The 72089-nt window shown below is 47.1% G+C and overlaps 1 protein-coding gene across 1 annotated transcript; it reads right to left on the bottom strand.

The window, feature by feature from the left end:
* Positions 1 to 29262: 29262 nt before the first annotated feature.
* LOC123153746 (protein HESO1) lies at positions 29263 to 49371 on the bottom strand. The gene is made up of 10 exons (XM_044572715.1): positions 49135 to 49371; positions 48725 to 48756; positions 47929 to 48114; positions 47032 to 47211; positions 44075 to 44259; positions 43866 to 43961; positions 43630 to 43675; positions 43396 to 43502; positions 30441 to 30542; positions 29263 to 30354 (listed from the first exon to the last, which is right to left on the bottom strand). Exons 1-10 carry the CDS (start codon positions 49206 to 49208, stop codon positions 29674 to 29676), a joined length of 1689 nt encoding a protein of 562 aa, XP_044428650.1. The 5' UTR covers positions 49209 to 49371; the 3' UTR covers positions 29263 to 29673.
* Positions 49372 to 72089: the final 22718 nt, after the last annotated feature.

The following is a 72089-nucleotide window of genomic DNA, read 5'->3' as shown; positions in this document are numbered from 1 at the left end:
TTGTTTTCTCTTGCTAACGGAGGTCACGAGATTTTCTGTTAAGTTTTGTGTTGTGAAGTTTTAAAGTTTTGGGTAAAGATTTGATGGATTATGGAACAAGGAGTGGAAAGAGCCTAAGATTAGGGATGCCCAAGGCACCCCAAGGTAAATTCAAGGACACCAAAAAGCCTAAGCTTGGGGATGTCCCGGAAGGCATCCCCTCTTTTGTCTTCGTTCATCGGTAACTTTACTTGGAGCTATATTTTTATTCACCACATGATATGTGTTTTGCTTGGAGCATCTTGTATGATTTGAGACTTTGCTTTTTAGTTTACCACAATAATCCTTGTTGTACACACATTTTGAGAGAGACACGCATGAATCGGAATTTATTAGAATACTCTATGTGCTTCACTTCTATCTTTTGAGCTATATAGTTTTTGCTCTAGTGCTTCACTTATATCTTTTAGAGCACGATGGTGCTTTTATTTTATAGAAATAATTGATCTCTCATGATTCACTTATATTATTTTGAGAGTCCTTTAAACAGCATGGTAATTTTCTTTTAGGAATAATAAAAACTTTCATATAACTGCATTGAATACTATGAGAAGTTTGATACTTGATAATTGTTTTGAGATATGGAGATGGTGATATTAGAGTCATGCTAGTTGAGTAGTTGTGAATTTGAGAAATAATTGTGTTGAAGTTTGTGATTCCCGTAGCATGCATGTATGGTGAACCGTTATGTGATGAAGTCGGAGCATGATTTATTTATTTATTGTCTTCCTTATGAGTGGCGGTCGGGGACGAGCGATGGTCTTTTCCTACCAATATATCCCCCTAGGAGCATGCGCGTAGTACTTTATTTCGATAACTAATAGATTTTTGCAATAAGTATGTGAGTTCTTTATGACTAATGTTGAGTCCATGAATTATACGCACCCTCACCCTTCCACATTTGCTAGCCTCTCTATTACCATGCAACTTTCGCCGCTATCATACACCCACAATATACCTTCCTCAAAACAGCCACCATACCTACCTATTATGGCATTTCCATAGCCATCCCGAGATATATTGCCATGCAACTTTCCACCGTTTCATTTGTTATGACACGCTTCATCATTGTCATATTGCCATGCATGATCATGTAGTTGACATCGTATTTGTGGCAAAGCCACCGTTCATAATTTTTTCATACATGTCACTCTTGATTCATTGCATATCCCGGTACACCGCCGGAGGCATTCACATAGAGTCATATTTTGTTCTAAGTATTGAGTTGTAATTCTTGAGTTTTAAGTAAAAAGAAGTGTGATGATCATCATTATTAGAGCATTGTCCCAGTGAGGAAAGGATGATGGAGACTATGATTCCCCCACAAGTCGGGATGAGACTCCGGACGAAAAATGGAAAAAGGGGAGAAAAGAGGCCAAAAGAAAAAAGGCCCAAAAAATGAGAGAAAAAGAGAGAAGGGACAATGTTACTATCCTTTTTCCACACTTGTGCTTCAAAGTAGCACCATGATCTTCATGATAGAGAGTCTCCTATGTTGTCACTTTCATAAACTAGTGGGAATTTTATATTATAGAACTTGGCTTGTATATTCCAATGATGGGCTTCCTCAAATTGCCCTAGGTCTTCGTGAGCAAGCAAGTTGGATGCACACCCACTTCGTTTCTTTTGTTGAGCTTTCATACACTTATATCTCTAGTGCATCCATTACATGGCAATCCCTACTCACTCACATTGATATCTATTGATGGGCATCTCCATAGCCCATTGATACGCCTAGTTGATGTGAGACTATCTTCTCCTTTTTGTCTTCTCCAAAACCACCATTCTATCCCACCTATAGTTCTATGTCCATGGCTCACGCTCATGTATTGCGTGAAAATTGAAAAAGTTTGAGAACATCAAAAGTATGAAACAGTTGCTTGGCTTGTCATCGGGGTTGTGCATGATTTAATATTTTGTGTGATGAAGATAGAGCATAGCTTATGATTTTGTAGGGATAACTTTCTTTGGCCATGTTATTTTGAGAAGACATAATTGCTTAGTTAGTATGCTTGAAGTATTATTATTTTTATGTCAATATTAAACTTTTGTCTTGAACCTTTCGGATCTGAAAATTCAAGCCACAATAAAGAAAAATTACATTGAGAAATATGTTAGGAAGCATTCCACATCAAAAATTCTGTTTTTATCATTTACCTACTCAAGGACGAGCAGGAATTAAGCTTGGGGATGCTTGATACATCTCCAACGTATCTATAATTTTTTATTGTTCCATGCTATTATATTATCTGATTTGGATGTTAATGGGCTTTATTTTACACTTTTATATTATTTTTGGGACTAACCTATTAACCGGAGGCCCGGCCCAAATTGTTGTTTTTTGCCTATTTTAGTGTTTCGCAGAAAAGGAATATCAAAACGGAGTCCAAACGGAATGAAACCTTCAGGAGCGTGATTTTTGGAACAAACGTGATCCAGAGGACTTGGAGTGGATTTCAAGAAACAATCAAGGAGGCCACGAGGCAGGGGGCGCGCCCTCCACCCTCGTGGGCCCCTCGTTGCTCCACCGACCAACTTCTTCCTCCTATATATATTCATATACCCCGAAAACATCCAGGAGCACCACGAAACCCTATTTACACCGCCGCAATCTTCTGTACCCAAGAAATCCCATCTTGGGGCCTTTTCCGGAGCTCCGCTGAAGGGGGCATTGATCACGGTGGGCCTCTACATCAACTCCATGGCCCCTCCAATCATGTGTGAGTAGTTTACCTCAGACCTTCAGGTCCATAGCTAGTAGCTATATGGCTTCTTCTCTCTATTTGGATCTCAATACAAAGTTCTCCTCGATTCTCTTGGAGATATATTCGATGTAACTCTTTTTGCGGTGTGTTTGTCGAGATCCGATGAATTGTGGGTTTATGATCAAGTTTATCTATGAACAATATTTGAATCTTCTCTGAATTCTTTTATGTATGATTGGTTTATCTTTGCAAGTCTCTTCGAATTATCAGTTTGGTTTGGCCTACTAGATTGATCTTTCTTACAATGGGAGAAGTGCTTAGCTTTGGGTTCAATCTTGCGGTGCTCGATCCCGGTGACAGAAAGGGAAACGACACGTATTGTATTGTTGCCATCGAGGACAAAAAGATGGCGTTTATATCATATTGCATGAGTTTATCCCTCTACATCATGTCATCTTACTTAAAGCATTACTCTGTTCTTATGAACTTAATACTCTAGATGCATGCTGGATAGCGGTCGATGTGTGGAGTAATAGTAGTAGATGCAGGCAGGAGTCGGTCTACTTGTCACGGACGTGATGCCTATATACATGATCATACCTAGATATTCTCATAATTATCTGCTTTTCTATCAATTGCTCGACAATAATTTGTTCACCCACCGTAATACTTATGCTATCTTGAGAGAAGCCACTAGTGAAACCTATGGCCCCCGGGTCTATTTTCCATCATATAAGTTTCCAATCTATTTTATTTTGCAATCTTTACTTACAATCCTTATCATAAAAATACCAAAAATATTTATCTTATTATTATCATCTCTATCAGATCTCACTCTTTCAAGTGGCCATGAAGGGATTGACAACCCCTTTATCGCATTGGTTGCGAGGTTCTTATTTGTTTGTGTAGGTACGAGGTGACTCGCGCGTGGTCTCCTACTGGATTGATACCTTGGTTCTCAAAAACTGAGGGGAATACTTACGCTGCTTTGCTGCATCACCCTTTCCTCTTCAAGGGAAAACCAGCGCAGTGCTCAAGAGGTAGCAGGAATCACTTCCAACACACATCGTCACCTCGCCCTCAACTAGTCTCTGTTCATTTTCTAATTCCTGTTTCAAGCTACTAATCATAGCAACTGAACCAGTATCAAATACCCAGGGGCTACTATGAACACTAGTAAAGTACAAATCAATAACATGTATATCATATATAATTTTTTTCACTTTGCCATCCTTCTTATCCGCCAAGTATTTGGGGCAGTTCTGAAGGAAATATGCCCTAGAGGCAATAATAAAGTTATTATTTATTTCAATATATCATGATAAAATTTTATTATTCATACTAGAATTGTATTATCCGGAAACATAATACTTGTGTGAATACATAGACAAACTAAACATCACTAGTGTGCCTCTAGTTGACTAGCTCGTTAATCGAAGATGGTTATGTTTCCTAACCATAGACATGTGTTGTCATTTGATTAACGGGATCACATCATTAGGAGAATGATGTGATTGACATGACCCATTCCATTAGCTTAGCACCCGATCGTTTAGTATGTTGCTATTGCTTTCTTCATGACTTATACATGTTCCTATGACTATGAGATTATGCAACTCCCGTTTGCTGGAGGAACACTTTGTGTGCTACCAAACGTCACAAAGTAACTGGATGATTATAAAGGAGCTCTATAGGTGTCTCCAAAGGTACATGTTGGGTTGGCGTATTTCGAGATTAGGATTTGTCACTCCGATTGTCGGAGAGGTATCTCTGGGCCCTCTCGGTAATGCACATCACATAAGCCTTGCGAGCATTGCAACTAATGAGTTAGTTGCGAGATGATGTATTACGAAATGAGTAAAGAGACTTGCCGGTAACGAGATTGAACTAGGTATTGAGATACCGACGATCGAATCTCGGGCAAGTAACATACCGATGACAAAGGGAACAAAGTATGTTGTTATGCGGTCTGACCGATAAAGATCTTCGAAGAATAAGTGGGAACCAATATGAGCATCCAGGTTCCGCTATTGGTTATTGACCGGAGACATGTCTCGGTCATGTCTACATTGTTCTCGAACCCGTAGGGTCCGCACGCTTAACGTTATGATGACAGTTTCATTATGGGTTTATATATTTTGATGTACCTAAGTTTGTTCGGAGTCCCGGATGTGATCATGGACATGATGAGGAGTCTCAAAATAGTCGAGACAAAAAGATTGATATATTGGACGGCTATATTCGGACACTGGACGTGTTCCGGGTGATTTTGGAGAAAACCGGAGTGCCGGAGGGTTACCGGAACCCCCCCCCCCCCGGAGAAGTAATGGGCCTTATGGGCCCTAGTGGAGAGAGAGGGCGGCTAGGGTGGGCCGCGCGCCCCCTCCCCCTCTGGTCCGAATTGGACTAGGAGAGGGGGGCCTTTCCTTCTCCCTCTCCCCCTTCCTTTCCCCCTCCTAGTAGGAGTAGGAAAGAGGGGAGTCCTACTCCTACTAGGAGGAGGACTCCTCCTCCTTGGCGCGCCCAAGGGCCGGTCGGCCTCCCCCCTTGCTCCTTTATATACGGGGGCAGGGGGGCACCTCTAGACACACAAGTTGATCCTCGTGATCATTTCCTTAGCCGTGTGTGGTGCCCCTTCCACCATACTCCTCGATAATATTGTAGTGGTGATTAGGCGAAGCCCTGCGACGGTAGAACATCAAGATCGTCACCACCTCGTCGTGCTGACGGAACTCTTCCCCGACACTTTGCTGGATTGGAGTTCGGGGGTCGTCATTGAGCTAAACATGTGCTAAAACTCGGAGGTGTCGTAGTTTCGGTGCTAGATCGGTCGGGCCGTGAAGACGTACGACTACATCAACCGCGTTGTCATAACGCTTCCGTTATCGGTCTACGAGGGTACGTGGACAACACTCTCCCCTCTCGTTGCTATGCATCACCATGATCTTGCGTGTGCGTAGAAATTTTTTTGAAATTACTACATTCCCAACAGTGGCATCCGAGCCAGGTTTTATGCGTTGATGTTGTGCACGAGTAGAACACAAGTGAGTTGTGGGCGATATAAGTCATACTGCTTACCAGCATGTCATACTTTGGTTCGGCGGTATTGTTGGATGAAGTGGCCCGGACCGACATTATGCGTACGCTTACGCGAGACTGGTTCTACAGACATCATTTGCACACAGGTGGCTGGTGGGTGTCAGTTTCTCCAACTTTAGTTGAACCGAGTGTGGTTACGCATGGTCCTTGCGAAGGTTAAAACAGCACCAACTTGACAAACTATCGTTGTGGTTTTTGATGCGTAGGTAAGATTGGTTCTTGCTTAAAGCCCGTAGCAGCCACGTAAAACTTGCAACAAACAAAGTAGAGGACGTCTAACTTGTTTTTGCAGGGCATGTTGTGATGTGATATGGTCAAGACATGATACTAAATTTTATTGTATGAGATGATCATGTTTTGTAACCGAGTTATCGGCAACTGGCGGGAGCCATATGGTTGTTGCTTTATTGTATGCAATGCAATCGCCCTGTAATGCTTTACTTTATCACTAAGCAGTAGCGATAGTCGTAGAAGCATAATATTGGCGAGACGACAACGATGCTACGATGGAGATCAAGCTGTCGCGCCGGTGATGATGGTGATCATAATGGTGCTTCTAAGATGGAGATCGCAAGCATAAGATGATGATGGCCATATCATATCACTTATATTGATTGCATGTGATGTTTATCTTTTATGCATCTTATCTTGCTTTGATTGACAGTAGCATTTTAAGATGATCTCTCACTAATAATCAAGAAGTGTTCTCCCTGAGTATGCACCGTTGCGAAAGTTATTCGTGCTGAGACACCACGTGATGATCGGGTGTGATAGGCTCTACGTTCAAATACAACGGGTGCAAAACAGTTGCACACGCGGAATACTCAGGTTATACTTGACGAGCCAAGCATATACAGATATGGCCTCGGAACACGGAGACCGAAAGGTCGAGCGTGAATCATATAGTAGATATGATCAACATAGTGATGTTCACCAATGAAACTACTCCATCTCACGTGATGATCGGACATGGTTTAGTTGATTTGGATCACGTGATCACTTAGAGGATTAGAGGGATGTCTATCTAAGTGGGAGTTCTTTAGTAATATGATTAATTGAACTTAAATTTATCATGAACTTAGTACCTGATAGTATCTTGCTTGTTTATGTTTGATTGTAGATAGATGGCCCGTGTTGTTGTTCCGTTGAATTTTAATGCGTTCCTTGAGAAAGCAAAGTTGAAAGATGATGGTAGCAATTACACGGACTGGGTCCGTAACTTGAGGATTATCCTCATTGCTGCACAGAAGAATTACGTCCTGGAAGCACCGCTGGGTGCCAGGCCTGCTGCTGGAGCAACACCAGATGTTATGAACGTCTGGCAGAGCAAAGCTGATGACTACTCGATAGTTCAGTGTGCCATGCTTTACGGCTTAGAATCGGGACTTCAACGATGTTTTGAACGTCATGGAGCATATGAGATGTTCCAGGAGTTGAAGTTAATATTTCAAGCAAATGCCCGGATTGAGAGATATGAAGTCTCCAATAAGTTCTATAGCTGCAAGATGGAGGAGAACAGTTCTGTCAGTGAGCATATACTCAAAATGTCTGGGTATAATAATCACTTGATTCAATTGGGAGTTAATCTTCCAGATGATTGCGTCATTGACAGAATTCTCCAATCACTTCCACCTAGCTACAAGAGCTTCGTGATGAACTATAATATGCAAGGGATGAATAAGACAATTCCCGAGCTCTTCGCAATGCTGAAAGCTGCGGAGGTAGAAATCAAGAAGGAGCATCAAGTGTTGATGGTCAACAAGACCACTAGTTTCAAGAAAAAGGGCAAAGGGAAGAAGAAGGGGAACTTCAAAAAGAACAGCAAGCAAGTTGCTGCTCAGGAGAAGAAACCCAAATCTGGACCTAAGCCTGAAACTGAGTGCTTCTACTGCAAGCAGACTGGTCACTGGAAGCGGAACTGCCCCAAGTATTTGGCGGATAAGAAGGATGGCAAGGTGAACAAAGGTATATATGATATACATGTTATTGATGTGTACCTTACTAATGCTCGCAGTAGCACCTGGGTATTTGATACTGGTTCTGTTGCTAATATTTGCAACTCGAAACAGGGACTACGGATTAAGCGAAGATTGGCTAAGGACGAGGTGACGATGCGCGTGGGAAATGGTTCCAAAGTCGATGTGATCGCGGTCGGCACGCTACCTCTACATCTACCTTCGGGATTAGTATTAGACCTAAATAATTGTTATTTGGTGCCAGCGTTGAGCATGAACATTATATCTGGATCTTGTTTGATGCGAGACGGTTATTCATTTAAATCAGAGAATAATGGTTGTTCTATTTATATGAGTAATATCTTTTATGGTCATGCACCCTTGAAGAGTGGTCTATTCTTATTAAATCTCGATAGTAGTGACACACATATTCATAATGTTGAAGCCAAAAGATGCAGAGTTGATAATGATAGTGCAACTTATTTGTGGCACTGCCGTTTAGGTCATATCGGTGTAAAGCGCATGAAGAAACTCCATACTGATGGACTTTTGGAACCACTTGATTATGAATCACTTGGTACTTGCGAACCGTGCCTTATGGGCAAGATGACCAAAACACCGTTCTCCGGTACTATGGAGAGAGCAACAGATTTGTTGGAAATCATACATACAGATGTATGTGGTCCGATGAATGTTGAGGCTCGTGGCGGATATCGTTATTTTCTCACCTTCACAGATGACTTAAGCAGATATGGGTATATCTACTTAATGAAACATAAGTCTGAAACATTTGAAAAGTTCAAAGAATTTCAGAGTGAAGTTGAAAATCATCGTAACAAGAAAATAAAATTCCTACGATCTGATCGTGGAGGAGAATATTTGAGTTACGAGTTTGGTGTACATTTGAAACAATGCGGAATAGTTTCGCAACTCACGCCACCCGGAACACCACAGCGTAATGGTGTGTCCGAACGTCGTAATCGTACTTTACTAGATATGGTGCGATCTATGATGTCTCTTACTGATTTACCGCTATCATTTTGGGGTTATGCTTTAGAGACGGCCGCATTCACGTTAAATAGGGCACCATCAAAATCCGTTGAGACGACGCCTTATGAACTGTGGTTTGGCAAGAAACCAAAGTTGTCGTTTCTGAAAGTTTGGGGCTGCGATGCTTATGTGAAAAAGCTTCAACCTGATAAGCTCGAACCCAAATCGGAGAAATGTGTCTTCATAGGATATCCAAAGGAAACTATTGGATACACCTTCTATCACAGATCCGAAGGCAAGACTTTTGTTGCTAAATTCGGAAACTTTCTAGAGAAGGAGTTTCTCTCGAAAGAAGTGAGTGGGAGGAAAGTAGAACTTGATGAGGTAACTGTACCTGCTCCCTTATTGGAAAGTAGTACATCACAGAAACCGGTTTCTGTGACACCTACACCAATTAGTGAGGAAGCTAATGATGATGATCATGAAACTTCAGAACAAGATACTACTGAACCTCGTAGATCAACCAGAGTAAGATCCGCACCAGAGTGGTACGGTAATCCTGTTCTGGAAGTCATGCTACTAGATCATGATGAACCTACGAACTATGGAGAAGCGATGGTGAGCCCAGATTCCGCAAAATGGCTTGAAGCCATGAAATCTGAGATGGGATCCATGTATGAGAACAAAGTGTGGACTTTGGTTGACTTGCCCAAAGATCGGCAAGCAATTGAGAATAAATGGATCTTCAAGAAGAAGACTGACGCTGACGGTAATGTTACTGTCTACAAAGCTCGACTTGTCGCAAAAGGTTTTCGACAAGTTCAAGGGATTGACTACGATGAGACCTTCTCACCCGTAGCGATGCTTAAGTCTGTCCGAATCATGTTAGCAATTGCCGCATTTTATGATTATGAAATTTGGCAGATGGATGTCAAAACTGCATTCCTGAATGGATTTCTGGAAGAAGAGTTGTATATGATGCAGCCAGAAGGTTTTGTCGATCCAAAGGGAGCTAACAAAGTGTGCAAGCTCCAGCGATCCATTTATGGACTGGTGCAAGCCTCTCGGAGTTGGAATAAATTCTTTGATAATGTGATCAAAGCATTTGGTTTTGTACAGACTTTTGAAGAAGCCTGTATTTACAAGAAAGTGAGTGGGAGCTCTGTAGCATTTCTGATATTATATGTAGATGACATATTACTAATCGGAAATGATATAGAATTTCTGGATAGCATAAAGGGATACTTGAATAAGAGTTTTTCAATGAAAGACCTCGGTGAAGCTGCTTACATATTGGGCATTAAGATCTATAGAGATAGATCAAGACGCTTAATTGGACTTTCACAAAACACATACCTTGACAAAGTTTTGAAGAAGTTCAAAATGGATCAAGCAAAGAAAGGATTCTTGCCTGTGTTACAAGGTGTGAAATTGAGTAAGACTCAATGCCCGACCACTACAGAAGATAGAGAGAAAATGAAAGATGTTCCCTATGCTTCAGCCATAGGCTCTATCATGTATGCAATGATGTGTACCAGACCTGATGTATGTCTTGCTATAAGTCTAGCAGGGAGGTACCAAAGTAATCCAGGAGTGGATCACTGGACAGCGGTCAAGAACATCCTGAAATACCTGAAAAGGACTAAGGATATGTTTCTCATATATGGAGGTGACAAAGAGCTCATCGTAAATGGTTACGTTGATGCAAGCTTTGACACTGATCCGGACGATTCTAAATCGCAAACCGGATACGTGTTTACATTAAATGGTGGAGCTGTCAGTTGGTGCAGTTCTAAACAAAGCGTTGTGGCGGGATCTACATGTGAAGCGGAGTACATAGCTGCTTCAGAAGCAGCAAACGAAGGAGTCTGGATGAAGGAGTTCATATCCGATCTAGGTGTCATACCTAGTGCATCGGGTCCAATGAAAATCTTTTGTGACAATACTGGTGCAATTGCCTTGGCAAAGGAATCCAGATTTCACAAGAGAACCAAGCACATCAAGAGACGCTTCAATTCCATCCGGGATCTAGTCCAGGTGGGAGACATAGAGATTTGCAAGATACATACGGATCTGAATGTAGCAGACCCGTTGACTAAGCCTCTTCCACGAGCAAAACATGATCAGCACCAAAGCTCCATGGGTGTTAGAATCATTACTGTGTAATCTAGATTATTGACTCTAGTGCAAGTGGGAGACTGAAGGAAATATGCCCTAGAGGCAATAATAAAGTTATTATTTATTTCCTTATATCATGATAAAAGTTTATTATTCATGCTAGAATTGTATTATCCGGAAACATAATACTTGTGTGAATACATAGACAAACTAAACGTCACTAGTGTGCCTCTACTTGACTAGCTCGTTAATCGAAGATGGTTATGTTTCCTAACCATAGACATGTGTTGTCATTTGATTAACGGGATCACATCATTAGGAGAATGATGTGATTGACATGACCCATTCCATTAGCTTAGCACCCGATCATTTAGTATGTTGCTATTGCTTTCTTCATGACTTATACATGTTCCTATGACTATGAGATTATGCAACTCCCGTTTGCCGGAGGAACACTTTGTGTGCTACCAAACGTCACAACGTAACTGGGTGATTATAAAGGAGCTCTACAGGTGTCTCCAAAGGTACATGTTGGGTTGGCGTATTTTGAGATTAGGATTTGTCACTCCGATTGTCGGAGAGGTATCTCTGGGCCCTCTCGGTAATGCACATCACATAAGCCTTGCAAGCATTGCAACTAATGAGTTAGTTGTGAGATGATGTATTATGAAACGAGTAAAGAGACTTGCCGGTAACGAGATTGAACTAGGTATTGAGATACCGATGATCGAATCTCGGGCAAGTAACATACCGATGACAAAGGGAACAAAGTATGTTGTTATGTGGTCTGACCGATAAAGATCTTCGAAGAATATGTGGGAACCAATATGAGCATCCAGGTTCCACTATTGGTTATTGACCGGAGACATGTCTCGGTCATGTCTACATTGTTCTCGAACCCGTAGGGTCCGCACGCTTAACGTTACGATGATAGTTTCATTATGAGTTTATATATTTTGATGTACCGAAGTTTGTTCGGAGTCCCAGATGTGATCACGGACATGACGAGGAGTCTCGAAATAGTCGAGACATAAAGATTGATATATTGGACGGCTATATTCGGACACCGGAAGTGTTCCGGGTGATTTTGGAGAAAACCGGAGTGCCGGAGGGTTACCGGAACCCCCCCCCCCCCGGGAGAAGTAATGGGCCTTATGGGCCCTAGTGGAGAGAGAGAGGGGCGGCCAGGGTGGGCCGCGCGCCCCCTCCCCCTCTGGTCCAAATTGGACTAGGAGAGGGGGGGCGGCGCCCCCCTTTCCTTCTCCCTCTCCCCCTTCCTTTCCCCCTCCTAGTAGGAGTAGGAAAGAGGGGAGTCCTACTCCTACTAGGAGTAGGACTCCTCCTCCTTGGCGCGCCCAAGGGCCGGCCGGCCTCCCCCCCTTGCTCCTTTATATACGAGGGCAGGGGGGCACCTCTAGACACACAAGTTGATCCTCGTGATCATTTTCTTAGCCGTGTCCGGTGCCCCCTTCCACCATACTCCTCGATAATATTGTAGCGGTGCTTAGGCGAAGCCCTGCGACGGTAGAACATCAAGATCGTCACCACGCCGTCATGCTGACGGAACTCTTCCCCGACACTTTGCTGGATCGGAGTCCGGGGATCGTCATCGAGCTGAACGTGTGCTAAAACTCGGAGGTGTCGTAGTTTCAGTGCTTGATCGGTCGGGCCGTGAAGACGTACGACTACATCAACCGCGTTGGCATAACGCTTCCGCTGTCGGTCTACAAGGGTGCGTAGACAACACTCTCCCCTCTCGTTGCTATGCATCACCATGATCTTGCGTGTGCGTAGGAAATTTTTTGAAATTACTATGTTCCCAACAAGTTCCGCTTCCAGTGACCATTTCCTTTGCAGTAGAAGCACTCAGTTTCAGGCTTGGGTCTAGCTTTGGGCTTCTTCATGGGAGTGGCAACTTGCTTGCCATTCTTCCTGAAGTTCCCTTTCTTTCACTTGCCCTTTTACTTGAAACTAGTGGTCTTTTCAACCATCAACACCTGATGCTTTTCTTGATTTCTACCTTCGCCGATTTCAGCATCACGAAGAGCTCGGGAATCATTTTCATTATCCCTTGCATATTATAGTTTATCACAAAGTTCAGTAACTTGGTGATAGTGACTAGAGAACTCTGTCAATTACTATCTTATCTGGAAGATTAACTCCCACTTGATTCAAGTGATTGTAGTGCCGAGACATTCTGAGCACATACTCACTAGCTGAGCTATTCTCCTCCATCTTGTAGGCAAAATACTTGTCAGAGGTATCATACCTTTTGAATCGGGCATGAGTCTGAAATACCAATTTCAGCTCTTGGAACATCTTATATGCTCTATGGCGTTCAAAACGTTTTTAAAGTCCCGGTTCTAAGCCGTAAAGCATGGCGCACTAAACTATAAAGTAGTCATCATACCGAGCTTGCCAAACATTCATAACGTCTGCATCTGCTCCTGCAATAGGTCCATCACCTAGCGGTGCATCAAGGACATAATTCTTCTCTGCAGCAATGAGGATAATCCTCGGATCATGGAGCTAGTCTGTATCATTGCTACTAACATCTTTCAACATAGTTTTCTCTAGGAACATACCATAAATAAAACGGGGAGCTACATCGCGATCTATTGAACTACAACATAGTTATGCAAATACTATCAGGACTAAGTTCATGATAAACTAAAGTTCAATTAATCATATTACTTACGAACTCCCACTTAGATAGGCATCCCTCTAATCACCTAAGTGATCACGTGATCCATATCAACTAAACCATGTCTGATCATCACGTGATATGGAGTAGCTTTCAATGGTGAACATCACTATGTTGATCATATCTACTATATGATTCACGCTCGACCTTTCGGTCTCAGTGTTCCGAGGCCATATCTGCATATGCTAGGCTCGTCAAGTTTAACCCAAGCCTGTGTGTGCAAAACTAGCTTGCACCTGTTGTATGTGAACATAGAGCTTATCACACCCGATCATCACGTGGTGTCTCGGCACGACGAACTGTCGCAACGGTGCATACTCAGGGAAAACACTTGTAACTTGAAATTTAGTGAGAGTTCATCTTATAATGCTACTGCCGTACTAAGCAAAATAAGATGCATAAAGGATAAACATCACATGCAATCAATATAAGTGATATGATATGGCCATCATCATCTTGTGCCTTTGATCTCCATCTCCAAAGCACCGTCATGATCACCATTGTCACCGGCTTGACACCTTTATCTCCATAGAAGTATCGTTGTCGTCTCACCAACTATTGCTTCTACGACTATCGATACAGCTTAGTGATAAAGTAAAGCAATTACATGGCGAATGCATTTCATACAATAAAGCGACAACCATATGGCTCCTGCCAGTTGTCGATAACTGTGTTACAAAACATGATCATCTCATACAACAACTTATATAATCACGTCTTGACCATATCACATCACAACATGCCCTGCAAAAACAAGTTAGTCATCCTCTACTTTGTTGTTGCAAGTTTTACGTGGCTGCTATGGGCTTAGCAAGAACCATTCTTACCTACGGCATAAAAACCACAATGTGGTATAGTGATTGCTTTTTGATCTTCAGAAAGAACCATGGTCATTGAATCCGATACAACTAAAGTTGAAGAAACAGACACCCGCCAGCCACCTGTGTGCAAAGTGTTGGAAATATGCCCTAGAGGCAATAATAAATTAGTTGTTATTATATTTCCTTGTTCATGATAATTGTTTATTATCCATGCTAGAATTGTATTGATAGGAAACTCAGATACATGTGTGGATACATAGACAACACCATGTCCCTAGTAAGCCTCTAGTTGACTAGCTCGTTAATCAATAGATGGTTACAGTTTCCTGACCATGGACATTGGATGTCGTTGATAACGGGATCACATCATTAGGAGAATGATGTGATGGACAAGACCCAATCCTAAGCCTAGCACAAAGATCGTGTAGTTCGTATGCTAAAGCTTTTCTAATGTCAAGTATCATTTCCTTAGACCATGAGATTGTGCAACTCCCGGATACCGTAGGAGTGCTTTGGCCCTATATATAGTGGGGGGAAAGGGAGGGCAACCCAACCTAAGCCCTGGCGCCTCCCTCTCCCTCCCATGACACATCTCCGTCCTCCCGCAGCGCTTGGCGAAGCCCTGTTGGAATCCCGCTACTTCCACCACCACGCCGTCGTGCTGCTGGATCTCCATCAACCTCTCCTCCCCCTTGATGGATCAAGAAGGAAGAGATGTCGCTGCTCCGTATGTGTGTTGAACGCGGAGGTGCCGTCCGTTCGGCGCTAGGATCATCGGTGATTTGAATCACGACGAGTACGACTCCATCAACCCCGTTCTCTTGAACGCTTCCGCGCGCAATCTACAAGGGTATGTAGATCCACTCCTCCCTTGTTGTTAGATGAATCCATAGATAGATCTTGGTGACACGTAGGAAAATTTTGAATTTATGCTACGTTCCCCAACAGTGGCATCATGAGCTAGGTCTATTGCGTAGATTCTATGCACGAGTAGAACACAAAGTAGTTGTGGGCGTAGATTTTGTTCAAAATGCTTACCGTTACTAGTCCAATCTTGTTTCGACGGTATTGTGGGATGAAGCGGCCCGGACCAACCTTACACGTACGCTTACGTGAGACCGGTTCCACCGACTGACATGCACTAGTTGCATAAGGTGGCTAGCGGGTGTCTGTCTCTCCCACTTTAGTCGGATCGGATTCGATGAAAAGGGTCCTTATGAAGGGTAAATAGCAATTGGCATATCACGTTGTGGTTTTGCGTAGGTAAGAAACGTTCTTGCTAGAAACCCATAGCAGCCACGTAAAACATGCAAACAACAATTAGAGGACGTCTAACTTGTTTTTGCAGGGTATGCTTTGTGATGTGATATGGCCAAAAGGATGTGATGAATGATATATGTGATGTATGAGATTGATCATGTTCTTGTAATAGGAATCACGACTTGCATGTCGATGAGTATGACAACCGGCAGGAGCCATAGGAGTTGTCTTTATTTATTTATGACCTGCGTGTCAACATAAACGTCATGTAATTACTTTACTTTATTGCTAACCGTTAGCTGTAGTAGTAGAAGTAATAGTTGGCGAGGCAACTTCATGGAGACACGATGATGGAGATCATGGTGTCATGCCGGTGAAGATGATGATCATGGAGCCCCGAAGATGAAGATCAAAAGGAGCAATATGATATTGGCCCTATCATGTCACTATTTGATTGCATGTGATGCTTATCATGTTTTTTGCATCTTGTTTAATTAGAACGACGGTAGTAAATAAGATGATCCCTCATAATAATTTCAAGAAAGTGTTCCCCCTAACTGTGCACCGTTGCGAAAGTTCGTCGTTTCGAAGCACCACGTGATGATCGAGTGTGATAGATTCTTACGTTCACATACAACGGGTGTAAGACAGATTTACACACGCGAAACACTTAGGTTGACTTGACGAGCCTAGCATGTACATACATGGCCTCGGAACACAAGAGACCGAAAGGTCGAGCATGAGTCGTATAGTAGATACGATCAACATGAAGATGTTCACCGATGTTGACTAGTCCGTCTCACGTGATGATCGGACACGGCCTAGTTGACTCGGATCATGTAATCACTTAGATGACTAGAGGGATGTCTATCTGAGTGGGAGTTCATAAGATGAACTTAATTATCCTAAACATAGTCAAAAGGTCTTCGCAAATTATGTCATAGCTCGCGTTTCAGTTCTACTGTTTAGATATGTTCCTAGAGAAAATTTAGTTGAAAGTTGATAGTAGCAATTATGCGGACTAGGTCCGTAGACTGAGGATTGTCCTCGTTGCTTCATAGAAGGCTTATGTCCTTAATGCACCGCTCAGTGTGCTGAACCTCGAACGTTGTCTATGGATGTTGCGAACATCTGACATACACATTTTGATAACTACGTGATAGTTCAGTTAAACGGCTTAGAGTTGAGGCACCGAAGACGTTTTGAAACGTCGCGAAACATATGAGATGTTTCGAGGGCTGAAATTGGGGTTTCAGGCTTGTGCCCACGTCAAGAGGTATAAGACCTCCGATGATTTTCTTAGTCTGCAAACTAAGGGAGAAAAGCTCAATTGTTGAGCTTGTGCTCAGATTGTCTGAGTACAACAATCATTTGAATCGAGTGGGAGTTGATCTTCCAGATGAGAAAGTGATGTTTCTCCGAAGTCATTACCACCAAGCTGCTAGAGCTTCGTGATGAACTATAATGTATCGGGGACATATATGATGATCCTTGAGATATTCGCGATGTTTGACACCACAAAAGTAGAAATCAAGAAGGAGCATCAATTGTTGATGGTTTGTGAAACCACTAGTTTCAAGGAGGGCAAGGGCAAAAAGGGATGCTTCATGAAACGGCAAATCAGCTGCTGCTCTAGTAAAGAAACCCAAGGTTGAACCCAAACCCGAGACTAAGTGCTTCTGTAATAAGGGGAACAGCCACTGGAGCAGAATTACCCTAGATACTTGGTAGATGAGAAGGCTGGCAAGGTCAATAGAAGTATATTGGATATACATTGTGTTGATGTGTACTTTACTAGTACTCCTAGTAGCACCAGGGTATTAGATACCGGTTCGGTTGTTAAGTGTTAGTAACTCGAAATAAAAGCTACGGAATAAACGGAGGCTAGCTAAAAGGTGAGATGACGATATGTGTTGGAAGTATTTCCAAGGTTGATCAAATATCGTATGCTCCCTCTACCATCAAGATTGGTGTTTGCGTTGAGCATAGACATGATTGGATTATGTCTATCGCAATACGGTTATTCATTTAAGGAGAATAATGGTTACTCTGTTTATTTGAATAATACCTTCAATGGTCTTGCACCTAAAATGAATGGTTTATTGAATCTCGATCGTAGTGATACACATGTTCATGCAAAAAGATAGTAATGATAGTACCACCTACTTGTGGCACTGCCACGTAAGTCATATCGGTATAAAACGCATGAAGAAGCTCCATGTTGATGGATCTTTGTGCTCACTCGTTTTTGAAAAGTTTGAGACATGTGAACCATGTCTGTTGGTGTATATGCATGAAGAAACTCCATGCAAATGGACCGTTTTGACTCACTTGATTTTGAATCACTTGGGACATGCAAATCATACCAAATGGGCAAGATGACTGAAAGCCTCGTTTTCAGTAAAATGGAACTAGAAAGCAACTTGTTGGAAGTAATACATTTTGATGTGTGCAGTCCAATGAGTGCTGAGGCATGTAGTGGATATCGTTGTGTTCTTACTTTACAGATGATTTGAGTAGATGTTGAGTATATTTACTTGATGAATCACGAGTCTGAATTATTGAAAGGTTCAAGTAATTTCAGGGTGAAGTTGAAAGATCGTCGTGACAAGAGGATAAAATATCTATGATATGATCATAGAGATGAATATCTGAATTACGAGTTTGGCATAGAATTAAGACATTGTGGAAATTGTTCCACAACTAATACAGCCTGGAACACCATAGTGTGATGGTGTGTCCGAACATCATAACTGCACCCTATTGGATATGATGCATACCATGATGTCTCTTATCGTATTACCACGATAGTTTATGGGTTAGGCATTAGAGACAACCACATTCACTTTAAATAGGGCACCACGTAATTCCGATGAGATGACACCGTATGAACTATGGTTTAGAGAAACCTAAGCTATCATTTCTTAAAAGTTTGGGGCTGCGACGCTTATGTGAAAAAGTTTCAGGCTGATAAGCTCAAACCCAAAGCGGATAAATGCATCTTCATAGAATACCCCAAACAGTTGGGTATACCTCCTATTTCAGATCTGGAAGCAAAAGTGATTGTTTCTAGAAACGGGTCCTTTCTTGAGGAAAAGTTTCTCTCGAAAGAATTGAGTGGGAGGATGGTGGAGACTTGATGAGGTTATTGAACCGTCTCTTCAACTAGTGTGTGATAGGGCACAGGGAGTTGTTCCTGTGGCACCTACACCAATTGAAGTGGAAGCTTATGATAGTGATCATGAAACTTCAGATCAAGTCACTACCAAACCTCGTGGGATGACAAGGATGCGTACTACTTCAGAGTGGTACGTAATCCTGTCTTGGAAGTCATGTTGCTAGACAACAATGAACCTACAAGCTATGGAGAAGCGATGGTGGGCCCGGATTGCGATAAATGGCTCGAGGCCATAAAATCCGAGAGAGGATCCATGTATGAAAACAAAGTGTAGACTTTGGCAGAACGGCTCGATGGTCGTAAGGCTATTGAATACAGATGGATTTTAAAAGGAAGACGGACAATGATGGTGAGTATCACCATTGAGAAAGCTCGACTTGTCGTAAGATTTTTTCTGACAAGTTCAAGGAGTTGACTACGATGAGACTTTCTCACTCGTAGCGATGTTAAGAGTCTGTTGGAATTATATTAGCGATTACTGTATTATTTATGAAATCTTGCAGATAGGATGTCAAAACATTGTTTCCTCGACGATTTTCTTGAGGAAAGGTTATATGTGATACAACCGGAAGGTTTTGTCAATCCTGAAAGATGCTAATAAGTATGCAAAGCTCCAGCAATCCTTCTAAGGACTGGAGTAAGCATCTCCGAGTTGGAATGTACGCTTTGATGAGATGATCAAAGATTTTGGGTTTATACAAAGTTTATGAGAAACTTGTATTTCCAAAGAAGTGAGTGGGAGCACTATAGAATTTCTGATGAGTATATGTTGTTGACATATTATGGATCAGAAATGACATAGAATTTCTAGAAAGCATATAGGGTTATTTGAAAAGTGTTTTTCAATGGAAAACCTGGATTAGGCTACTTGAGTGTTGAGCATTAAGATCTATAAGGATAGATCAAAACGCTTAATAGTACTTTCAAATGAGCACATACCTTGACATGATCTTGAAGGTGTTCAAGATGGATCAGTCAAAGAAGGAGTTCTTGCCTGAGTTGTAAGGTATGAAGTTAAGACTTAAAGCTCGACCACGGCAGAATAGAGAGAAAGGACGAAGGTCGTCCCCTATGCTTAAGACATAGGCCCTACAGTATGCTATGCTGTGTACCGCACCTGAAATGTGCCTTGCCATGAGTCAGTCAAGGGGTACAAGAGTGATCCAAGAATGGATCACAAGACAGTGGTCAAAGTTATCCTTAGTAACTAGTGGACTAAGGAATTTTCTCGATTATGGAAGTGGTAAAAGAGTTCGTCGTAAAGGGTTACGCCGATGCAAACTTTGAAACTAATCCAGATTATTCTGAGTAGTAAACTGGATTCGTATAGTAGAACAGTTATTTGGAATAGCTCCAAATGTAGCGTAGTAGTTGCATCTACAAGATGACATAAGAAATTTGCAAAGTACATACGGATCTGAATGTTGCAGACCCGTTGACTAAAACCTCTCTCACAAGCAAAACATGATCAAACCCAGAACTCATTGAGTCTTAATCACATGATGATGTGAACTAGTTTAGTGACACTAGTAAACTCTTTGGATGTTGGTCACATGGCGATGTGACCTGTGAGTGTTAATCACATGACGATGTGAACTAGATTATTGACTCTAGTGCAAGTGGGAGACTGTTGGAAATATGCCCTAGAGGCAATAATAAATTAGTTGTTATTATATTTCCTTGTTCATGATAATTGTTTATTATCCATGCTAGAATTGTATTGATAGGAAACTCAGATACATGTGTGGATACATAGACAACACCATGTCCCTAGTAAGCCTCTAGTTGACTAGCTCGTTAATCAATAGATGGTTACGGTTTCCTGACCATGGACATTGGATGTCATTATAACGGGATCACATCATTAGGAGAATGATGTGATGGACAAGACCCAATCCTAAGCCTAGCACAAAGATCGTGTAGTTCGTATGCTAAAGCTTTTCTAATGTCAAGTATCATTTCCTTAGACCATGAGATTGTGCAACTCCCGGATACCGTAGGAGTGCTTTGGGTGTGCCAAACGTCACAACGTAACTGGGTGGCTATAAAGGTACACTACATGTATCTCCGAAAGTGTCTGTTGGGTTGGCACGAATCGAGACTGGGATTTGTCACTCCGTGTGACGGAGAGGTATCTCTGGGCCCACTCGGTAGGACATCATCATAATGTGCACAATGTGATCAAGGAGTTGATCATGGGATGATGTGTTATGAAACGAGTAAAGAGACTTGCCGGTAACGAGATTGAACAAGGTATCGGGATACCGACAATCAAATCTCGGGCAAGTATCGTACCGCTAGACAAAGGGAATTGTATACGGGGTTGATTAAGTCCTTGACATCGTGGTTCATCCGATGAGATCATCGTGGAACATGTGGGAGCCAACATGGGTATCCAGATCCCGCTATTGGTTATTGACCGGAGAGTCATCTCGGTCATGTCTGCATGTCTCCCGAACCCGTAGGGTCTACACACTTAAGGTTCGGTGACGCTAGGGTTATAGAGATATTAGTATGCGGTAACCCGAAAGTTGTTCGGAGTCCTGGATGAGATCCCGGACGTCACAAGGAGTTCCGGAATGGTCCGGAGGTAAAGAATTATATATTGGAAGTGCTATTTCGGGCATCGGGACAAGTTTCGGGGTCACCGGTATTGTACCGGGACCACCGAAAGGGTCCCGGGGGTCCACCGGGTGGGGCCACATGGGCTGTAGGGGGTGCGCCTTGGCCTATATGGGCCAAGGGCACCAGCCCCAAGAGGCCCATGCGCCAAAGGGACAAGAGGAGGGGAGAGTCCTAAAAGGGGAAGGCACCTCCGAGGTGCCTTGGGGAGGATGGACTCCTCCCCCCCCCCTTGGCCGCACCCTTCCTTGGAGGAAGGGGCAAGGCTGCGCCCTCCCCCTCTCCCTTGGCCCTATATATAGTGGGGAGAAAGGGAGGGCAACCCAACCTAAGCCATGGCGCCTCCCTCTCCCTCCCATGACACATCTCCCTCCTCCCGCAGCGCTTGGCGAAGCCCTGTTGGAATCCCGCTACTTCCACCACCACGCCGTCGTGCTGCTGGATCTCCATCAACCTCTCCTCCCCCTTGCTGGATCAAGAAGGAGGAGACGTTGCTGCTCCGTACGTGTGTTGAACACGGAGGTGCCGTCCGTTCGGCGCTAGGATCATCGGTGATTTGAATCACGACGAGTACGACTCCATCAACCCCGTTCTCTTGAACGCTTCCGCCCGCGATCTACAAGGGTATGTAGATCCACTCCTCCCTCGTTGCTAGATGACTCCATAGATAGATCTTGGTGACACGTAGGAAAATTTTGAATTTATGCTACGTTCCCCAACACAAAGCACGTCGGTAGAACAAGTCTCATGAACGCGGTCATGTAATGTCGGTCCGGGCCGCTTCATCCAACAATACCGCCGAATCAAGAAACAACTAGTGATGGCAAGCAATATGTATAGACCCACACCCACAACTCCTTTGTGTTCTACTCGTGCATAGAACATATACGGATAGACCTGGCCCGGATGCCACTATTGGGGAACGTAGTATTTCAAAAAAATTCCTACAATCACGCAAGATCTATCTAGGAGAAGCATAGCAACGAGCGGGGAGAGTGTGTCCACGTACCCTCGTAGACCGAAAGCAAAAGCGTTTAGTAACGCGGTTGATGTAGTCGAATGTCTTCGCGATCCAACCGATCCAAGTACCGAACGCACGGCACCTCCGCGATATGCACACGTTCAGCTCGGTGACGTCCCTCGAACTCTTGATCCAGTTGAGCCGAGGGAGAGTTTCGTCAGCACGACGGCGTGGTGATGGTGATGATGATGTTACCGGCGCAGAGCATCGCCTAAGCACTACGACAATATGACCGAGGTGTTAACTGTGGAGGGGGGTGCCGCACACGGCTAGGAACAATCATTGTGTTTTCTAGGGGTGCCCTCCCCACGTATATAAAGGAGGGAGAGGGAGGGAGGCAGCCTAGGGCGCGCCCAAGTAGGAGGAATCCTACTTGGGCCCCTAGTCTAGTTCAGCCCCCCCCCCTACCATATTTGGACAAGGGGGAAAGGAAGGAGGGGGGAGGGGAAGGAAGTAGGAGTCCTACTTCATACTTCCCTTTTACTCCTCTCCTTTTCCTTTCTCCCCACGTGTCTGGCCCTATAGGGGGCACACCAGCCCTTGTGGGCTGGTGTGTTTCCTTACTTGGCCCATTAAGCCCATATCTTTGCCGGGGTTTGCCCAGAACCCCTTCCGGTGACCCGGTATCATCCGGAACACTTCCAGTGTCCGAATATAGCCTTCCAATATATGAATCTTTACCTCTCAACCATTTCGAGACTCCTCATCATGTATGTGATATCATCCAGGACTCTGAACTAACTTCAGTACATCAAATCACATAACTCATAATACAAATCGTCATCGAACGTTAAGCGTGCGGACCCTACGGGTTCGAGAACTATGTAGACATGACCGAGACACATCTCCGGTCAATAACCAATAGCGGAACCTGGATGCTCATATTGGCTCCTACATATTCTATGAAGATCTTTATTGGTCAGACTGCATAACAACATACGTTGTTCCCTTTATCATCGGTATGTTACTTGCCCGATATTCGATCGTCGTTATCATCATACCTAGTTCAATCTCGTTACCGGCAAGTCTCTTTACTTGTTCTGTAATGCATCATCCTGCAAATAACTCATTAGTCACATTGCTTGCAAGGCTTATAGTGATGAGCATTACCGAGAGGGCCCAGAGATACCTCTCCGATACACGGAGTGACAAATCCTAATCTCGATCTATGCCAACTCAAATAAGACCATCAGAGACACATGTAGAGCATCTTTATAATCACCCAGTTATGTTGTGACGTTTGATAGCACACAAGGTGTTCCTCCTATATTCAGGAGTTGCATAATCTCATAGTTAGAGGAACATTTATAAGTCATGATTAAAGCAATAGCAATAAAACTAAACGATCATTTATGCTAAGCTAACGGATGGGTCATGTCCATCACATCATTCTCTAATGATGATGTGATCCCGTTCATCAAATGACAACACATGTCTATGGTTAGGAAACTTAACCATCTTTGATTAACGAGCTAGTCAAGTAGAGGCATACTAGGGACACTATGTTTGTCTATGTATTCACACATGTACTAAGTTTCCGGTTAATACAATTCTAGCATGAATAATGAACATATATCATGATATAAGGAAATATAAATAACAACTTTATTATTGCCTCTAGGGCATATTTCCTTCAGATTGTCCTCCATTCTTCATGGTATCAATGACCTCCAAATGTTAGAATTAATCATGAGATGATTGGACGCCCGCCCTTTGTGCAAATGATAGACTAAATCTGAGAGCCAAAGCTTCAGCCCTTAAGACATGTGCAGACAAATTGATCCTCCCATCCACCCCCCCCCCCCCCGGCAATGAATTTGACTTTGTCATCCCTCAATACTGCACCAACAATGCCCCTAAGAAGATCTTGATCAAAAGATGTGTCAACATTAAGTTTGACAAAACCACCAGGAGGCCTAATCCTCGCCTCTTTTTTCATGGGGGAATTTGGAGAAGAAGCAATAAAAAGCTAGCCGTAAGCGCATGAATCCTCATAGAAATTTGGAAGGCACTCTGAAATTTTTCTTCATGGACCAGCTTACGTCTTTTCCACCACAAACACCAAGTACCAACTGCATCTTCCAAACATTCGAAATATCCACCATGGACAAATCCTGATCTAGTAAAAGAAGTAGTAATTCCAGAACCGCCTCCCCAGCATGGTTAACTTCGCGGGCTTTATTAAAAATTTAGCCTATCCCCAGCCTCCTCCAAACTTCTCTAGCTTTCTCGTAGAGAAATAACGCGTGTTTTGCATCTTTTGGACCAAAAAAGCAGGCGGACTGAGGCGAGGCTTCATATGCCTATTGGCAAACGTAACACAACTTGGACACTAAGAACATCTCCAATAGATGATTCAAATTTGGAGGTGTAAAAGTAGATATTGTATAATTTACATCACCAAAAAGTGCTTCTTACATCTCCAAAAAAGGGCCAACTCCAACAGATGATGTATTTTTGGTGATGTAAAACTAGTACTCCAATAGATGATGCATATGTGAAAATTTAAACCGGTCGACGACCGCTTGGCTGGCTACAGCCGCACTATAGCCACTGTACAGCCACATTTCAAAATCAAAATCATCATCATATAGAGCAATATTTTTAGATTTCTACAACCAAAAGTGCATCATACCAATCAAAGTTTGAAATCCTACAGCCAAAAGTGCATCATATCAAACAAAGTTCTTGGTCCAACAAATTAAAATGCACATAAATATAACATCAAACAAAGCACTCAATTTTCGTCCTCTCCTTTGTCACTAGTCACATTGGGGACATTGGTATCATCATCATCAATGGCTTATTTGTCGACATTTTCATGTGTTCATGCATCGATGTCGCGACGACCTCCACCAAGAGCACCTTCAATGTCACTCGTGTTTCCATCGAAGGCACTTCCCATGCCACTCATGTTGCCACCGAAGGCACCACCCATATTTCCACCAAAGGCACCATTCATGGCACCTTCCATCATGTTTATGTAGCCACCCACACCGCCGCCCATGGCACCTCCCATTCCACTCATGCCACCTCCAATTCCTCCTCCCATTCTACCACACATGCCACCTCCCATTCCCCCTCCCATCATGCTTCTCATGAGCATTTGCTTCTTCGTGGTCATTTCATCATGAAAAATCTTAACATACACCTTTGCTTTGGGGTGGAGACCACTTTTGTCCATGAACATAAACTTGAGTGCCTTCTCCTTCACCATCTTGAACTCTTTGGCCGCTGCCTTTCTCTCCTATAGTTCAACCTTTCTCTCCTTGCCGCCGCCAGAAGTCGCTCGTCTTCTCCCCTCTCCTCCATTTCTTTTAACTTCGGCATACTCTTTTATCGCAATGACAATGGTGTCAAAGCCTTCTTTAAGATCATTGTCTCCGGCCTTCTAACCCTTCACTCTTTTACATCCAGCCAGCCTATATGATTCGGTCACCGAGTGGGCAGTGGGGCTCCTTCTCTCATCACCACCGCCATCATCATCATCCTCAACAACCACACTTTTCTCCTTCGAAACATCATAAACTTCTCATTTCTTCCACTTCTCCTCATCCTTAAGCTCTTTGTACCAATGATAGAAACTAGAGGATTTTCCTTTCTTTTTCCTCTTCTCTCCTTTGTTGTTTCTTTCTTGAAACAATCCTTTGTGCAATCATTTTCTACAACAAAACAACAAAGGTGCCATCATCAATTTAGGGAACATATGCATACTTGCGCAATGTAGAGAAAACACACACAAGTAGCAAGCACTTACCAAGTCACTATCACCGCAACCACTAGGGTTCATGCGAGCAACATTTGACAAGCAACCCGCCCACTTTTGGCATTTAGCGTTGATAATGCCCCAATGTTGACGAATAAAGTCTCCTGATCAATAATGTCCGCTAGTGTTGTGCTCATCGAAAAATTCCTTGATGCGGTCCCAATAGGTGTTCGCGGTTTGGTCACTCCCCACAGTTGCATCTTGAGAGACTCGCTTCCACACGATAAAAATCAACACATCTTCGACGTCAGTATAATTTGCAGTTCTTCCCTTGGCAATGAAAGCCCTCGTCGTCCATGTCAAGATTATCATCATCAAATTGAGTATCATATTCTTGTGATGCATGCTCTTGAGAGAAATAATCTTCATTCACCACATTTGTCACGCACATGAATGCTTCATCATCAAGACTACAAAGACGTGCGTGCAACCTCACATTTTGTTCGTACTGAAAATTAAAAGAACAAACACAAAGAAAAATAACTTTTTTATCTTTGCGACATTTCGTCCAGCACGTTGGAGGCGGCGGCCGTGGACGTGGTCGTGTCTTCCTCCATGGTCGGTGTCGGCGGCAGAGGGGGAGGAGGAGGTCCATGACCGGATGCAGTTGCCACGGCCAGCTTCATCTTCTTAGCCGCTCGAGATGGATTCTTCGTCGGGTTGCGCCCCATCGGCCACTTCACTCCTCCACCACGTGGTTTGGCCGCTAGTTGCTTCTTTGCCGGCGGCGGACCTGTTCCCTCGACGGCGACCTGCCGTGGTGGGGCAAATGCGGGGTGGCGTCTGGCGGCGGAGGCGAGATCGGTGAAGGTGGCTGCGCTGACGGCAGGGTCATTGGAGTCAGACATGCGGCGGGCAGCGGGCGGGAGGCAGGCAGGCGGTATTGAAATGAAGCGGTGGTTGGGCGTTCGCACGTGGTTGGTTGTTTTACATCACCAGAGAGGTGGAGATGCAATTTTATATCTTCAAGTGTTGTATTTTACATCACTTGGGGAAGATGATGTAAATTCTTTTTATATCTACATCAGCTATTGGAGCAACGTTTTTTAACCTCAAAGATGTAAAAAGTTGTTATTTATACATATACTCCCTTCGTAAAAAAATGTAAAAACATTTTGTTCACTAAAGTAGTAATCTAGAGTTTAGGTCACTAACGTTTATAGATCACTAAAGTAGTGATCTAAATGCTCTTATAGTTTTTTACGGAGGAGAGGGGGTACATCATCTATTGAAGATGCTCTAAGTTGGAAGTGGACAGCGGCGAAGAGGCTTCTCGTGCATAAGTGTCCCTTTCGTTGGAAAGCACCATGTTTCGGCTACAATTGGATGAATCCATTATCTAAGGCCAACACCAATGCATGACCCCAAATAGTTCGGCCATGTCCGTTTGAGGCTAAATGGACACAAAAGGTTGGCTAATGTGCGGGGGCAAATGGACAAACGTCTGTCTTTTGTCCAGTTTCGATCCTTTCTTGGCCCAAATTTGGGCCGCGTTTTCTGCCTAATGTGCGGGCGCAAATGGACAAACTGACACCCGCGGACGGGCGGGACACATGCCCTTGTCCTCCCCCGACCCGGCCGTCATGGACACAGATGCCCCTTTTTTCCCTTCTCCTTCCCCACCCCGCCGCCCCCACCCCCTGCCCCTGCCACAGCCGCCGCCCATTTTCACGGCCGCCTCGCTGTCCAGCCCGGCCGCCCAAAGCACAACAACCAGATTTGTGCCTCTCTCGCCCCGGCGCCGGCAGCCATACGGTAGATCTACGACGGCGGGATTTGGTGCATCCAGCCCCCGGATTTGCCGCATACTGGCCGTGCCGATTGCGTCTTGCCATGGATTGGCCAGGTACCGGACCGCAGTGCCCCGACAATGCCACCACCTCTAGCATGATGATGCATCCGCCTCTAGCCGCTCGGATCTATCCCGTTGGCGGTTCATCGGCAAAGACACGCCTGGCCGTCGCTTGGGCTCGGCGCTGGCCCAACAGCTCATTGGCTCATCGTTGCCGCTCATAAAGTGAGATGACTACCCGGGACAGGTCGTGCGCCGCGTTTCTACCACGCCGGAACATTCCGGATGGGTGTTCTTCAAGGGCAGAAAAGATGGGGTGTGTGCTTCTTTTGATTCGGTTGTGCTCCCGGATTCGACGCATTTTTGGTAGCTCGCATTGCTTATACTCAAATTTGTGTGTACGATGGATGCAAGTTTTGGTATTGGGAAGTAGAATATATCGATCTATTTTATTTTCTTTCTGCGGGAAGAATATATCGATCTATTGTTATCATGAAATTTGCTAGATGTCCGTGCACTCGTTGCTAGAATAGAGGCTAGAGATAAGATGCGAAGCAACGTCTACGTATTTGGAGTCCAAGAAGATAGAAGTGCGCAAGCTCGAGAAGTCACGGATCAACAATGAAGACATACCAAGATATTAATCCAACTAGTGAAAGCAGTTATGGAAGTTGGATATCTTTTAATTGTAGTTCTTGTTTTCTTTAATCTTGCTCTTCTAGCGAAGAATTGGTAAATGTACCCAATGTATCCAAATGTCGTTGATAAAATGAAAAAATAAATGTGTTTTAATGGCCAAAAAAGGTATACATACGGGCACCAAGCCGACCTTGACGGATCGGATGCGTGTGTTAGACGGACACATTTTGGTTGTCCTGCTCAAACAGACAAAATCCAGACAAAATGAACGTGTCTTTGGGATGATGGGTTCCAGTTGGCCTAACCCAAGTTTCGTCGTCTTCGTCAGGACTGAACCCCGGCCTATAAATTACGGTGGGCCGCCGGATCATACATACAATGGGCGGAATGGACTTGTTCTCAAGAGAAAACAAGGCGGAATGGACTTGTTGATAACCAACAAGCTACCTAGCCGCAATTTGCACGCAGATTCCACCAGTATTGTCCTCTCAGATGGCCGATCGACCAACACTAAATTAGTTAATGATGTAACTGCATTAGACAATAATAAGGATGATGACAGCAGAGAACCAATCAAGCTGATACAGCTGCATTACAACAGTTGCTTCATACGAACTGATAGGCTCACTCATTCATTACAAAACAGACATGGGCAAACAGTTAGCAGCAGCTACTCTAGTTTGCCCTTTGCTGCAGTGCTATCTACCTGGCCATCTCAAATCTTCACCCAGGCTCCTAACCAAAAATATTTCAAGCTGAGCAATTACCAAGGCTAGAATAAACTTACAATCTGCTCACCGCAGACCAACATAGAAAAGCTTTCGGTTTCCCTTTCGCCGTCAATTTGGACAAAACAACAACTTGTTACATGAATGCTAATGCACATTTCATTCTACAACACATCAACACCACAATTCCCCACCAATTAGCTGGCTACACCGCCCCCTTCAAGCTGCTGCACCTGTCATACCCTCCTGTAATTCGGATTGATTCCGTAAGGTAACCAGCTATTGTCATCATACAGGACCTCATGTGCCCCGTTGAAACCATGGGGGTGAAACGACCTATTAATCGCTGGCTGGTGGACTGGCAAAGGAACAAACATATGCCGGGCTTGCTGCTGCAGTTGAATCCCAGGATCCGTCGAGTAGATGAAACTACCATGAGGTTGTCCTATCATATGAGGACCTGGATGAAAGTGTGCTTGTGGCAACCCGTAGGAAAGCTGAGGAATCGGAAGCTGAGATGGATGCACAATCTGATTAAATGGTTGGGTAGAACCTACTTGATGCACATGAGGCATAAATACAGTGGGAGTTGGTAAAATAGAATCAATCCTGTTAGCAGCGCGGCCGCGTTGTGCAGCGTGCTTCACTTTCTTTTGCTGCTTCTCACTGTTTGCAGGGTCATGTCGCAACTCCCTCTTCCTCTTGCTCTTAACATGTTTTGGACTGGGGTGACTGACTGGCACATCCTGATTTAACGCCCCAAAAATGAGGATCTTCAGTGTCGGTGCATCAATTTTACCCCTAAAGAAATCAGTCAATTTGGAAACAGTATCCTTTAGGCATTCACAGATGTTCTGCATCTCCACCTTCCCTACTGATCTGGCAAAATTCTGAGATCGGTCCAAGAAGTCTTCCACCTGCAAAAATGAACGTATCAAATCAAATAAACAATGCTCTGCAGGATTTATTGAGAAGTCACAATCCGAATTCACACAAAACTTACACTCAAGTTACCAATTCCTCTGTTCCAGGTCTTTGAGATCCAGAATCCATCAAAATTGCTGGCACAAAGCCCTTGCTCCCATAAATCCTTTACTGCTAGTAGCTGCACAAGAGAAGACGAGTATATCTGAGCATGTTGACCATTGAAAAGTCAAGATGAGGCCACGATGAAACTAGGATGCCAGCTATGTGGCATGAATGAACAATTGCATTTATTTTATTTTATTTGTGCAAGGTGCCCATACATAGTCACATGCACATAGCCAGAAAAAAGGAGCTAAAAACAGTTGTGCGTTGAACTAGGACAAGCTATACACTGCACGATGGAATCAGGTGGTTTAATCATGTTCTCTGAGGAAACAGGGTCACTATATTGAATAATCAGGTAACTTGATCACTATTGTCGGGTGGTTGGTGCGACATATGCCAATGGATGGCTTATCATTGTGGGAGCCAATAAAACATCGCCGGTGCCTGGAAACGGGATAAGGCGAAGACATGAACGCCGGCGAATCTTACCCAGGTTCAGGGCTCTCCGTGGAGATAACACCCCTAATGCTGTTCTGCGGGTCTCCGCATGATCACTAGCTCGACGGGTAGCTACAGGATGCTCCTTGAGCTGTTCGGTGAAAGGATGAAGGAGGGCAAGGCCAGCCCGCTCCTCTTCTCCTTGTGGTGTCTAAAACTATCGAAAGAGAGATCTCCTCCTGCATGGGAGCCCTGGGGGGTTTATATACGCCTACCCCCCAGGGGTACAATGGTAATCCGACTGGGCGTGGGCCCTAGCCGTCGGTGTCTATGCCCACCGGCTTCTTCGCCGACTGGTGGGGCCCGCCGGCTGCCGGTCCTCTGGTCGACAGGCCGGCCCCACCGCTCGGGGGCTCTGTCGGGGGCTGGTTACTGTGGCCCCGCCCTCAGTGGCGAGGGCTTCGTCTTGGCAAGCATGGCTACAGTGCCGCCGCCGGGCGGCTTGTCACTGTAGCCTTACCTCGTCTTATCTCCTTAATGGGGCGCCTCCGTCGAGGCAGTGGACTGGCCGGCTACTGGGAATCGGCCGTACCCCAGGCCGACTGGGGGTGGCCCGGCCGCCTTCGGGTGTCTCCATGACGGATGGGACCCGCCGCCCACGGGTCATACTGACGGCTCGCCGTGGGTGACATCATGGTCAATATGGCAACAGTGCCACGCCGAACGGGTGAGGGCCGCCCGTACGGCGTACTGTGGCCAGGCGTGCTCCGGGATTCGAGAGTGGCAGGTTTCGCTATAGCCACGCCCCGTCTCATCGCCGTTATGTGGGTGCAGATTTTGAGGGCACGATCTGGGCCGCCTGCTGAGGGGGGCCGGCTTCTTGGAGTCGGCCTTCTTGTGGCCGGCTTCGTGGAGCCGGCCCTCTCGGGGCTTTCTTCTTGGAGAGTTTTAGGCCTAGGCCGCCTTCGCACAGCCGGCCTGAGGGGCAGTCGGCTGGGGGAAGGCGGCCCCACGTCTTGGAAGCTTGAAGGCTCGATCGGCCTATAATTTTTCTGAAGTGCCAGGGGAAGCCGGCTAGGCTACCCATGGTCATTTACTCCGTCAGTAGTCCCCGAAGCTGGTTGGGCTCCGAGGCAGAAAAAGGAGTCGAGAAGCTCAAACAGCTTCATGTCTTGAGGAGCCAGAGCCGGCTTTGATTAGGTGCGCCGTCTTCTGGAGGGCGTCGAAGTTCGTGGGCGGGAACCAAGCGGCGCGCGAGTTAGGCTGCGGGCTGACCGCCCGCCGCCCGTGCGCCACATGGCACCCAGTGGCTGGACGGGCCTGCCAGCCCACGCGCGCGACGGGACGCCGTCGCAGTCCGGAGCCCGCCACTACCGGGCCACGGCCCACGCTCGGATCTTCTGCGGCCCGGGCGGACCGCGCACCTCCGTGCGGCGGTTGCCACACGCCGTGGAAGCGCAACAAGCGCAGGACATGGGGGGAGTGGGCGCAGTTAATCCCACGTTCCCCCACGCCTCGCCTCCTCGGCTTCGTCGTACGAGGCTTATAAGTAGGGGGGAGGAGGGGGAGCGGCAAACGCTCGCACGCTCGCCCTCGCCCCGCCCCTTCCGTTTCTTCTTCTCTGTCGCCACAACTCCCCGCCGCCGCCCGGCTCTTCCGCCAACCTCCTTGACTCGCCGTTGCTTTGCCGCGGCAGGGTCACGTGTCTCTCCGTCGCCGCGCCATTCTCATGGCGCTGTCGAGCTCCTGGGACGGCTCCAATGTCCACGACGACCATGTCGACTTTCTCCGCCAGACGCAGTGGCTGCCGGGCGCGGACTACGTGCGGGTCCGTCTCACGCCGGAGAGGGAGATCTCGCCGGCACCGAAAGAGGACGAGCGGGTAATCTTCCGCTCGCATTGCCTGCGCGACTTTGGCCTGCCGGCGAGCGGGTTCTTCCGCTCCTTCCTCGAATTCTATCATCTCCAGCCGCATCACCTCACTCCCAACGCGGTGATGTTGCTGTCGGCCTTCGTCACCCTGTGCGAGGGTTTTCTTGGCGTCCTCCCCACCCTTGAACTGTGGGGAGAATTCTTCCAGTGCAAGCTTGGCACTGTTGTTGCGGGCGTGCCCGCCCCATGCGGCGCTTTCATCGTCGTGCGGAGGACGGGCGACAACAACCCGTTTCCGTCCATCCCGCTATCCAGTCGGTGAAGCTCTGGCAGAAGTCTTACTTCTACGTGAAGAATATCGCTCCACAAGGCGACTTCGTCAACCTGCCGGCTTACGTAGCCGGCCCGCTGGCTGGGAGGCAGCCTTCATGGTCCTTCTGGTCCAGGTCGTTGTCTCCGGGCGGAGCCGCCTCCGTTGCCCGGCTCCGCGTGATGATCCAGTCGGAGGGTCTGTCCGGGGCCGACCTGGTGGCCGCCTTCGTGGAGCGCCGGGTGCTTCCGCTCCAGGGCCGACCTCACATGATCGGCCAGATGAGCGGCCGCTTCGACCCATGCCGGCTAAGCACCAAGGAGATGCAAAACGCCGAGGTGTCTTATATGGTGAATTATATTTCCAACTGCAAGCTCACCGAGGAGTGGTAGTATGGCAAGGATCCATACTCTCGCGCCAATCCTCCGCCTATGGTAAGCTTCTCTTCTTCTTTTTCTTTGCTTGTTGCCGAGTTCATGGTGGCCGACTCCTGACCAGCCGGCTTTTCTTTAGCACAACCCCGCGCTTCCGCCGGCAACCGGGGCAGCGGGGGTGGAACGCCAGTTCCTCCCTGACCGCACGATGGATGACGTTGACGACCCGGACCTGGGGGCGGCCGCCATGGAAGAAGACGTCGCAGGGGAGGGCGGCGAGGCAGGCGGCTCTGGGCTCGGGGCCTCCTTCGAGGATTGGCCGGATGATGCCGAGGCCGAAGTTGTTCCACGCCGTCAGCCGGCACCCGATCACCAAAGTGCGGGCCCATCCGCCACGCCGGCTCTCCATGGCGGCGCGCAGAAACGCCGGGCCGCGTCGACCTACTTCGGCAGTCGGCCGAAGAAGCCCAAGAGTACCGCGACGGCGACCAAGCGGGACGAGGCGGCCGCGAAGGCAGCCCGCTTCCGCAAGGTGGTGAAGCAGCCGCAGGCGGTCTCAGCGTAAGTGTCGCTGTTCTCATGCCTTTCTTTTTTCTTCTTCTTCGGTTGATGTTTTTCCAAACCCTTTTTCTCAATTTATCAAACAGGGCCCCTCTTTCCCTTGGGCGGGTCCCGGCCGCCTCCATAGTCGGAGCCATGGGAGGGTCTTCAAGCTCCCGTCGGGTGGATCCCCGCGCCGACCTCCTAGAGGCGACGGAGCGGAACGCGCGAGAAGTGCGGGAGGAGTGGGAGGCGGAGGAGCGGAGGGCGGCTCGAGAGGCGAAGCATAAGTCGGCGGAGGCGCGAGCCGTCGCGGCCGCCAAGGCCCAGGCGGAGGCCGCAGACGCGGAGAGGGAGGCAGAGGCCCAGCAGAACCAGCCTCCGCAGTTCGTCATTCCCCTCCGCGCCGCGGCTCCCGACACCCCTGTGCCCCCGTTGGAGGAGGCCGTCCGCGGCCAGCCGAAGATGGAGAGGGAGGTGGCGCCATCGCCGCCGACTGGAGCGGACCGAGGAAGCCGGCCTGAAGTGCCGCCCGTGCAGCCGGCTGGAGGCGAGCCGGTCGTTGGAGGGGATCTTGTGATCTCGTCACCGCCTTGCCGCCGCGCGGGGAAGGCGACTTCAGCGCCGGATGCGCAGAAAACCATGGACGTCGGCTCGTCGGCCCAGGACCTAGAAGCGGCCAGCGATAGCTCGTCCGGGTGGACGCCGGGCGGCGGGACAGCCGTGCTGAATGTGGCGGCGCAGGACGTCCGGAACCGGCTTCAGGCCCAAGCCACCGCGCTGAAGCAGTACACCCAGGAGTTTCTCACGACATGATCGGTTATTCGGGTGAGTCCTCCTGCTCTTTGTCGATTGCTTTTGATTTCTTCCGTGGGGGCGCGTCAGCGCACCCACTGGGTGTAGTCCCCGAGTTCCGAGCCGGCTGCTGAGCAGGCGGCTTGGAACTTCTTGGAAAGCTTGATTGCCGTCCTGTTCTTACTTGCGTCCCTTGTCTTATCTGCAGGAGTACCATAACCTCCGCGCGGCCGCTTTCAACTCCCAGGCCCAGGAGTTGAATCAGAAGGCCACTGATCTGACCGAGAGCCGGAGTAAGCGCTTCGTTTTTCTTTTAAGTGGGGGCGCGTCAGCGCACCCACTGGGTGTAGTCCCCGAGATTCGGGCCGACTACCGAGTAGTCGGGTCGGATCTTTTCCTGACGACTTCTTTCTTCATATTTGCAGGGGCCAATGCTGACTTGAGGAGCCAGCTAAGCGGAGCCCAGTCCTCCCTTCGCGCCAAGGAAGACGAGTGCGCCGCCCTGGCCCAAGAGCGTGATCGCCTGGCCAAGAAGCTGGCCGACCAGGAGGAGAGCCACAAGGCGGCCCTGAAGGCGGCACAGGATAGCGAGGCCGCCCTCAAAGCCGAATATGAGACCGAGGCGGCAAACTGGGCCGAGACGAGGCAGGCGCTGAGCCAAGGCTATAGCCGGGTGGAAGACTTGATTGACGGTAGGCCGCCTTCTTCTTTGCTTCCTTGCCTGCCTCCTACTGTCTGATCCATTTTTTGACTTTGTGCCACTGCTTTCCTCTTTGTGCAGATTACTTTCCCGGCTACTCTGCCGCCGCCACCCAAGCCATCGAGGCCTACCGCGACGCGCGACGGCAGGCGGGGGCCGAGATCGCGCCGGGTGCCAGCCGGTCACTAGAGGAGCAGCTTCTGGGGCTTCAAGCCCGCCTGCAGCCGGCCCACCGCATTCTCCGCCGTCTTCAGCGCGCCGGGGCGCAAGTGCTGGCCGCCCTCTGGCCTGGTGAGGTGATTCCGCGCACCCCAAGTCGGACTGCCGACTGGCTGGAGGTCGCAGTCGGCCGCTTCAAGGCTTGGAAGGCGTCAGCGGCCCGATCCGGCGCTGGGCGGGCACTGGAGTTCGTCCGAGCCGGAATCATCTCTCTTGCGTGCCTTCGACTTCTGCGCGTCGATTAGGTAGTAGGAGTCGTTGCCTAAAGCTCTGCTACTGATGAAGGGGCCCTCCCAAGGGGCCGAGAGCTTGTGCTGGCCGGCTGTTCGCTAGGTCCAGCCGGATGCCGTGTGTTGCGCAGAAACATGTCAGTGCTCCCTTTGCAAAATTCGTGCCGTTGTCGGTGATGATGCTATGCGGCACGCCATACCGGGTTGTAATATCTGCGATGAAAGTAACGGCAGTCGGCCCATTCAGCTTCTTGGTCGGCTTTGCCTCAATCCACTTGGTAAATTTGTCCACAGCGACGAGCAAATGTGTCATGCCGCCGCGTGCCGTCTTGAACGGGCCCACCATATCCAGCCCCCAGACGGCAAAGGGCGAGGTGAGGGGGATGGTCTTGAGTGCAGAAGCCGGCAGGTGTTGTTTGGAGCTGAAAACTTGGCACCCTTTGCAGTGTTTGACTAGTTCCTTGGCGTCTTCCAAAGCAGTCAGCCAGAAAAATCCATGGCGAAAAGCTTTGGCGACGAGTGATCTTAAGGCTGCGTGGTGGCCGCATTCGCCTTGGTGGATGTCCCTGAGGATTGCTATGCCCTTCTCTGGTTCGACGCAGCGCTGGAAGACTCCAGTGACGCTGCGCCTAACAAGCTCTCGGCTGACGATTGTGTAAGCTCCGGCTCGGCGTTGAACCTGTCTTGTCGAGATCTCGTCGGTTGGCAGCTCTCTGTTTACTAAGAAATTGAGAATGGGCTGGGCCTATGATGGAGCTGTGACTTCTTCTATTGTCAGGACTGCCACTGTGATAGGGGCGGGTGGGCTGGGTGGTGAAGAGTTGGAGTCGGAGTCGACCACCGCCTGTTGTGTTGATGCAGTCCCCGGGCCGGCTGCAGTAGCCCCCGGGCCGAGTTCCGAATTCCCCGGGCCGGGTGCGACTATGGCAGTCCCCGGGCCGCCTGTTGGAGTCCCCGCGCCGCCTGCTTGGTTTCCCAAGTCGGATCCGACTGCGTCGGGGTCAGGCGGCACGAAGATGGAATCAGATTCTGGAGACGGCTTGATAGACGGCTTGAGAAGGCGGTGGAGAGAAACGCCGGCTGCTCTAGCTTGCCGGGTGGATCCTACTCGTGCCAAGGCGTCTGCTTGCATGTTGTCGGCACGTGGTACATGAAGGAACTCACATCCTTCAAAGTATCCACTGATTTGCTGGACGAGGAAACGATAGCTCGCCATGTTCGCGTCCTTGGCGTCCCAGTCGCCAGATGACTGTTGGACCACCAAATCCGAGTCGCCATAGCACAGGATCCGGCGGATGCCGAGCTCTTTGGCCAGCCGGAGCCCGTGTATGAGCACCTCGTACTCGGCCACATTGTTGGAGGCGGTAAAATGAATTTGTAATGTATACTTGAGCTTATCGCTCTTGGGAGAGGTGAGGACGATGCCGGCTCCCAAGCCGGTGTGCATCTTGGACCCATCGAAGTGCATCCTCCAGTGAGTGGAGTCGAGGGCCGGTGGCAGGTATTGGGTTTCGGTCCAATCGACGAGGAAGTCGGCCAGTGCCTGGGACTTAATAGCGGTGCGGGGCTGGTAGAAGATCGCGTAGGGGCCCAGCTCAATAGCCCATTTGGCCACCCGGCCGGATGCATCCCGGCTGCCTATGATCTCGGCGAGCGGGGCAGTACACACGACCGTGATGGGGTGCTCTTGAAAATAGGGCTTGAGCTTCTTGGCAGCGATGTACACACCGTAGCACATCTTCTGGTAGTGTGGGTAGTTCTGCTTCGAGGTGGATAAGACTTCGCTTAAATAATACACCGGCCTCTGGACCGGCTGAGCCCGGCCTTCTTCTGGGCGCTGGACTACGATAACTGTGCTGACCACCCGGCTAGTAGCGGCAATGTAAAGGAGCATGGGCTCTTTTTTAGTCGGTGCCGCCAAGACAGGCGGCGTGGTCAGCATCTTCTTTAGCTCGTGGAAGGCTTGGTCCGCCTGGTCGTTCCACTCGAAATGAGTGGACTTCTTCATGAGTCGGTAGAGGGGGAGGGCTTTCTCTTCGAGCTGGCTGATGAAGCGGTTCAGGGAAGCCAAGCATCCGGTGAACTTCTGGACATCCCGCAGCTTGGTGGGAATCTCCATTCTCTCTATGGCCTTGATCTTCATCGGATTGCACTCGATGCCGCGTTTGGAGACCAGGAAGCCTAGGAGCTGGCCGGCTGGTACTCCGAACACGCATTTCTCGGGGTTGAGCTTGATTTGAAATCGGCGCAAGTTTTCAAATGTCTCTCTGAGGTCTTCCAGCAAGGTGTCGCGCTTCTCCGTCTTCACCACAATATCATCTACATAGACATGGGCATTTCTGCCGAGTTGCTTGAGGAGGCACTTCTGCATGCAACGCTGAAAGGTGGCACCGGCATTTCTCAAGCCGAATGTCATAGTTAGGTAGCAGAAGGCTCCGAAGGGTGTGATGAAGGCGGTCTTCAAGCGGTCAGCTGGATCCAACTTTATCTGGTGGTAGCCTGAGTAAGCATCCAAGAAGCTCAACAGCTCGCATCCGGCTGTGGAGTCTATCACTTGGTCAATCCTTGGCATGGCGAAAGGATCTTTGGGGCAAGCCTTGTTGAGGCTAGTGTAGTCTATACACATGCGCCACTTGTTATTTTTCTTCAGCACGAGGACCGGGTTGGCGAGCCACTCTGGGAAGAAAACTTCCATAATGAAGCCGACTGCCAAAAGTCGGGCTATTTCTTCCCCTACAATCCTTCTCTTCTCTTCCGATAGTCGGCGGAGGGGTTGTTTCACTGGTTTTGCACCTTCTCGGACGTGTAGCTTGTGCTCGGCGAATTCCTTCGGCACACCCGGCATGTCCTTGGGGGACCTTGCGAAAATGTCCCGATTCTCACGGAGGAAATCGGCGAGCTCGCCTTCCTATTTGCTGTCCAGGTTTGCCCCGATGGTGGCAAACCTTTCTGGGTGATCCCGGTCCAGAGGTACCCTCTTTGTTTCTTTGGCCGGCTGAAAAGAACCTTGGGCATCACACTTCTTGGGGTCGGGGGACAGGGTCGGCTGCTTGCCGGCCATGGCCACGACTCGGTCCAGTATCTTCTTCTCCTCAGCAATTACAAGGGACTCGGCCAGCCGGCTGCTGGCAGCCGCACACTCAGAGGATTTCTTGTAGTCTCCAGCTATGGTGATGATGCCCTTGGAACTTGGTATCTTCATCTTGAGGTAGGCATAATGGGGTACAGCCATGAACTTGGCCAGGGCAGGTCGGCCAAGCAACGCGTGGTAAGGGCTCTCTAGATCCACCACTTCAAACCACACCGCCTCTCGGCGAAAATGATCCTTGTCCCCAAAGAGGACGTCTATCTTGATCTTACCGATTGGGGAGCAGGACAGGCCGGGAACAATGCCATGAAACACGGTCCGACTGGGCATGAGCTGCTTCGTCTTGATGCTTAGCTTGTCCATGGTGTCACGGTATAATATGTTGATACTGCTCCCACCATCTATCAGCACGCGGGAGAAACGGGCGGCTCGCCTTTCTGTAGCGAGGGTGGCATCCAGAACCAATGCGTAAGAGCCGGGAGACGGCATCACCTCTGGGTGATCTGTCCGGCTCCAGCTAATAGGCCTTTCTAACCAGTGCATGAACTCTGGGTTGTTGGTGGCGACTGCGTTGACTTCTTGGTGTTGTCGGCGCCGGCTACGCCGATCTTCTGGCTGGCTCGTAAAGAAGACGTAGGCGGCATGCTCATCGGGGTACTCGTCTTGAACTGCCCCGACCGCTGGTCGAGCAGCCGGCTGCGGAGGAGCCGGAGGCGGCTAACCAGCAGGCGGAGGTGGCGCCATCCCCTCACCTTTGGAGATCCGTGTGAGCCAGTGGCATTTTCGGGTTGTGTGGTTTGAAGGCTTTGCGCCGCTGTGAAACTTGCAGGGGGCATCAAGTGCTTGCTCGTAGGAGAAAGCCGGCCTGCCGCCCTTCTGCTTCGTGGGTGCGGGCCGCCCTTCGGGTTGTTCGTCTTCGACTGTGGCCACCTGTCGACTGGTGGAAGGCGGCAGGGGAGCTTTGCGCTTGTGGTCGTTCTGGTACGAGCGTCGACTGGACTCTCCAACCGGCGTCTTGGGGCTTGGAGCGAGCACCTTCCCGGAGGCGTCTACTCGAAGCTCGGTCTTCATTGAGGAATCGGCCGTGGCATATTTATCAGCTATGATCAGCAGCTCGTCAAGTGTAGTCGGCTCGTCGCAGAGGAGTCGGTGCTTGAGGAGGATGCCTTCTCGGCACCCGGCGGTGAAGTACTCTATAGCTTGAACCTTGTGCACTCCCTCGCAGGAATTGCGGAGCTCGGCCCAACGCGTGAGATAGTCGCGAGTCGATTCGTTGGGCCCTTGGACACACAAGGAGAGCTGTCGGGGCTTGGGAGCCAGCCCGCTTGTAGGTGCTGGTGAAGTTTCGGATGAAGGCTTCAGTGAAGTCTAGCCAGTTGTTGACGCTGTGAGGCTTGAGGCTGTTGAGCCAGGTGCGCGTCGTGCCTTGGAGCATGAGGGGCACATATTTTACGGCAACACGCCTGTTGCCGTTCGCGATGCTAACCGCGGTGGAGTAGTCGATCAACCAATCTTCCGGCTTCACGGAGCCGTTGTACTTGGGCGTGTCTCTTGGGAGCGAGGACCCTTTGAGGAAGGGCTCGTCGCGGATGCGGGGGGCGAAGCAAGGCAGGCCGACATCATCTTCTTCTTCCAGGGTCAGGGATCGCGCAAGGCGGTCGATCCAGTGGCGGGCATCATTCTCGCCGACTCCTTCGCGGCGACCCAGCCGGCCGCTGAGAGTCGGATGCGTGACAGGCGGCGGGGTAGGGTATCTCTCCCCACGAGGCGGAGGAGGGGGGTTGCCCCGCCACTCCACGGCTCGAGGGCGGCCCTCTGCGTCACGCTCGATGGAGATTCGAGTCCGGCTGCGGCTGGCAGCTGGCTCCTTTTTTTTCTTGCGCGGGTGTTGCCCGCGGTCGGTGTTCGGGACGTCGCGCCGTGCTCTCGGCGCGGGGAGGACTCTCGGCGTGGACGCCGGCTTCATGCCGCTCCATGGCTGCGTCGATAAGTTGCTGGATGCGTCTGGTCATGTAGGGGAGCTCATCAGGCCCCAGCCCATTCAATTCGTCTGCGGCCGCCTGGGCGGCGCGTAGGTTCTCGAGAGGCGTGGCATAGACTGGGCGGTCTGCTCCCAGCATATCGGCGATAGCCGCGCCGTGTTTCTTGATGATGCCGACGCGGCTCGGCCCGTCGGGAGGCGGCGTGCCGAAGGCGGCACGGTCGACCTCGCGCTGGTGAGCCTCGGTGAGGCGTCTCATGGTGGATAGCTTCTGGCCCTCCGCAACGAGGGCGAGGCGGCGCGCCTCCAATGTCTTGGCGTCCGCGTCGGCCGGGACGGGGGCGGACAAGTCGTGCAGCGCCGTCTGCAGGGCGTCGTGGGCGTTTTTGCCTGAGGCGGCGCCGTGGCTGATGACCAGTACCTCGGTGATGGCACTGTCGCTGCTGTCGGCTTGAGGAAGAGGGTCGTTGATGATTACCACGTTGGTGGGGAAGGCGTCAAGGGATGTTGTGTCGAAGTCGACAAGCATCGGGTCGGTGGAGCCAACCGACTCCAAGTCCGCGGCAAGCTCGCCGGAGACGTGGAGTTGGTCGAGGAGGCTGACGAGGTGACTCTTGGGACAGTCTGTGCCCGCGTCGGATGCGGGCTCATCGGAGATGCGAGCCTCGCCAAGAAGATCGGCGAGGCAGCTCGCCGCGCAGGCGTCGGCGACGTCTTGCAGCGCGTCGGGGCAAGCGCCATCGGGCGAGCCGGGCTGGCTACGCACGTTGGGAAGGAAGAGGGTTCCCGTCCAGAGCAGGTCTCTGGACGACGGTGCAACTGGCCCCACGGTGGGCGCCAAATGTCGGGTGGTTGGTGCGACATATGCCGATGGATGGCTTATCATTGTGGGAGCCAATAAAACACCGCCGGTGCCTGGAAACGGGATAAGGCGAAGACATGCACGCCGGCGAATCTTACCCAGCTTCAGGGCTCTCCATGGAGATAACACCCCTAATGCTGCTCTGCGGGGTCTCCGCATGATCACTAGCTCGACGGGTAGCTACAGGATGCTCCTTGAGCTGTTCGGTGAAAGGATGAAGGAGGGCAAGGCCAGCCCGCTCCTCTTCTCCTTGTGTCTAAAACTATCGAAAGAGAGATCTCCTGCATAGGAGCCCTGGGGGGTTTATATACGCCTACCCCCAGGGGTACAATGGTAATCCGACTGGGCGCGGGCCCTAGCCGTCGGTGTCTATGCCCACCGGCTTCTTCGCCGACTGGTAGGGCCCGCCGACTGGTGGGCCCCGCCGGTTGCCGGTCCTCTGGTCGACAGGCCAGCCCCACCGCTCGGGGGCTCTGTCGGGGGCTGGTTACTGTGGCCCCGCCCTCAGTGGCGAGGGCTTCGTCTTGGCAAGCATGGCTACAGTGCCGCCGCCGGGCGGCTTGTCACTGTAGCCTTACCTCGTCTTATCTCCTTAATGGGGCGTCTCCGTCGAGGGAGTGGACTGGCCGGCTACTGCGAATCGGCCATACCCCAGGCCGACTGGGGGTGGCCCGGCCGCCTTCGGGTGTCTCCATGACGGATGGGACCCGCCACCCACGTGTCGTACTGACGGCTCGCCGTGGGTGACATCATGGTCAATATGGCAACAGTGCCGCGCCGAACGGGTGAGGGCCGCCTGTACGGCGTACTGTGGCCAGGCGTTCTCCGGGATTCGAGGGTGACAGGTTTCGTTGTAGCCACGCCCCGTCTCATCGCCGTTATGTGGGTGCAGATTTTAAGGGCACGATCTGGGCCGCCTGCTGAGGGGGACCGGCTTCTTGGAGTCAGCCTTCTTGCGGCCGGCTTCGTGGAGCCGGCCCTCTCGGGGCTTTCTTCTTGGAGAGTTTTAGGCCTAGGCCCCCTTCGCACAGCCGGCCTGAGGGGCAGTCGGCTGGGGAAGGCGGCCCCACGTCTTGGAAGCTTGAAGGCTCGATCGGCCTATAATTTTTCTGAAGTGCCAGGGGGAGCCGGCTAGGCTACCCATGGTCATTTACTCCCTCAACTATATTGAATAATCAGGTTACTTGATCACTATATTTCACAGGAAAATGTTCTGAATGGCAAATGACAACAATGTCATAGCTCAACTAAACAATGTCATCCCATTACCGCCCGCAAAAAAATATATATGTCATCCCATTCCAGCAGGGTCAGGTAAGTTTAGAGGCTGAACATGTGCTGAAGTTAAGATCAAGTGGAGATGTTTGCTGCAGGAGGCTAAGGCTACATTAACTGGAAGTATAATAGGAACATTGTCAAAAATACATTCATCGACAAAAAAACATGGGTGCACCAAATTGTGCTTTTGCACCTGATATCTTCCTATCAAAAATTGAAGTAAACTATAAAGAACTCACTTTACTCATTAGTGATACAAAAAGTTCAGCAACGGATTCTTTATTAGTGCTCCCAAATCCCTTGAATAGCACAACGTTTCTCTGGACACTTGCAAAGTCTGCACCATCTATAAATGGGTATAAAATATCTTACTGTTAGTTTTTAATCAGTAATCAGATGATAAAAGTATGACAACAGCAAATGTAGTTGCAAAGAGCCAAAAAGAATGACATGTACATCAATAGAGGAGGTACCTTTCAGTAAGCCGGAAAATGCAGGTAATATTGGAGGATGCCGGGTCTGCACTCCATATTTACAATTCATAAGTGCACTCATTTATTTTTTGTTCAAAAAGAAAAATAATTAAGCATCAAGTCTCAGCCTGGGCCCCTCTAATGTAAAATTCTATACAACAGCTAAGCTATATCCAATGTACTCCAATCGTGAAGTTTGAACAGAAAATCAAATAAAGGTAACAATCTCACTTTACCTGTAAATGGAAAGCAACTAAGGAGATAATTGCCATCGAGCTCATCGTTCGATCTTTGGGACAATTAACATCATGTGTCTTAGCCCAGAACTTTATCTGCAGAATAAACAGAAAATAATTGTCATATCTTTTAGATAGATAACTTCAAGGGGAGTATAATGCTAGTTATACTTTCCAAAAATAAACATCAAGACAGATGATTGAAATACCAGATAACAAAGTATCTGAAATCTTTCATCAATTGAAGAAACAAGTTTAAATATCATCGATCTTGACATGCCATCTTTGTTTTCGACTGAAATATCACATTCAACCCCGGTTCCCTTATCAGTAACCTTCAGTACAGGAACTATAGCACTTAAAACAGGTAAAACCCCATAACAACGACCACGGCCTGAAATTGACAATACAAGAAAGATAAGAAGTAAGGAAGACATCGGCAGTAGCAACAAAAGGCTTCTACTAAGCAGTTGGTTATATGCCCAACACGAAATGGACTACACAGTTTGCGGACATCTATCCAAGCAATGCTGATGCTATTAAATTGTAAATGACAGGCAGCCTTGCCTCGAATGAAACTTGTTCAATATAGCCAATTATAATTCTTCCAATTTTACATGTTTGGTACATGTCATATCTTGCAGTTTATACAAAGAGACAACACAAGAAATGGATAAAAATTTAAATCTTTGTTTTTTTACAAAAACTGGACATTATAAAATAACTAACACATATGCCCGTGCATTGCAATGGTAGAAAAAAATGATGTATACTTATATTTAGTGAGACATGTATATGTAAACACAACGCCTTATGCCACACTAAGAAGAAAATGGTAGTTGCAACGGGAGAAAAAAATGGTGTATACTTATATTTAGTGAGACACATATGTGCAAACACAACGCCTTATGCCACACTACGAAGAAAACGGTAGTTGCGTAGTCCACCAAAACGGCCACCAACGCCACACAACAACCAGACGGTGCCGCTCGGTGGCAAGGAGGCTCACCTACCGAGGTTTATCAACCACTCATTATTCGTGGAATAGCGCCGACAGCAAAAATAAGATGCAATCCATTATAGAGGCTATATCTATATAAATATTTAACACATACTACCTCCGTCCGGAAATACTTGTCGCTCAACGGATGTATCTAGACGTGTTAGATACATCCGTTTGAGCGACAAGTATTTCCAGACGGGGGAGTATGATATAACCTAAGATGTAATGCACTGGGGAGCACTCTTAGGTCTACTCGAATTTAGTGATAATTGTATGTGAAAGCACAATGCCAAAGGGACCCTGAATACAACCCTCAAGCTGTTTAATTAGAGCCAACATCATCATGCACGTGCATCGTTCTCCTTTAATTATGCCGTTTAATTAGTTAGCCCATATCAGCCTAGTCACTGATACGAAGCAATGTGATCCTTTAATTATGCATGTCTCCTGTTTATTTAGCACACAACCAGCACACATCATGCACGTGCATTGTGCTCATTTAATTGCATGTCTCATAGAATTCCGTTTAATTAGCCCACAAGCGCCGATGCATGACTGATTTATAGGTTCTCAGCATGACTCGTCGCCTCGAATGCACATGGCAAGCCACATCCTATCCATCATCACAAGGTTGTGACTCTCGTTCACGGTGGCCGCTATGATTGACGCTGCTGGTTGTAACGCCTCATTATCTTTATCTCTCACCCATTGGCCCATGCAAAGCCCGTCGTCCTCGTATTGCAGCGACTGCTTGTTGATGATTACGAATTAAGACGTATATAAATTGGTAGTAAAGGATGCAAGGAAGCGAGGTGGTATTATTTAATAAGCAAAAGAACCATTACTTGTACACATAGTACGGGGTAGCTCAGTTGGATGTACCCTTTGGGCTCCATGAGAGGTTGGGAGTTCGATCCCTCCCACCCACGCCAATTTTTTTTTGACTGGGCCAGCCGCCACCTCACGCAAGAAAACAGGACACCTCACGTGAGAGGATCGGGAGAACAACCCACGAAACGTTTTTTCACTTACAATGAACGTGGCCCAATAACGGCACTGATCAGTTTATATAAAAATCAAAAATAATAACATGGGTGAACGGATCGAAAATTCAGAGAAACGCACCTTGCTTTATTAGTAGATATAGAGGTATAGATATAGATAGATAAATTATGACCCCAGGTATTGGTGGAACTAGATGATACCCCGCACATTGTTGGCGAAATTATTTGCTATATATTTGATCAAGTTGGACCAATATTTGATTATTGTATACATTTAAGATAGTTATGGAATATAATTAGTGTAATAGTATTCACATGTATGGGTGCATGTTGTGGTGGATCATTCCTCATGGATGTTAGCATGTTGAGGTGGCCTTTTTTGCATGCATGGTTGGATGTTGAGGTGGCATAGTTGCATCTTGAGATAAATAGAAGAAATGGGGATCACTCTCTCAGGTATATAGGATTCTATATAGAAAAAAATGCACCTCAAATTAGCAAAACTGTAGGCTTACTGCATATAACGATTTCGCATTTAGAACATTTTGGCTATCAACGGGATGAATCCAGATTAACATTCTGCAGGGCTAAATATGAAACTCGCGTAGACACCAAACTAAGGTTGACAATAATATGCATTGCATGATACAGTTCTGAACTTTTCCTTCAAAAAGATTTTGGCATGCACCTAATAGTGTTTATGTGTCGGTGTTTTCAGCAAATGTTATATTGCAGTGCCATAACGCATCATAAAACTGTTGCCTACACATGTCGGTGCAAGCTAGGTAGAAGATGAGCACCATTTTATTGCATGAGCAGTTTCTCTTACGGTTACTTCTGTAGCTATGTACTTTTAGAAAAAATTATGGTAACCTCAAGATCTTCACACATAATGTATGCAATCGCTATGCCAGTCTACGTCCCTTCTTTAAATCTATCAGGTCCAATACATAATTTTGTAAATAAGATGGAATGACAATTTATGAATGCGTGTTTAATGAACTTAAATCTCCAATGAAAGATGAGTGGACATACAAATGCTAGGAGAGATATGAAGATAAGACAGTACTCCCTCCGTAAACTAATATAAGAGCGTTTAGATTACTATTTTAGTTATCTAAACACTCTTATATTAGTTTACAGAGGGAGTAGTAATTACTCTGATGCTTATGTAGGACTTTTGCGAACTTTCTAATAACAGAAATCTTGTCCTTGCGAGCAAATTGACCATCCATATCATTGCTAAAGTTGACAGAGAGATCAAGATCACTTTTAGTAGTAAATAGATCCATTGTGAATGACCCAAACGGTTCCACAACCGGAAAATCATCTTTTTTACCTGAAATGAAACATCAAACAAGAAATAGGTCACACCATCACGCAAATTTCATATATTCATATGGGAGACAAAACCTTTCTAGTAAAAATAATATCTGGATAGTGGTAGCCTGTTACATATAAAAATTTGGAGAACATGTACTGGATTAACTAATCAACTACCTCAAAGAAGAGGTTGACTCCGTTGGAATTTAATACACTTAAAAAATCAAAACCAAATACCACTAATCCAACAGGCACAAAAGATGTATGCTCAGATTTCAGAATGTACTTTTTCCCTCATGCTCTATAATGTACTCCCTAAATGCTCTTATATTTCTTTACAGAGTACAACAAAAGGACTCTTTATGTCCTACCAATATATTTCCTAGTACATCAACTCATCAAGGCATAAGCTTCCATAAATGAAGTACATGGTGAAATCTGCAGTTGTCACATATTCATCTTAGCTGGCAGGTATCTGAAATAGTGAGACACTGTTACTTAAGTATTTGCATCTTTGCTTGACTGCCAGTGAACTCACATACTTGAACATCTGCATGTGATCTATAAGATCACAGGTGTTCTAAAACCAGGCATAAATGTGATGATTTCAATCTGTATACATATCTATAAAATTTTACATGTTAACAACAATTAGGCATAATAATTGAAAATACAGAAAGTTCAATAGTATAATTTCTTGACCCAAATGGTAACAGACAGGAAAATCTCTTACCAAAAATATCTTTGGCAATTTTGTTGAAGACGTCTATCATAGTACGTCGTTGCTCATACTCAACTGGCTTTGGGCGCAACATCGCATATGTTTCTAGAAGTAGACCTTCTAGAGTTGGAAGCAGAGCAGGATCAATCAGGAATGCCTCTGATCCCAACTCGCAGGTTTCCGCATGCTTGCATAGAGCTGCACGTAATCCAAAATTGAAATCAGATGGTACCACACCTAATGTAAATGGCAACAGCAACTCATGCAGCTGAAGGCCCAATTGCAGGTCACAAGTATGCTAAAAGACATCACACCAACTATTTGGGAATTTCAAAGGTCTGTGAGGTTACATTTGTGCTTTAAACGGAAAGACGTTACATTTGTACACTTTTGGAAAGTCCACAGAAGCGACAAGGAAAATAACTTCGCCAAAGGTAAATAGAGAATTAAAATAAATGCGCTACTATGGCTCGTTAGATCCCACGAGATTTAATGAGCTACTTTAGTATACACTATTGGATCCAACACACAATTCAAAGGATATAGCATACGTCAGCCCGCACTTTACCATCCAGTAGAATTGGGGTTCATGACCGACCAACCGACTAACAGGACTTTCTAAAGTAGCAGAAGGAAGGTCCTTTCAAACTGCATCACAGTTGGTACAGCTCCATGTAATAATTCTACACGATGGATTACATGCCCACATTGCTCTCCACCGCGGTCTACTCCATAAATAGAAAATAAAGGATGAACACTGAATAGAATCTTCCGTTTGCTATGCTTCAGAGAGAAAGAGAGACGGTACCTTGGGTGTCCCATGAAATTGCCACGCTGGGCCTGCAGGATTCCAGATAAAAGGAAGTTCGCGTTACACATCACAGAACAGAAAATATCTTCATCACCAGCCTAGTACATATTCACATATGATACAGTAACACGTGGCAGCAATTTCTCAAGCGCAAGCACACATCTTTTTTTCAACTAATAACAGACTGTATCTAAAGTCCACCCAAAATCTGACTTAGAAGTTAATCAAACAAGTAAAAAAAAAAACTTTTTCGACCAAACAAGTAAAATCCTGCCCTCCTGTGGCTACAGTTTGGTCTCGGCTAGAATTTAATCTAACAAACGGAAACCTCATCAGAATTCAATCTAGAATATGAACGGCAATAAAACAGCTCTAAGCAAGGGGAGGAAGAGGGGGGCGAAGCTGACCGGGGAAGGTTGTCGGGGCGAGCTGAGGGCTCGGGTTCGGGCGCGGAAAGAGGCGTAACGGTCACCGACGCCATGGAGTGGGACGGAGAGAGCCGGCGGCCGGAAGCCGGCGGGATCGGCGAGGCTGGCGAGCCGGCCGGGTAAGGAGGTCACCGGTGGAAAGGTCAACAAAACCGCAAAGCCTACGAATAGCCAGCAAGTCGCTGACGGGTGGACCCCACGGCTCCGGTCACATAGGTTTTTTGTTTTGTTTTTGAGGATTCATAGGGTTTTTTTCTTGAGATGATTTTGAGGATTCATAGGGTTTTTTTCTTGAGATGATTTTGAGGATTCATAGGTGCACAGCCGAGTCCAACTCTACTCCCAAGTCCCCCTACACGAGATAATTAGTAAAAGTGTTCCGAGAGAGGGTCCACCACACGCAGAGCGCTAAGGCGGTTGGGGGTGATTGCCTAGCGGTCGCGTCTCAACGCTAGGGTTAGGGTTCTTTCGCTGGGGGTGGCTTGATTTCCGACGGCGGATAGGGCTGCGACGGCGCAACCTAGACGCTGGTTTGGCGGGCTTTTCTCTACCAGGGGCGGTGCTAATGGCGGAGAAGGCGGATGGTAGGGCAACTGTCGAAAAGGGGCAATCGGCGACCTCGAATCTGAAGCGGGCGGAGGCGAAAGTCTCGCCACCGAAGACGACGGGGCGGTCTGCTAGCGGGGGGTCTCCCACGCCCCCGGCGGAGTGCAAGACCCCGGATCCGGCAATGAGCCACTCTGCTAGGTTGGGTGGGATGGTTCTCTTGGATAAGGAAGCAGTTGGTCTCGTCTTCAAGGAGGCGGATCGATCTCAACCAAGGCCCTCTCGGTGGTCGGCAGTCGGTAAGGTGTGCTCTTCCAAGCCCATGAAGAAGGCTGCTTTAGAGAGAACTATGCCCCGAGCCTGGGGATTGCACAAGGAGGCCAAGTTTCGGGATATGGGCTCCAACCTATTTGTGGTTCATTTTGGAAGTGAAGGGGACTGGAAGCATGTTTTGAATAATGGGCCTTGGTAGTTTGATTTTGCTGTGCTGATCATGAAGGATTATGAAGGTAGCATCAGGCCGTCAGAGATGGTATTTGATAAGATCAATATCTGGGTCCGGGTGAAGGATTTGCCGTCGGACAAACGCACTGAGGATTTTGGTCGGGCGCTGGGCAACTGGCTTGGTTTTGTGGTTAAAGTGGATACTGACGGAGATGGCACTACTCGAGGACAACATCTTAGGGTTAGGGCAACAATCTCTGTGTTCGAGCCCTTGGTCCGTTGTTTTCATCTCAAGAGCTCAAAGGAAGACACGGAGGGGACATGGTATGATTTTCACTATGAGAAGATCCCACATTTGTGTTTTGAATGTGGGAGGCTGGTGCATGTGGATGGGGTCTGCGACCCACCAGTGAACTCCTTTGATCAATGGGGGGAGTGGCTTCGGGCCTCGCCTGGGAGAAACAATATTGGGAATGATGGCTCGGCGAGTGTTGCATCTAGCTCCAACAACAGCTTTGTCAACTCGCATGGAGAATCGGTGACTAGAGCTAGGTATGAGGTCCCGCGGATGAGAGATTTACCTACGAAGAGGAACCTCTCTGCTGACTTTGCTCATCCGGCTGCTCATCGCACTGGCGGGGGATATGAACAGGACAAGGAAAGGGATGTGGGCAATAGAAGAGGCAAGGGCTGGTATGAACATGCGAGGGGGGAAGACCTGCGAAGTGGGCTGGAACAGAAGAGAGAGAGAGAGAGAGAGAGAGAGAGAGAGAGAGAGAGAGATCTTCATGACATGTTAGTCCAGCAAAAGTCCCAAAGGTATGGGGGCGATGGCAGAGAGAATCTCGGAGATGGTAGAGGAAAGGGTCAACAGCTTGGTCATGGAGAGGATAGCTATTGGGGGAGACACCCAGACTATATGTATCAGGGAAAGGACAAGATGGGTGAACCCGCTATGCATGGGAGACTCGCTATGCATGAGAGGTGGGACATGCAAGGAGAGAAAGGACGCATGAAGGGTTACTGCACTAGAAGACCTAGATTGAATGGGGAATATCAATAGGGCAGTCCTTCTCATCTACGGAAGGACACGGAGAGTAAAAAGAGGAGGCCTAGACAAATGTGGGTTGTGAAGGGAGACTATGACAAGCAAGGAAACCAGGATGTGTTCATTCGCGACACCCGTCATAAGACGGCTACTATGTTTGACCGCATCTCCGAATCTAAGGATGGAACGGCGGACCCCGAGGCCTGGGGCAGCTGGGAGCAATGAATCTTCTTGCTTGGAACTATTGGGGCTTGGGGTTGGACCCGACAGTGGGCGAGCTCAGAGACCTGATACGGTCTTACAACCCAGCGGTGGTTTTCCTTAGCGAGACGAAGAAAAAAGCAAGGGCAATGGAGAAACTGAAATGGAGTCTTGGTTTTAAGGAGGGGGTGGCGGTGGATTTCATTGGGAAAAGTGGCGGCATAGCTATGTGGTGGAGAGATAGTGTAAGTAACTGTGAGACCGTGGTGTCAGTACTTTATTGATGCCGATGTGGTGTTCAAGGGAAGAGCTTGTAGAATCACTGGATTCTACGGCGAACCTCGTTAGGAGATGCGGTCAAAATCTTAGGAAGCTCTCCGTTTCTTGTGTAGGCAGGATGATCAGCCCTGGATTTGTCTTGGGGATTTTAATGAAGCTCTTCTCCTATCCGAGCAGCACGGTGGTAACCTTAGAAGCTTTGCGTAGATGGATGGCTTTCGTGATTGTCTGGCTAATTGTGGGCTTGCTGATCTTGGCTTTCATGGGTATCCATATACTTGGGACAACAAGCGGGATGGCGTGGATAACATTCAAGTTCGTCTGGACAGGGCTATTTGTAATGATGGATTTCTCGAGATGTTTCCGGACACGGCTGTAGAGCATGTTATTACAGAGGAATCGGATCACAATGCTATTGTGGTTAGAGCCCGTGAGACAGCTCAAGGCCTCCACAATAATGGTCCCAGAAGATTTATGTATGAAGAGATGTGGACTAGACATGATGGATACGATGAGGTGGTTAAAGCCGCATGGCAATGGGTAGATGTGGAGGGCCATGATGCTTCGCAAACCTGTGATAAACTTAAAGTTGTCTCTGCAGATGTACAACATTGGGGTCGTGTAGTCTTTAGCTCTGTCCGGCGTCAAATTAAACAGCTCAAGGTTGATCTGGAACAGGCTAAACGCAGGGCTTTGGTCTCTGGATCCTCATTGGAGGTCCACTGTGACGCTCTGAGTTCAATGCGCCAGGTGTCTTCCAGTTATTCGTCGTTGTTGCCATGTTATTTGCTTGCGTGTTGCTTTTTGCCATGTCATCATCTGCATTTCATCATCATGTTTTTCAAACTTGCATCCGTCCGGGTCTTCCAGTTCTCTCCGTTGTCCGTTTCAGAGTCCGACACTCTCACACGCACCCGTTGCACCTACCAGATCTCGTTTCATGAGCGGGAGAAAAACATTCTCGGAATGGGCTGAAATTTGTTGATTGGCCTTGGTATATTACCAGTAGACCGCCTGTCAAATTTCGTTCCATTTGAAGGTCGTTTGATGCCCCAACGGTTAACCGCGTTAACCGAAGCCCTCCTCTTTACAGCCCAACACCCCTCCTCAACAGCCCACTAGCCCACTAAACTCCCCTCCATGCTCTTCACCGTTGGATCACGATCGTGTGGGCGAAAACCGCACCTCAATAGCCCTCTCCTAGCTCCCTATGCCTATATAAACACCCCCCTTCAATTTCGGATCCAAACCCTAGCCCTCTTCTTCCACCGCGCCGGACACGTCCGCCCCCGCCGCCGGACGCGTCCACCTCCACCCCCATGCCAATCGCCGCCCGCCACATGGCCCCGTGCCGCCAACCACCGTAGCGGCTCGCGGAACCCAGATCGGGCCCGCCCCGGGCCAGATCGGGCCCGAGCCACGCGCGCCCCGCGCCTCCTCGTCTCCGCCGCCGACCGCCGCCTCCTCCCGCCACCTAGCTGCGCCCGTCGCCGGAGCCTCACCGGACTACGCCACCGACCTCGCCGGTCGCTGGGTCGCCGGATCCCGCCTCCCCGCCGACCTCGCTGCCCTGAGTAGCTCTCCGTCGCCGGATCCACCATGGTCGCCGCCCTACCCAGCCGCCGGGACAGCTCCATCCCGGATCCGACCCCGAGCCCCGATCCAAACACAGCCAGACCGCACCGCTTCGTCCCGCGGGACCCCCTCATCCAGTTTCTGCGAGGTAGTTTTCTTCACTAAGTCCCCAAGTTTCAACATCAGTTGTGTATCTTGTGTGGGTCCTAACTTTATGCATGTGTGTCTGAATTGAGTGTATGTTATGTCAAATTGTGCATCTCTGAATTCTCTACATGCTAGTGCCATTTGCATGCATGTTACTGCTCATCTTGTTGCCCTAATCATCGTTGCAAAAGTGCTAAATGTTATAATCTGCTGAAAGTTATCATAACTTGCTGATTTGTCTTTTTCATAGCATTTTGTGTTTATCTTTTGAGCATCATGTCAACGTGTTTTAGGAGCATAATCATGTCATCTTTTCAATGGTGCAATCCATGTATTTTTATGCGCCCTGTGGTGACTAGCACAAGCATGCAAAGTAGGGTACTTGCTGTTGCTGATTCCAGTGACTGATTTCTGCCAAGTCTGAATCTGCTACATTATGTTGCCATGTTAACTTGATGCTACAAGCGAATCCATGCATAATCTGGAGATGCTCGGTAAGGATGTTTTGTAGATCTTGTTATGCTATATCCACACATGCCCTTGTTTGCAATTATGGCCTGATGTAGCTTATCTTTACCATGCCCTAAAATTGCTAAATAATGTTTATGTCAGCCTGTTATCAGTAAGTTTAGTTTTGCCATGTGAATAGCTAGTGTTCTATGCCTCCTATGACCATGTTCTTGCCATGAGTAGCTACACAAATATGTCTTTTTGCCGTTGGTTATATTCACATGCCATGATATGCTTTAAGTTGAGTTAACCAAGCTTGCAAACATGTCTAATTATCGTTGTTTCTGCCATGTTCACTAAATTCCACCAAGTCCGAGAATCTGTTATAACTTGCAATCTTGTCTTGATGAATGCCATTGATCTAGAGGCTATATGGGGATGCTAAGTAATCATGTTTTGCCATGTTTAACCTTTAATTTAATGCCATGCTTTTGTTGCCATGATCTTGCACTGTATCGTGTTTGTTTCATGCCTCCAACATGTCAACATGTTATTCCTGCTCACATGTATGCCATGTCATAATCTGTGTTATAAAGTTGCTTCTTGCCTTGATCATATTGGTTTAATCCTAATGCCTATGAACCTGAACCTTGATGATAATTGAAGCATGTAATCTGTACCTTAAGTGCATATCATGTTTGTGCCTATCTTGCTCTTGTAGCATGTTGTTATGATGCTCTCAAAGTGCCTAGTTGCTATTTTGGGCAGATTGTGTTTAAATCTTGTATTGGGTGTATGTGTTGAACCGTGGCTCTGTGGAGCATGCTCTACATGAAACTTTCTTAGTTTTGCATGTGGTTTCATATTACCTTGTTGCATCCATGTTTTGAGTGTGTGCTTGATGTTTGAATGCATTTTGCATCAATACCATGTTTAACTTGTTTTGCTCATATCTTCTAGGCCGTAGCTCTGAATTAAATGAACTTTACATGTAACTTGACTAGAAAGACGCGTAGATCATCTTGGTGCACTTTAACTTGATGTTTAACAACTTTAACATAATGTGTTATTCAGATCTGGACCAATTTTCAAAATTTGCATATGAGGACTTACCAGAATTGTTGTCTGTTGTTTCCGGCCTCATTTAAACTTGCTTTGGTGTGTGGTCTTGTATGCATCCTCTTTTGCCATGGGTAGCATCATGTAGCCTTGTCATGCATCATACTTGGTTGAGCATCATGTCATGTGTATGTGTTGCGTGTTTACCATGTTGTTTGCTTCTTTCCGGTTGTGCTTCTTCTCGGTAGTTCCTGTTTCGTTGCGATCGTGAGGATTCATTCGACTACGTGGGTTCGTCTTCTTCATGGACTCGATATTCTTCCTAGCGGGATTTCAGGCAAGATGACCGTCACCTTGGATACCACTACTATCTTTGCCTTGCTAGTTGTCTCGATGCTATCGCTATGTCACGCTACCTACCACTTGTTCATCAAGCCTCCCAAATTGCCATGATAGCCACTAACATTTTCCACCTTCCTAGCAAACCATTGTTTGGCTATGTTACCGCGTTGCTCAGTCCCTCTTATAGCATTGCTAGTTGCAGGTTGTTCCATGTTGGGACATGGATATCATGGGATATCACAATATCTCTTATTTAATTAATGCATCTATATGCTTGGTAAAGGGTGGAAGGCTCGGTCTTTTCCTTGGTGTTTTGTTCCACTCTTGTCGCCTTAGTTTCTATCGTACCGGTGTTATGTTCCTTGATTTTGTGTCCCTAACACGGTGAGGGTTTATGGGCCCCTCTTGACAGTTCGCTTTGAATAAAAATCTTCCAGCAAGGCCCAACATTGGTTTTACCATTTGCCTAATAACAACTAAAACTTGCATAGGGACTTTCTAGACCCCGAGGATAATTAATCAACCCCCCGGGCCAGTGCTCCTCTGAGTGTTGGTCCAAAACGGGCAGACTGCAGGGCCACCATGGGGCAACTCGAGGTCTAGTTTTACTCGTAGGATGACCTATCCGGTGTGCCCTGAGAACGAGATACGCGCGGCTCCTATCGGGATTTGTCGGCACATTCGGGCGGTCTTGCTGGTTTTGTTTTAGCATTGCCGAAATGTCTTGTGCACCGGGATTCCGAGTCTGATCGGAGGGTCCCGCGATGGAAGATTGTCTCTGTGGATCATGAGCTTTTCATGGGCTAAGTTGGGACACCCCTGCGGGGTTTAAACTTTCGAGAGCCATGCCAGTAGTTATGTGGTAGATGGGAATTTTTAATATCCGGTTGTAGTGGACTTGAACTAAACTCAATTAAAATACACCAACCGTGTGCGTAACCGTTACGGTCTCTTTTCAATGAGTCGAGAAGGGAACACGGTGGGGTGATGTTTGAATGTAAGTAGTTCAGGATCACTTCTTGATCATTACTAGTTTGCGACCGTTTGCGTAGTTTCTCATCTTAATCTTGTATTCGTAAGTTAGCCACCATACAATGCTTACTCGCTTGCTGCAACCTCACTACTTATCCATTCCGCACCCTTTAAGCGTTGCTAGTCTTGATACCCATGGTAATGGGATTGCTAAGTCCTCGTGGCTCACAGATTACTACAACAATAGTTGCAGGTATAGGTAATGCAATGATCATGACGTGAGAGTGATGTTTGCTTGTTTGGAGTTCTTCCTCTTTGTCGATCTTGGGTTAGGTTCCTGGTCGGCAGCCTGGGCTAGCAGGGTGGATGTCGTTTTGAGTTTCTATTTGTGTTTCATCCGTAGTCAGATGTTGTTCTCTTGTATGATGTTTGATGTATTCATGTGGCGTTTGTACGCCCTTTGTATGTATCCCCAGCTATTATGTAATAGTATGATGTAATAATATCCACCTTGCAAAAGTGTCACCAATATGCGCTTCTATCCTTGGTGGGGCCTTCAAGTTCCTTTAGGATAGGGTCGCATATTGGGCGTGACATCCACGATCTGGAGGGGCAGCCGCATGAGCTTTATGAGAGGGAGGAGATCATGTACAAGCAAAGATCTAGAGTGGGTTGGCTCCAAGAGGGTGATCAAAACACTAAGTATTTTCAAAAGTGCGCAAGTCACAGGAAGCAGAAGAATATTGTGCGAGCGTTGAAGAGGGAAGATGGCAGCAGATGCACAGTGGACGGCGAGATGCGCTCTATGGCTGCGTCATTTTATGCTAACTTGTTCTGCTCTGAGGGGTTGGAGGGGGCTGCTAGGGTTCTGGAGCTAATGGATGAAGTGGTGCCAGCGAGATGAACTGTGACCTTACCGCGCCAATTTCTGGCAAGGAGATTGAGGGGGGTCTATTCTAGATGGCCCCCACCAAGGCTCCTGGGCCGGATGGCCTGCCTGCGCTCTTTTATCAGAGGCACTGGTCTCTGCTGAAGGGTGATATTTGTGCAGCGGTTTGGGAGTTCTTGGAGGGAGGGGTGACCCCGGAGGAGTTTAATGATACAATTATTGTTATGATCCCGAAGATAAACTCGCCGGAGCTGTTACCCCAATTTCGTCCCATCAACCTCTGTAATGTTTTATATAAGGTTGCGGCAAAAGTGTTAGCCAATAGGCTCAAGGGTATTCTCCCCGTTATGATCTCGGAGGAACAAAGTCTGTTCGTTCCGGGAAGGCTTATAACTGACAATGTTCTGGTGGCGTACGAGTGTGTGCATGCGCTTAGGACTCGAAAGAGGAAGAAACCCCTCTGTGCGGTCAAACTAGATATGATGAAGGCTTACGATCGAGTGGAATGGACTTTTCTGGAGCAAGTTTTACAGAAAGTGGGCTTTGTTCAGGGGTGGATTGACATGATTATGCGTTGTGTCTGGACGACCAGATTCACAGTCAAACTTAATGGGGGCTTCTCTGAGATGTTTCTTCCGTCTAGAGGGCTTCAGCAAGGTGACCCTCTATCTCCGTATCTGTTCTTATTCTGTGTTGAAGGGTTCTCAGCGCTCCTGAAAAGAGCCCAACATGAGCGGAGAATTAGCGGGATTTCCTTTGGTGGCACTGGCCCCCATGTGACTCACCTTTTGTTTGCCGATGATAGCATCGTGTTCCTGGAAGGGTCCCACAGAAACTTGGTGGCCCTCAAAGACATTCTTCAGGTGTATGAGAGTGTGTCGGATCAGAGGGTGAACCTGCAGAAGTTATCTATATTCTTTGGGAAGGGGAGCTCTGAGACAAACAAGGCGGAATTGAAAGAAACTATTGGGATCCATTCGGAGGCTCTCAACGAGAAATACTTAGGGCTACCAACTGCGGTTGGAAGATCTAAAGATGGGCCCTTCAGGTACTTAAGAGAGAGCTCAAAATACAAGGTGCTAGGGTGGAAGGGACAGGGGCTCTCCAAAGCAGCAAAGGATGTTTTGGGCAAATCTGGGCTGCAAGCGACACCAACGTTCACCATGAGTTGTTTTCAACTCTCAAAGAAAATGTGCCGGAATCTGACAACCATCTCATCTAACTTCTGGTGGGGTTCAGCTCATGGTGAAAACAAGGTGCACTAGGTTGCCTGGGATAAGATGTGTTTGTCAAAGCGCGAGGGAGGTATGGGTTTTAGAAACTACAAAGCCTTCAATCAGGCCCTTCTTGGCAAGCAAGCCTGGTGGAGCATGCAGGAACCAAATTCTTTGTGTGCTAAAGTGTTGCGCGCCCAATACTTCAAAGATTCATCAATTATGAATGCTACTTGTCTAGCTAGAGGGTCCTTCACCTTTCGAAGCATTCTTCACAGTCGTGATTTGCTGAGGGAAGGTGTGGTGTGGAGGATTGGGGACGGCTCCAAGATCTTGATCCACCATGACGATTGGATACCCCGGAAGGGGTGCTTGCGGCCTCTCGGACAAACCTTTCTCCAAGGCAGTTCTAGGGTAGCTGACTTGTTATTTGAGGATGGGTGTCGCTAGAATGAACATTTGATTTAGGCCATGTTTTCTCCAGATGATGCCACGGACATTAAGCAAATTCCAGTTGGAGGGGCGGGTATGGAGGATTTCTTGGCTGGCGAGTACTCGGTTCGCTCTGCATATCATCTAGCTATGGATCTGAGGAGGGCGCCCTCCGGACGGCAGGGGACGTCAGCTTCGGTTAACACTCATAGGAATTGGCTAGCATTGTGGGGCACTCATGTGCCGAATAAGATAAAGGTGCATACTTGGATACTAATGAGGAATGGTTTTGCCACTAGGTTTGAGCTTCACCGGCGGAGAATCAAGCCGGGCATCTTCTGTCCGGCCTACGAAAGAGAGGAGACCTTAGTCCATCGCTTCTGGAGCTGCTACCACTCCTGGTTGTTTTGGAAGGAGCTTGCGGAGAGGAGGAGCATGCCAGCTGCTTGTCCGCCAGATGGTGTTGTCGCTAACCATGTGGCGGGTAGATGGCTTAAGAACTGGATGGGTGATGCAAAAGATGAAGAGAAGGAGATGTTGATGCAAGGAATCTACGGCCTGTGGCTTGCGCAGAATGAGACGCGGGAGGGTGTTCGTATCAAGGATGCACGGGATACTGCCGCATCAGTGTCTAGATTCATGGACGAATGGAGTGAAGCAGTGAAGAAGAAGGCCAGGGTTGCAACCAAACCACCTCCTGAAAATTGGATGCCTCCGCGGCAAGGCTGGGTTAAGGTCAATGTGGACGGGGCGCTGTCTTCTGTCACTGGTAATGGGGGAGGAGGTGTGGTAGTACGTGACCAGGTGGGCGCCTTTCGTGGCGCGCTAGCCCAATTCCTCCCTCATTATTTGAGACCAGAGACTGTGGAGCTGCTGGCATGTTGTAAGGCGCTTCAGTTTGGGCGTGAGCTCGGTATTCAGAGAATTCACCTGCAGATGGACTGCAAAGAGGCGGTGAACTTGATCAACGGGGCTGGCAGGAACCTCTTGGTGGCCGGACCAATCATTGAGCATACCAGAGGTCTTGTGCTTGGTTAGCAGGTATGCAAGATTACATGGCGCAGGAGGTCGGCGAATCGAGCTGCTCACATTTTAGCTAAGTTAGGTGTAGGTGATGAAGTGTCTGTGGTGTGGAGGTATGCACCACCAGACTGTATGTATCCTAAATGTACTAGCGGATGAAATTCCAGACTTTGGATAAATAAAGTTAGATGCCTTCCCTAAAAAAAGGTCCCCCAACATGAGAGAAGGCGAGCCTGGAATGGTCCACTATAGGCGAAACAAAAACAAACAACACGATTTTAGGCCTAAATAGCCATGCATGGACCGACCCTAGTAGCATTGTTTTTTCTCTGAGGAAAGCATTCTTTTCTTGAAAGCAACTAGTCAAGGGTATCAAGAAGGGCAGCACAGCTACTTATGGTGCTGTTATTCGTGAGATTATAGATCACTCTAAAACTTTTGGTTTGTGTTCTTTCAGTCATGAATTTAGGAACTCGAATTTCGAGGCTCACAACTTAGCGAAGCATGCTTTTTCACTTGGGATTGGTCGCCGTGTGTGGTTAGGCAATCCGGGTGACCTTTCTTTCGTCCCTGTAAACATTGTGATCGCATAATAAAAAAGCTTCATGAGGTTGTCCCTAAAAAAACTAGTCAAGGCCTCACGGGTACCCCACGAGCCCTGCAAGGGTCATTTTTGTAGGCTGAGGGCGCGCCAAGTGGTGCTTCCAGCCGCCATCATGTGTCGTGTGTTGGGTGTTCCCTCAGGAAAAAAAATTCTATACACGCTTTTAGGTTTTAAATAGTATTTTTATTTTTATGGTATTTCAGTTTTCGCCCGGTTTTCCCTAGGTTTTGGAGATAAAAAATCAAAAAAATACACAAGAAGCACAAAAAAGGAAAAAAACGTGATTGTTTTGCTTGTAGAAGATGCACGAATTTGCTTCTAATGAAGGCACGGATTTGCTTTCGAGAGCTGTGCTTCTCAAAAAATGAAAAAAATCATGATTTTTTTCTTCCACGAGAAGCACACCTTGAAAAGGGAAAAACACGTTTTGCGTTTTTTTCACGAGAAGCACATACTTGCTTCTCGTCGAAGCACATATTAGCTTCCGCAAAAAAAGCACAATTGTCCTTCTCCAAAAGGAAAAAGGTGAAAACAAAACCGTGCTTTCAACAGGGTTTTTCTCTGGTTTTTGGGGGGTTTGGTTAAAAAATCGTCAAAACCTATTAAAATGGGATCTAATTTCGAAGATCTCGATGAGAGAAATGGAATGGTGAAAACGGTTTCGGGGTTAGATGCACGGTTCATATATAAAACATTCTGAATAAAAGAATCTATGGGAAAAAACTCATAGGTTGCGGTAAGTATCAACGCCTGAGAAGGTGGGGGTGAACCTTTGCAAGGGGTACCCTTTAATTAGGGATTTCATTTTTTTCTTGGATGGACAAATCAGCAGGTGCCTTGTGAGGCCTTCACAGTGGGCGTGTCGCGTGGTGCGTCCAGCCGCCGCCGCGTGTCGCGTGTTGAACGCACTGGTGGAAATAAGGGTTTTTTCGTGTTGGTATTTTTTCTACATTTTCTGAGTGCTTGGATTTTACTTGGTTTTCTCTTGGTTCTATAGAAAAGAAAAATGTTTCTTTTTTCTTTGCATGAAGCACATCGTGTGAAAAACATAGTTGTTCTTCACTGTGAAAGCATGATTGTGCTTTTGCGTGAACCACGGTTGTGCTTCCTGAAAAATAGAAAAAACACAGTTGTCCTTCATGCTGAAGCATAGTTGTGCTGTGCTTCATAGAAAGTTAAAAGCACAGTGGGTGGTGGGTTGGTCGAAAAATCCAACCTCTCATGAGATTTCCAGATCTGCTCGTGTATCAAGACCTAGTTATCAGAGATTGTGAGCTTCGGAATCCAATCTAACATCTCATTCACGAGTGACTTCTCGCACTTTTCTTTGACCCGATCTAACTCTGGGACCAGATGAGTTTTCTCCATGATCTGATCTGACATGGATCTTGACCGAAAATTGTTGGGAAACGTAGCATGCAATTTCAAAAAAATTCTTACGATCACGCAAGATCTATCTAGGAGATACATAACAATGAGAGGGGGAGATTGTGTCCACGTACCCTCGTAGACCGAAAGCGGAAGCATTAGGTTAACACGATTGATGTAGTCGAACGTATTCACGATCCAACCGATCTAGTACCGAATGTATGGCACCTCCGAGTTCAACACACGTTCAGCTTGATGACATCCCTCAAACTCTTGATCCAATAGAGGGTCTAGTGAGAGTTTTGTCAGCACGAAGGCGTGGTGACGGTGATGGTGATGTGATCCGCGTAGGGCTTCACCTAAGCATTACGGTGCTATACTGGAGGAGTAAACTGTGGAGGGGGCGCCACACATGGCTAAGAGAACAATTGATGTGCTATGGGGTGCCCCTGCCCCCGTATATAAAGGAGGGGAGGAGGAGGTCGGCCAGCAAGGGGGCGCGCCATGGGGGGAGTCCTACTAGGACTCCACTCCTAGTAGGATTGCCCCCCCCCCCTTTTTTCCTTTCTCATCGGAGGGGAAAAGGAAGGAGAGGGAGAGGGAGAGGGTAAGGGGGGCGCCGCCCCCTCCCCTACTCCCATGGGAGGGGGGGGGAGGGGGCGGCCACCCCTTGCGGGCTCCCCTCTCTCTCCACTAAGGCCCATGTAGGCCCAATAATTCCCCGGGGGGTTCCGGTAACCCCTTGGTACTCCGAAATATACCCGAACCTTTCCGAAACCATTCTAGTGTCCGAATATCATCATCCAATATATCAATCTTTACCTATTGACCATTTCGAGACTCCTTGTCATGTCTGTGATCTCATCCAGGACTCCGAACAAACTTCGGTCACCAAAACACATAACTCATAATACAAATCGTCATTGAACATTAAGCGTGTGGACCCTACGGGTTCGAGAACTATGTAGACATGACCGAGACACATCTCCGGACAATAACCAATAGCGGAACCTGGATGCTCATATTGGTTCCTACATATTCTACGAAGATCTTTTATCGGTCAAATCGCAATAACAACACACGTTATTCCCTTTGTCATCGGTATGTTACTTGCCCAAGATTCGATTGTTGGTATCATCATACCTAGTTCAATCTCGTTACCAGCAAGTCTCTTTGCTCGTTTTGTAATGCATCATCCCGCAACTAACTCATTAGTTACATTGCTTGCAAGGCTTATAGTGATGTGCATTACTAAGAGGGCCCAGAGATACCTCTCCGATACTCAGAGTGACAAATCCTAATCTTGATCTATGCCAACCCAACAAACACCTTCAGAGACACCTGTAGAGAATCTTTATAATCACCCAGTTACATTGTGATTTTTGATAGCACACAAGGTGTTCCTCTGGTATTCAGGAGTTGCATAATCTCATAGTCAGAGGAATATGTATAAGTCATGAAGAAAGCAATAGCAATAAAACTTAACGATCATTATGCTAAGCTAACGGATGGGTCTTGTCCATCGCATCATTCTCCTAATGATGTGATCCCATTCATCAAATGACAACACATGTCTATGGTCAGGAAACTTAACCATCTTTGAATAACGAGCTAGTCAAGTAGAGGCATACTAGGGACACTTTGTTTTGTCTATGTATTGACACATGTATCAAGTTTCCAGTTAATAAATTTTTAGCATGAATAATAAACATTTATCATGATATAAGGAAATATAAATAACAACTTTATTATTGCCTCCAGGGCATATTTCCTTCAGTCTCCCACTTGCACTAGAGTAAATAATCTAGATTACAAAGTAAAGATTCTAACACCCATGGAGTCTTGGTGTTGATCATGTTTTGCTCGTGCAAGAGGCTTAGTCAACGGGTCTACAACATTCAGATCCATATGTATTTTGCAAATCTCTATGTCTCCTTCCTTGATTTGATCGCGGATGGAATTGAAGCGTCTCTTGATATGTTTGGTTCTCTTGTGAAATCTGAATTCCTTCGCTAAGGCAATTGCTCCAGTATTGTCACAAAAGATTTTCGTTGGACCCGATGCACTAGGTATTACACCTAGATCGGTTATGAACTCCTTCATCCAGACTCCTTCATTTGCTGCTTCCGAAGCAGCTATGTACTCCGCTTCACACGTAGATCCCGCCACGACGCTCTGCTTGGAACTGCACCAACTTACAGCTCCACCATTCAATATAAATATGTATCCGGTTTGCGACTTTGAGTCATCCAGATCAGTGTCAAAGCTTGCATGGACGCAACCATTTATGACAAGCTCTTTGTCACCTCCATAAATGAGAAACGTATCCTTAGTCCTTTTTAGGTATTCCAGGATGTTCTTGACCATTGTCCAGTGATCCACTCCTGGATTACTTTGGTACCTCCCTACTAAACTTATAGCAAGGCACACATCAGGTCTGGTACACAACATTACATACATGATAGAACATATGGCTGAGGCATAGGGAATGACTTTCATTTCGTCTCTATCTTCTGTAGTGGTCAGGCATTGAGTCTGACTCAACTTCACACCTTGTAACACAAGCAAGAACCCTTTCTTTGACGGATCCATTTTGAACTTCTTCAAAACTTTATCAAGGTATGTGCTTTGTGAAAGTCCAATTAAGCGTCTTGATCTATTTCTATAGATCTTGATACCCAATATATAAGTAGCTTCACCGAGGTCTTTCATTGAAAAACTATTATTCAAGTATCCTTTTATGCTATCTAGAAATTTTGTATTATTTCCAATCAACAATATGTCATCCACATAAAATATTAGAAATGCCACAGAGCTCCCACTCACTTTCTTGTAAATACAGACTTCTCCAAAAGTTTGTATAAAACCATATGCTTTGATCACACTATCAAAACGTATATTCTAACTTTGAGATGCTTGCACCGGTCCATAAATGGATCGCTGGAGCTTGCACACTTTGTTAGCACCTTTAGGATCGACAAAACCTTCTGGTTGCATCATATACAACTCTTCTTTAAGAAATCCATTAAGGAATGTGGTTTTGACATCCATTTGCTAAATTTCATAATCATAAAATGCGGCAATTGCTAACATGATTCGGACAGACTTAAGCATCGCTACGGGTGATAAAGTCTCATCATAGTTGTCGGTGTCAAAACCGGTCGATCTTGGATAGGGGGTCCCAAACTGTGCATCTGGGGATCGAAGGTAACAAGGGACACAGGGAACACGATGTTTACCTAGGTTCGGGCCCTCTTAGTGGAGGTAAAACCCTACGTCCTACTTAATTGTATTTGATGAGTATAAGGGTTACAAGATCGATCTGTTGGGGAACGCAGTATTTCAAAAAAATTCCTACGATCACGCAAGATCTATCTATGGATGCATAACAATGAGAGGGGAGAGTGTGTCTACGTACCCTCGTACACCGAAAGCAGAAGCGTTAAAGAACGCGGTTGATGTAGTTGAACGTCTTCGCGATCCAACTGATCAAGTACCGAATGCACGGCACCTCCGTGATCTGCACACATTCAGCTCGGTGACATCTGATACATCTCCAACGTATCTATAATTTTTGATTGCTCCATGCTATATTATCTACTGTTTTGGACTATATTGGGCTTTATTTTCCACTTTTATATTATTTTTGGGACTAACCTATTAACCGTAGGCCCAGCCCAGAATTGCTGTTTTTTGCCTATTTCAGTGTTTCGAAGAAACAGAATATCAAACGGAGTCCAAACGGAATGAAACCTTCGGGAACGTGATTTTCTCACCGAACGTGATCTAGGAGACTTGGACCCTATGCCAAGGCATCAAAGAGGTGGTCACAAGGGTGGGGGCGCCCCCTAGGGCGCGCCCCTGCCTCGTGGGCCCCTCGGAGCTCCACTAGCGTACTTCATCCTCCTATATATACCTATCTACCCCCAAACGAAGAGATACAGAGCCAAAAACCTAATTCCACCGCCGCAACTTTCTGTATCCACGAGATCCCATCTTGGGGCCTGTTCCGGAGCTCCGCCGGAGAGGGCCGTCATCATGGAGGGCTTCTACATCATCATAGCCTCTCCGGTGAAGTGTGAGTAGTTTACCTCAGACCTTCGGGTCCATAGTTAGTAGCTAGATGGCTTCTTCTCTCTTTTTGGATCTCAATACAAAGTTCTCCCCCTCTCTTGTGGATATCTATTCGGTGTAATCTTCTTTTTAGGGTGTGTTTGTTGAGACCGATGAATTGTGGGTTTATGATCAAGTCTATCTATGAATAATATTTGAATCTTCTCTGAATTCTTTTATGTATGATTGGTTATCTTTGCAAGTCTCTTCGAATTACCCGTTTGGTTTGGCCAACTAGATTGGTAGTTCTTGCCATGGGAGAAGTGCTTAGCTTTGGGTTCGATCCTGCGGTGTCCTTTCCCAGTGACAGAAGGGGCAGCAAGGCACATATTGTATCGTTGCCATCGAGGATAACAAGATGGGGTTTATTTCATATTGCATGAATTTATCTCTCTACATCATGTCATCTTGCTTAAGGTGTTACTCTGTTTTTAACTTAAAACTCTAGATGCATGCTGGATAGCGGTCGATGAGTGGAGTAATAGTAGTAGATGCAGAATCGTTTCGGTCTACTTGTCACGGACGTGATGCCTATATACATGATCATGCCTAGATATTCTCATAACTATGCTCAATTCTGTCAATTGCGCAACAGTAATTTGTTCACCCACCGTAGAATACTTATGCTCTTGAGAGAAGCCACTAGTGAAACCTATGGCCCCCGGGTCTATTCTCATCATATCAATCTCCATCACTTTAATCTTGCTTTGCTTTTTTACTTTGCGTTTTACTTTTTACTCTGCATATTTATACCAAAAATACCAAAAATATTATATCTATCAGATCTCACTCTCGTAAGTGACCGTGAAGGGATTGACAACCCTAATCGCGTTGGCTGCGAGTAGCTATCGTTTTGTGTAGGTACGAGGGACTTGAGCGTGGCCTCCTACTGGATTGATACCTTGGTTCTCAAAAACGGAGGGAAATACTTACGCTACTCTGCTGCATCATCCCTTCCTCTTCGGGGAAAACCAACGCAAGCTCAAGAGGTAGCAAGAAGGATTTCTGGCACCATTGCCGGGGAGTCTACGCAAAAAGTCAACATACCAAGTACCCATCACAATCCCTATCTCTCGCATTACATTATTTTCCATTTGCCTCTCGTTTTCCTCTCCCCCACTTCACCCTTGCCGTTTTATTCGCCCTCTCTCTCTCCTCCCTCTCTATTTGTCTCTTTTCCCTCGCCATGTCAGAACCAAAAAGAGTTGGGGGTTCTCTCCCAAGTTCTAGTGCTTTAGACAATCCTGCTATCTTATCTAAACTCATAAATCGGAATGCTATAGAACAACTTGCCGGAGTTATCAGTGAGAACCTTAGTAATTTTGATGAAGATGATTCTGGAATTTTTCGTTATTTACTTGATGAATCTTTGAAAGATGCTTGGGATAGGCTGTTAAGGATCCGGGCTAGCTATGTACCCCAATATCAAATTGAGGTTTACTTAAAAAGCTTTTGTGTTGGGCTACCCTCTTCGTTCAAACAAGTTTTAGATTCTATTTTCGAAGGGGGTTTCCTTGAAGGGGACCCCATAGATACCTATGAGAGGATGAAAACTATATTTGGGCACCCCATTAATGAGAAAGCTGAAATCACATCTCTCTTGCTTTCTTACCAAAACGAATCTATTAAAGAGATAAAAGCTAGCCTAGATGCCAATTTTCGCAACATTCTTAATCTTTCTTCTACCATTAATGGACATGTAATTTGTCAAAATAGAAATATTAATTCCATAGATAACAATTTTGCTCTCTTTCTCCCTAAAACCAAGAATGGCAATACCTAGATCTATCCTTGCTTTTATGCCTAGCTAGAGGCGTTAAACGATAGCGCTTGTTGGGAGGCAACCCAATTTTATTTTTATTCCTTGCTTTTTTATCCTGTTTAGTAATAAATAAATTATTTAGCCTCTGTTTTGTTTGTGTTTTTTGTGTTTAATTAGTGTTTTTGCCAAGTAGAACCGTTGGGAAGACTTGGGGAAAGTCTTGTTGAACTTGCTGTAAAAAACAGAAACTTTAGCGCTCACGAGAACTGCTGTAATTTTTATTTGAAGAGTGATATTTAGTTAATTATTTTTGAAGATGATTAATAGATAAATTCCTCACGTCCATAAATTTATTTTAGAATTTTTGGGGTTCCAGATCTTGCGCTAGCTACAGATTACTACAGACTATTCTGCTTTTGACAGATTCTGTTTTTCGTGTGTTGTTTGCTTATTTTGATGAATCTATGGTTAGTAAAATAGTTTATAATCCATAGAGAAGTTGGAATACAGTAGGTTTAACACCAACGTAAATAAAGAATGAGTTCATTACAGTACCTTGAAGTGGCCTTTTGTTTTCTTTTGCTAACGGAGCTCACGAGTTTTCTACTTTAAGTTTTGTGTTGTGAAGTTTTCAAGTTTTGGGTGAATTCTTTTGATGGATCATGGAACAAGGAGTGGCAAGAGCCTAAGCTTGGGGATGCCCATGGCACCCCCAAGATAATCCAAGGACACAAAAAAGTCAAAGCTTTGGGATGCCCCGGAAGGCATCCTCTCTTTCGTCCACTTCCATCGGTAATTTATTTGGAGCTATATTTTTATTCACCAACATGATATGTGCTTTGCTTGGAGCGTCTTGTATTATTTGTGTCTTTGTGTTTTAGTATGCCACAATCATCCTTGCTGTACACACCTTTTTAGAGAGCCATACATGAATTAAAATTTGATAGAATACTCTATGTGCTTCACTTATATCTTTTTGAGCTAAGTAGTTTTGCTCTATGTGCTTCACTTATATCTTTTGAGCGTTATAATTTTGCTCTATGTGTTGGGGAACGTTGCAGAAAATTAAAATTTTTCCTACGGTTTCACCAAGATCCATCTATGAGTTCATCTAAGCAACGAGTCAAGGGAGAGAGTTTGCATCTACATACCACTTGTAGATCACGAGCGGAAGCTTGCCAAGGAGATGGTGATGATGGAGTCGTACTCGAACGTGATTCGGATCACCGATGTCCTAGTGCTGAACGGACAGCACCTCCGCGTTCAACACACGCACGGGACGGGAGACGTCTCCTCCGTCTTGATCCAGCAAGGAGGAAGGAGAGGTTGAGGAAGGCAGCTCCAACGGCAGCACGACGGCGTGGTGCAGTTGACGCGGCAGTATTCCGACAGGGCTTCGCCAAGCACGTACGGAGGAGGAGATGTGTTGGGGAGGGGAGGGGCTGCGCCTTGAGTTATGGTGTGTTGCAGCCCTCCCCTCACCCCTCTATATATAGGGGAAAGGGCAAGGGGGGCCGGCCCTCTAGGGAAAACCCTAGGGGGGGGGCGGCGGCCAAGGGGTGGGGGGCTTGCCCCCCAAGCAAGGGGGGTGCGCCCCCTTTAGGGTTTCCCCCCCACCCCTAGGCGCATGGGCCCAAGGAGGGGGGCGCGCCAAGCCCACTAGGGGCTGGCTGCTATCCCCACGCAGCCCAAGTGGCCCCCCGGGAGGGGTGGCCCCTCCCGGTGGACCCCCGGAATCCTTCCGGTGGTCCCGGTACAATACCGGTATGACCCCGAAACTTTCCGGTGCCCGTTTAACAACTTCCCATATATAAAACTTTACCTCCGGACCATTCCGGAACTCCTCGTGACGTCCGGGATCTCATCCGGGACTCCGAACAACATTCGGTAGTCACATACTAGTCTTCCTAACAACCCTAGCGTCACCGAACCTTAAGTGTGTAGACCCTACGGGCTCGGGAGACATGCAGACATGACCGAGACCACTCTCGGGCAATAACCAACAGCGGGGTCTGGATACCCATGTTGGCTCCCACATGCTCCTCGATGATTTCATCGGTTGAACCACGATGTCGAGGATTCGATCAAACCCTGTATACAATTCCCTTTGTCAATCGGTACGTTACTTGCCCGAGACTCGATCGTCGGTATCCCAATACCTTGTTCAGTCTCGTTACCGGCAAGTCACTTTACTCGTACCGTAATGCATGATCCCGCGGCCAACACCTTGGTCACCTTGAGCTCATTGATGATGCATTACCGAGTGGGCCCAGAGATACCTCTCCGTCATACGGAGTGACAAATCCCAGTCTCGATCCGCATAAAACAATAGATACTTTCGGAGATACCTGTAGTGCATCTTTATAGTCACCCAGTTACGTTGTGACGTTTGATACACCCAAAGCACTCCTACGGTATCCAGGAGTTACACGCTCTCATGGTCAAAGGAAGAGATACTTGACATTGGCAAAGCTCTAGCAAACGAACTACACGATCTTTGTGCTATGCTTAGGATTGGGTCTTGTCCATCACATCATTCTCCTAATGATGTGATCCCGTTATCAACGACATCCAATGTCCATAGCCAGGAAACCATGACTATCTGTTGATCACAACGAGCTAGTCAACTAGAGGCTCACTAGGGACATATTGTGGTCTTTGTATTCACACGTGTATTACGATTTCCGGATAATACAGTTATAGCATGAATAAAAGACAATTATCATGAACATAGAAATATAATAATACTTTTATTATTGCCTCTAGGGCATATTTCCAACAGTCTCCCACTTGCACTAGAGTCACCAATCTAGTTACATTGTGATGAATCGAACACCCATAGAGTTCTGGTGTTGATCATGTTTTGCTCGCGAGAGAGGTTTAGTCAATGGATCTGCGACATTCAGATCCGTATGTACTTTGCAAATTTCTATGTCTCCATCTTGAACATTTTCACGGATGGAGTTGAAACGACGCTTGATGTGCCTGGTCTTCTTGTGAAACCTGGGCTCCTTGGCAAGGGCAATAGCTCCAGTGTTGTCACAGAAGAGTTTGATTGGCCCCGACGCATTGGGTATGACTCCTAGGTCGGTGATGAACTCCTTCACCCAAATAGCTTCATGCGCTGCCTCCGAGGCTGCCATGTACTCCGCTTCACATGTAGATCCCGCCACGACGCTCTGCTTGCAGCTGCACCAGCTTACTGCTCCACCATTCAACATATACACGTATCCGGTTTGTGACTTAGAGTCATCCAGATCTGTGTCGAAGCTAGCGTCGACGTAACCCTTTACGACGAGCTCTTCGTCACCTCCATAAACGAGAAACATGTCCTTTGTCCTTTTCAGGTACTTCAGGATATTCTTGACCGCTGTCCAGTGTTCCTTGCCGGGATTACTCTGGTATCTTGCTACCAAACTTACGGCAAGGTTTACATCAGGTCTGGTACACAGCATGGCATACATAATAGATCCTATGGCTGAAGCATAGGGGATGACACTCATCTCTTCTTTATCTTTTGCCGTGGTCGGTGACTGAGCTGAGCTCAATCTCACACCTTGTAACATAGGCAAGAACCCTTTCTTGGACTCATCCATTTTGAACTTTTTCAAAATCTTATCAAGGTATGTGCTTTGTGAAAGACCTATGAGGCGTCTCGATCTATCTCTATAGATCTTGATGCCTAATATATAAGCAGCTTCTCCAAGGTCCTTCATTGAAAAACATTTGTTCAAGTAGGCCTTAATGCTGTCCAGAAATTCTATATTATTTCCCATCAAGAGTATGTCATCCACATATAATATGAGAAATGCTACAGAGCTCCCACTCACTTTCTTGTAAACGCAGGCTTCTCCATAAGTCTGCATAAACCCAAACGCTTTGATCATCTCATCAAAGCGAATATTCCAACTCCGAGATGCTTGCACCAGCCCATAAATGGATCGCTGGAGCTTGCATACTTTGTTAGCGTTCTTAGGATCGACAAAACCTTCCGGCTGCATCATATACAGCTCTTCCTTAAGATGCCCGTTAAGGAATGCCGTTTTGACGTCCATCTGCCATATCTCATAATCATAGTATGCGGCAATTGCTAACATGATTCGGACGGACTTAAGCTTCGCTACGGGAGAGAATGTCTCGTCGTAGTCAATCCCTTGAACTTGTCGATAACCCTTAGCGACAAGTCGAGCTTTATAGATGGTGACATTACCATCCGCGTCCGTCTTCTTCTTAAAGATCCATTTGTTTTCTATCGCTCGCCGATCATCGGGCAAGTCAGTCAAAGTCCATACTTTGTTTTCATACATGGATTCTATCTCGGATTTCATGGCTTCTAGCCATTTGTTGGAATCTGGGCCCGCCATCGCTTCTTCATAGTTCGAAGGTTCACCGTTGTCTAACAACATGATTTCCAGGACAGGGTTGCCGTACCACTCTGGTGCGGAACGTGTCCTTGTGGACCTACG

The sequence above is a fragment of the Triticum aestivum genome, chromosome 7A (assembly GCF_018294505.1).
Source record: "Triticum aestivum cultivar Chinese Spring chromosome 7A, IWGSC CS RefSeq v2.1, whole genome shotgun sequence".
Lineage (NCBI taxonomy): Eukaryota > Viridiplantae > Streptophyta > Magnoliopsida > Poales > Poaceae > Triticum > Triticum aestivum.
Note: the sequence above shows the minus strand (reverse complement) of the source record. Positions and strands in the feature narration are given on the sequence as shown.

What these genes read in the sequence shown, in the direction of transcription:
- LOC123153746 (XM_044572715.1), bottom strand. Translation starts at nt 49,208, where the DNA reads ATGGCGTCGGTGACCGTTACGCCTCTTTCCGCGCCCGAACCCGAGCCC. An exon ending in TAGTTGCTTTCCATTTACAG is followed by an intron (nt 43,676 to 43,865) that starts GTAAAGTGAGAT and finishes TATGGAGTGCAG; the next exon opens with ACCCGGCATCCTCCAATATT. An exon ending in GAGGAATTGGTAACTTGAGT is followed by an intron (nt 30,355 to 30,440) that starts GTAAGTTTTGTG and finishes TCATTTTTGCAG; the next exon opens with GTGGAAGACTTCTTGGACCG.